Source organism: Pseudophryne corroboree, chromosome 3 (assembly GCF_028390025.1).
Source record: "Pseudophryne corroboree isolate aPseCor3 chromosome 3, aPseCor3.hap2, whole genome shotgun sequence".
Classification (NCBI taxonomy): Eukaryota; Metazoa; Chordata; class Amphibia; order Anura; family Myobatrachidae; genus Pseudophryne; species Pseudophryne corroboree.
In genome coordinates this window covers 100118727-100187651 of record NC_086446.1, presented here as the reverse complement: position 1 = coordinate 100187651, position 68925 = coordinate 100118727, and the positions used below count along the sequence as shown (strand labels likewise).

The 68925-nt window shown below is 50.5% G+C and overlaps 1 protein-coding gene across 4 annotated transcripts; it reads left to right on the top strand.

Annotated features, from left to right (window-relative positions):
• The first annotated feature begins 21409 nt into the window (after positions 1-21409).
• On the top strand, positions 21410-36289 carry LOC135054884 (oocyte zinc finger protein XlCOF7.1-like). 4 transcript variants are annotated; one of them, XM_063958325.1, is made up of 5 exons: positions 21410-21523; positions 22869-22995; positions 26057-26245; positions 33965-34025; positions 35120-36289. In XM_063958325.1, exons 2-5 carry the CDS (start codon positions 22924-22926, stop codon positions 36139-36141), a joined length of 1344 nt encoding a protein of 447 aa, XP_063814395.1. In that variant the 5' UTR covers positions 21410-21523; positions 22869-22923; the 3' UTR covers positions 36142-36289. The 4 variants fall into 4 exon arrangements, with proteins under 4 accessions (XP_063814395.1, XP_063814396.1, XP_063814394.1 ...); XM_063958326.1 differs by lacking the exon at positions 21410-21523 and adding an exon at positions 21531-21764 and having other exon boundaries at positions 35157-36289; XM_063958324.1 differs by lacking the exon at positions 21410-21523 and adding an exon at positions 21531-21764.
• Positions 36290-68925: the final 32636 nt, after the last annotated feature.

The following is a 68925-nucleotide window of genomic DNA, read 5'->3' as shown; positions in this document are numbered from 1 at the left end:
GACAGACTCCAGCTCATCCCACCCATCCTTTACTGAGACGTGGGACAAAAATCTCGGCCGGGAGCTTGGGGGAGACGTATGGAAGAAAATATTCAAACTGGCTCATGCTTGCTCCCCTAGTACACTGGTAGTGGAGACCCAGTACAAATTGATCTCTCGGTGGTATAGATGCCCTGACATTCTTTCTAAAATGGGTCTTGGTCTCCCAGACACCTGTTGGCGCTGCTCTTCTGGCCCAGGGAACTCGCTCCATATATGGTGGTCGTGCCCCTTGCTCCAGCCCTACTGGCAGGAGATACTCTCGCTTTCTGCTGAAATTACGGGGGAAGCGGAACCGACAGATCCTCTGTTTTGGCTGTTTCACTACTCATCCAGACCCGTCTCGAGCTATAAACATTCCTGTTGCCGGATTGCCCCAGCCACGAGGGAAATGGTCGCCGCAGCACTGAAGGGGTTAACCCCTAGTGCCCGGCGCCATTTTAAAGGACAATGGGCGCTTGGCGCCAGATTTGAAAAATGTATTGGGCGCTAGGCGCCGTGTTTTATTAAATGTTTAAAGACATGTATTTTTAAATGTGCCGTGGTCCCGGACCCCTCCGGAGACCACGGCTGTGAGGGCAGCCCCCGGTGCACTCAGCAGAGTGTGCGCGCCGGGGGAGAGGGCAGCCGCTGACCGCCGGAGACCGGGAGCTCCGCTCCCGGCAGCGGTCAGTGTAGCCCCGGGCGCACTGGAGTGTGCGCGCCGGGGGAGAGGGGAGCCGCTGACCGCCGGAGTCCGGGAGCTCCGCTCCCGGCAGCGGTCAGTGTAGCCCCGGGTGCACTGGAGTGTGCGCGCCGGGGAGAAGGGAGAAGGGTGAGCGCTGCGGCTGGGAGCTCGGCTCCCGCTGCAGTGCTCTCTGTGTGTGCCGCCGCTGGGGGCCGGGAGCTCTGCTCCCGGCGCCTCAGCCCAGCACGGGTGGCCAGCCGCGGCAGCCGGGACGAACGTCCCGGGCTGCCGGGCGGCAAGGGGGGTGCACCGCACACGGGGACCGGGCTAGCCGGCTCCCTAGCGGCGTGGGTGCAATTAGGCTGGCAAGCAGGCTGATGAGCGCTGGGGTCCGGGAGCTACGCTCCCGGCGCCTCAGCGCTACAACAAAGCCAGAGTCACGGCGGCCGGGACAAGTGTCCCGGGCCGCCGGGCTTCAGTACAGGGGGGGGGTGCCGCTGCATGCGGCGAGGCCACAAAGGTAGTGCCACACTGGGGGGACAGGGAGAGCCAGCTCCCTGGACCCCAGTGGCAGGCAGTCAGGCTGGAGGATGGGGGGAAGCCAGCCCCATACCTCCAGCACTGGGAGAGCCCTAGCAGCCAGGCTGCAGGGCTAGGGGAGCCAGCACAGACAGGGTCCTAGCAGCCAGGCTGCAGGACTAGGACACAGTATTCCACAAACCAGACATTGTGTAAAATAATAGAAAGTACAGTGTGTTGTAAGGCACTGCAGTGCCTAGGTATGTGGAGCCTGTGCAGGCTCAGAGTGTATTTAAATGTATAAACATGTACAGTGTGATTTAAATGTAATGTATTTAAAGGTAAATTGCACTTACTTGGTTGTGTGTCCCAAGAGGGGGGAATCCATGGCTGTGCAGGCTGATGGATTCTCCCAGACCTTTTCCCCAAAAACGGAATGCTTTCCCATCCAGCCTCACATTTCCAAGGGGCACAGGGAGAAAGAGAAGCAGCTCAGCTATGAAACAAGCTGAGTGGTTTCTTGGAGCTCCATGGAGATCACCCGTAGTGCCAAGAGACCTGGACCGGGGAGCCAGCCTGCCCAGCTCTGGAGCCCAAATCCAGGCTGCAGGCAGTGAGATGGGTCCCGGGCAGGTTTCTGGAAGTCAGTTTAGGAGGGAAAACTTCCCCCCAGCCAGACTGAACGGCATCGGGGAGTATCCTGATTCTCCAAGATGGGAGAGGCAAAGGAGACCGACCACTCCCCACTGTCCATAGAGGACAATGTTAGCTGTGCATGTGACCAAGGCATGCACAGCTCATGGGTAAACATTGATTGGTTGTGCACCACAGGGCGGGCTTACCCCCTGTGGTAAGGGGTCTTGGAGAGGGATAAAAGGAGGGCAGTTGGCCCATAGGAGGGTGTATTATTCCATCTTATTCTGCTGAAAACATCTGATTGTATGCTGTTACCCCTAGCAATAGGGAGGAGCCTTTTTAAAGGTTATTGAGCAATAAACATCTTTGCCTCAAGAAGACTGCTTCATCTTGTGACCAACAGGGTTAGGCCAAACCTAGCCCCGTCCTCCGGCTGTCCAGGGAAGTACCTAGCGTCTCCAAGCTCCACCTTCCGCCAGCTACCGGTAGAGGCCTAGCAAGTGGCTAGTGGGGATTCGTCAGCACCACACAGCTGTGGTAAGGCAGTGCGTCGGCACATACAGAGCAGAACCGTGGTTCCAAACGCCACGGCAGGTTAGGAGTTTGGTGGTGGCAGCGAGAACCCGCCCACAGCGCAGTGGGTGGAGTCAGTAACAGGCGGTTACTGACGGTAAGCGGGAATCCCCTTTGTGGTCAGGCCTCGTGCGGCTTGACCTTCCAATCTGTGCGCAGTCAACGGGACGCGAAAGCGGCGAGTGCTTTCGTACGGTACCGTCCTGTCACAGAAATTGGTGGCATAGTGGTGGGATATTCCCAGGCGGCTTTTCATCACCCGATTGGAGAAGCCGAGTTACTCAGGAGAGGAGTAACTGCAGCGCAGGAGAACGCACAAGATGGCGGAATTCAGCGGAATGTCCAAGGAGGATCTGGAGATCGTATGCCAGGGGAAGGGTGTGGATATCCCTTCAAACGCGTCCAGAAGCGTCATGAAGGCGGCGCTCAGGAGCGTGGAGGAATCTCATTGGGCGGAGGTGGAAAGCACTGACGGCGTCAGCATCGCAGAGGACGGCCCAACAGTGGACCTTCGTAAGGAACCAGTGAGAACCACAAGCCCCGCTCTCTCTCACCGCAGCAATGTTTCCCAGCAATCCCTAGCAGGGCCAAGATCCCAACGTCCCAGGGGGGGCGGACCAGATACCCTAGCAGATCGGCTAGCGGAATTGGGGGAAAGGGCAACGGAGCAAGAGCGCTTGATCATCATCCAGATGTGGCGTGATGAGCGGGCACCACAGGCCGTGGTACCCCGGGAGCCGTTGTCAGCTGTTGTACACAGATCAGGACGCATTCAGTTTGCCAAGTTTGCAGACAGTGATGGGGACATTGATGGACATTTGCAAGTTTTTGAAAGGACTTGTAAACTACACAATCTACCCAAGTCAGAGTGGGTGAGACACCTTGTGCCCACTCTGCATGGAGAGGCCTATCGAGGAGTGGCGACGGAGGACTGTGGGAACTACGACGAAGTCGCGAAGGCCCTCCTCCAGCGATTCTTCATCACTCCAGAGTCTTAAAGGAAGAAGTTCAGAGACTTGCCCAAGAATCCTAGCAGCACCCATGAGCAGTTCGCCACCCAGCTGCGGCAGTACGTGGTGAAGTGGGTGAAGGATTCGGAAGCCACTACATGGGACGCACTGATCGACCTGATCTGCAGGGAGCAGTTCTACCGCAGGTGCGCCCAAGAAGTGAAGGAGTGGGTGCTAGATCGGGAGCCACCCAGCTTAAAAATGGCTGCCCAATTAGCCGACAAATATGTGGCAATTCGGCCACGGGGGCAGAAGCGCCCCGCCAGCAGCCAGCTCCAACAGACTGTACCACCAAGGGGACCCCCCTCTTCAGCTCATCACCCCCAAAGACAGGCATCTTCCAACCCGGGTGCTCTTGGCCAGCAACAGCACCGCAGCGTCCCTGCAACTGATCAGAGATCATCGGTGCCACGACTGGAGAAGAAGTGCTACGGCTGTGGGAAAATCGGACATCTGAGGATGAACTGTCCTGCATCCCAAGCACCCCAGACTCGTGCCCCAAATCCGAGTGCTGGAGCCCGGATCGCTTGTTTGACGAGAGGAGATGAGCCTACAGAGACTGTTCCCCATCCAGTCAGTCCAATGGAGTGTGGCGAGAGACAGGTGCACTCTGCGGAGAGAGTCACCTGCGTGGCCAAACAGCCCCTACACAACATGTGGAGGCACCTGCAGCCAGTCCACGTGGGACCCCTGCAGGGAGAAGGCCTAAGAGACTCTGGGGCCTCAATCACTGTGGTGAGCCCCCACCTTATAGATCGTGCTGCAGTATTGCAGGGTCGCACTGCCACGGTCACCCTGGCAGAAGGAACAGAGAAAGCGGTTCCCATGGCAAGAGTCTACCTGGACTGGGGAGCTGGACCAGAGTTGCGAGAAGTTGCCGTCATGGATGGTCTCCCAACTGATGTGGTCCTAGGAAATGATCTGGGTGGTGGGATCATCACTACGTTTGTTGGCGCCATTCCCCGGAGTCAAGTTCCAAAACCACCGTTGACATCAGCTACTCCAGCACAGCCCAGCCCAGAGGAAAAGACTACAGCTGCTAGACAACTGCCAGCACAGCCAACCACAGCATCAACCAGCCCAGAGGAAAAGATTACAGCGGCTAGATCAGCACATCGACCCCGCATGCCTTTTGCCTCTGGTATGCCTACGTCCCCTAGCAACGCAGAGGATGTCGGTTCCAGCTTGTTTGATCCTGTGGGGGTGCCCAATGATGCTCCTGACCCAAGTGGTTTGCCAACTCCGGTGGTGAGTATGAGAAACCACACTGATTTTTCCATGACTGACCCCTACCAGACTGACCCTAGTAGTCCCCACCTAGATCCCCCTGTAGAGTGTCCCAATTTAGGAGAGATTGAGGGCCACAGGCAGGAGTTTAGGGAGGCTCAACTCTCTGACCCATCCCCGAAAGGCATGAGGCGCCACTCTGGCAGCGGCCTTGACAGGGTTGGGGCAGGAAGTTTGTCCTGGCGGGAAGGGTTAAGGTACAGGGTAGCCAGGAAAGTGGGAGGGGATAGACCAGATAGGGAATGTGTCCAACTGGTCCCCTCAGGGAACATTCCTGCGCAACCAGTGTCGGTTGCCAGCGAAACCCCTTTGGACAGTAACCCGGAGACAGACCGTACCCTGAAGTGCCTGACACAGTGCTTACCCTGGTCTGGAATGTCGGATGACGCCCAGACCAACTGTAAGGCTGGTGCCATGCGTTGGCAGCCGGGGCACTCCAGCGGTTGTGTTGTCTCTGGGCCTCTGCCCATAGGAGAACCCTTGCAGCAAGTTGCTGTGGATATAGCAGGTCCCCTGCCTGTGCGCAGTAGATCGGGGAAGACACGCAGCCTCCCTGTAGTGGATGCCACACAGGATCCAGAGGCTGGTGGTCTGGCCGCCATCACTGTGGCACAGGTAGCGGACGAGGAGGAAGGAGTAGGCCTAGGTGACAGGGTAGGTTTCCCGAGTCATAGGTCGACGGAGGAGGATTGGAGGGCAGGTCTGACAGTTAGGGCAGACAGTTGCCAGATAGTTATGACGGAGGTGCAGTGCCTGGGGCACCATGTGGGAGGAGACAGGGGTAGGCCCAAACCAGAGGGGGTGGAGGCAACCAGAGGCTGTCCCCGACCCACATCACCCAGACCGGTACTGACCTTAGAACCTGTAAGGCCCTACGGACATGTCATTGACTTTAGTCCTGTAGTGAACCCCTTGACAGAGATGGCTAGGAAGGGCATTCCCAAGTCAGTGGACTTTGCACCCGCTTGCGAGTTGGCATTCCAGTCATTGAAGGAGGCTCGGGTACCCGCTCCAGTGCTGATGGCGCACATTGTTGACCAGGACTGTGCGTTACGAACTACTGCGCCACTGCACGGCATGGGAGCAGTACCAAGCCAGAAAGAGCCATATGGGCAGGAGCACCCTGTGGCCTGTTTGAGCAGAAAACTGCTATGGTGGGAGGTGGGGTATGCCACAATTGGGACACCTTGGGTGGCACTTGTTTGTAACCAGCCCCCCGCCGTGGTGACTTACCACCTACCGGTTAGGTGGCTGCAACCTACCTTGGGGGAATTGGACAGACTTTTGTGGTGGAGCCTTGAACTTGGACTTCAGGTGGACTATTTGAACATTGTGCACCCACGAAGAGAGGCCCACTACACTATGGATGAACTGTCTAGGCCAGAGCCTACACCCCCCAGGTAGCGTCCCCTTCACCCCAACGGACTGCGGGACCAGGACCCAAATCGTTGGGACATGGGTCCCTGGTTGACCCGCTTGAATGGGGGGGGAGGAGTGTGGCCGGAGAGCCCCAGCCACGAGGGAAATGGCCGCCGCAGCACTGAAGGGGTTAACCCCTAGTGCCCGGTGCCATTTTAAAGGACAATGGGCGCTTGGCGCCAGATTTGAAAAATTTATTGGGCGCTAGGCGCCGTGTTTTATTAAATGTTTAAAGACATGTATTTTTAAATGTGCCGTGGTCCCGGACCCCTCCGGAGACCACGGCTGTGAGGGCAGCCCCCGGCGCGCTCAGCAGAGTGTGCGCGCCGGGGGAGAGGGCAGCCGCTGACCGCCGGAGACCGGGAGCTCCGCTCCCGGCAGCGGTCAGTGTAGCCCCGGGCGCACTGGAGTGTGCGCGCCGGGGGAGAGGGGAGCCGCTGACCGCCGGAGTCCGGGAGCTCCGCTCCCGGCAGCGGTCAGTGTAGCACCGGGCGAACTGGAGTGTGCGTGCCGGGGAGAAGGGTGAGCGCTGCGGCTGGGAGCTCGGCTCCCGCTGCAGTGCTCTCTGTGTGTGCCGCCGCTGGGGGCCGGGAGCTCTGCTCCCGGCGCCTCAGCCCAGCACGGGTGGCCAGCCGGGACGAACGTCCCGGGCTGCCGGGCGGCAAGGGGGGTGCACCGCACACGGGGACCGGGCTAGCCGGCTCCCTAGCGGCGTGGATGCAATTAGGCTGGCAAGCAGGCTGATGAGCGCTGGGGTCCGGGAGCAACGCTCCCGGCGCCTCAGCGCTACAACAAAGCCAGAGTCACGGCGGCCGGGACAAGTGTCCCGGGCCGCCGGGCTTCAGTACTGGGGGGGGTGCCGCTGCATGCGGCGAGGCCACAAAGGTAGTGCCACACTGGGGGGACAGGGAGAGCCAGCTCCCTGGACCCCAGTGGTAGGCAGGCAGGCTGGAGGATGGGGGGAAGCCAGCCCCATACCTCCAGCACTGGGAGAGCCCTAGCAGCCAGGCTGCAGGGCTAGGGGAGCCAGCACAGACAGGGTCCTAGCAGCCAGGCTGCAGGACTAGGACACAGTATTCCACAAACCAGACATTGTGTAAAATAATAGAAAGTACAGTGTGTTGTAAGGCACTGCAGTGCCTAGGTATGTGGAGCCTGTGCAGGCTCAGAGTGTATTTAAATGTATAAACATGTACAGTGTGATTTAAATGTAATGTATTTAAAGGTAAATTGCACTTACTTGGTTGTGTGTCCCAAGAGGGGGGAATCCATGGCTGTGCAGGCTGATGGATTCTCCCAGACCTTTTCCCCAAAAACGGAATGCTTTCCCATCCAGCCTCACATTTCCAAGGGGCACAGGGAGAAAGAGAAGCAGCTCAGCTATGAAACAAGCTGAGTGGTTTCTTGGAGCTCCATGGAGATCACCCGTAGTGCCAAGAGACCTGGACCGGGGAGCCAGCCTGCCCAGCTCTGGAGCCCAAATCCAGGCTGCAGGCAGTGACATGGGTCCCGGGCAGGTTTCTGGAAGTCAGTTTAGGAGGGAAAACTTCCCCCCAGCCAGACTGAACAGCACCGGGGAGTATCCTGATTCTCCAAGATGGGAGAGGCAAAGGAGACCGACCACTCCCCACTGTCCATAGAGGACAATGTTAGCTGTGCATGTGACCAAGGCATGCACAGCTCATGGGTAAACATTGATTGGTTGTGCACCACAGGGCGGGCTTACCCCCTGTGGTAAGGGGTCTTGGAGAGGGATAAAAGGAGGGCAGTTGGCCCATAGGAGGGTGTATTATTCCATCTTATTCTGCTGAAAACATCTGATTGTATGCTGTTACCCCTAGCAATAGGGAGGAGCCTTTTTAAAGGTTATTGAGCAATAAACATCTTTGCCTCAAGAAGACTGCTTCATCTTGTGACCAACAGGGTTAGGCCAAACCTAGCCCCGTCCTCCGGCTGTCCAGGGAAGTACCTAGCGTCTCCAAGCTCCGCCTTCTGCCAGCTACCGGTAGAGGCCTAGCAAGTGGCTAGTGGGGATTCGTCAGCACCACGCAGCTGTGGTAAGGCAGTGCGTCGGCACATACAGAGCAGAACCGTGGTTCCAAACGCCACGGCAGGTTAGGAGTTTGGTGGTGGCATCGAGAACCCGCCCACAGCACAGTGGGTGGAGTCAGTAACAGGCGGTTACTGACGGTAAGCGGGAATCCCCTATGTGGTCAGGCCTCGTGCGGCTTGACCTTCCAATCTGTGCGCAGTCAACGGGACGCGAAAGCGGCGAGTGCTTTCGTATGGTACCGTCCTGTCACAGAAATTGGTGGCATAGTGGTGGGATATTCCCAGGCTGCTTTTCATCACCCGATTGGAGAAGCCGAGTTACTCAGGAGAGGAGTAACTGCAGCGCAGGAGAACGCACAAGATGGCGGAATTCAGCGGAATGTCCAAGGAGGATCTGGAGATCGTATGCCAGGGGAAGGGTGTGGATATCCCTTCCAACGCGTCCAGAAGCGTCATGAAGGCGGCGCTCAGGAGCGTTGAGGAATCTCATCGGGCGGAGGTGGAAAGCACTGACAGCGTCAGCATCGCAGAGGACGGCCCAACAGTGGACCTTCGTAAGGAACCAGTGAGAACCACAAGCGCCGCTCTCTCTCACCGCAGCAATGTTTCCCAGCAATCCCTAGCAGGGCCAAGATCCCAACGTCCCAGGGGGGGTGGACCGGATACCCTAGCAGATCGGCTAGCGGAATTGGGGGAAAGGGCAACGGAGCAAGAGCGCTTGATCATCATCCAGATGTGGCGTGATGAGCGGGCACCACAGGCCGTGGTACCCCGGGAGCCGTTGTCAGCTGTTGTACACAGATCAGGACGTATTCAGTTTGCCAAGTTTGCAGACAGTGATGGGGACATTGATGGACATTTGCAAGTTTTTGAAAGGACTTGTAAACTACACGATCTACCCAAGTCAGAGTGGGTGAGACACCTTGTGCCCACTCTGCATGGAGAGGCCTATCGAGGAGTGGCGACGGAGGACTGTGGGAACTACGACGAAGTCGCGAAGGCCCTCCTCCAGCGATTCTTCATCACTCCAGAGTCTTAAAGGAAGAAGTTCAGAGACTTGCCCAAGAATCCTAGCAGCACCCATGAGCAGTTCGCCACCCAGCTGCGGCAGTACGTGGTGAAGTGGGTGAAGGATTCGGAAGCCACTACATGGGACGCACTGATCGACCTGATCTGCAGGGAGCAGTTCTACCGCAGGTGCGCCCAAGAAGTGAAGGAGTGGGTGCTAGATCGGGAGCCACCCAGCTTAAAAATGGCTGCCCAATTAGCCGACAAATATGTGGCAATTCGGCCACGGGGGCAGAAGCGCCTGTTAGGAATATTTGTGTTTTGTTTTGCCTTGCATTACCTCATTCCTGCCTCTAGGGGTCTCACTTGTTGCCTCAGGTCTGAATGGCAGTTGCACACTGCCTCTGCAGGGTAATTACCTGATTGTGTGCACCTGGAGCCCAACACCCTGCTGCTATTTAACTCCAGCTCACAGGCACTTAGTTGCAGATCATTGCGGTTCCGTATGGAGTGAGACTGGGCTCTCTCCAGTAACCCTGTCCAGATTCTGCCTTATTTGCTTCTTGGAGACTTCCCTGCAGTTTGCTAAAACGCATGTGCCTTGCTTCTGGACTTCTTACCCTGCCAGTTCAACATCTACATTTCTGGACTATTATTTGCAGTTTGTTTCCATTCCTGCCTGATCACTTCATTTTTGGTATGTTATTTTTCCCCTGCTTGATTTAAACCCGGATTTCTTCATGTTTATTTTGCATCTATGTTTAACCTGAAATATTCCATTTATCGTGTTTTGTTCCATGTAATCAAGCATCCAGTTTATATTTATTTTTACCACCACTTTTTCCACAATAAACTTTACTTAATTTTCACCTGGCTTCAGCTGACATCTTTCCAAGCACGCACACACAGAGAACTCTAGAAATCGTTACAGAATGATCTGCCAAAATAAACGTGTGCAGGAGTTTTGTTTTGATTCAGCTGAATCTCATAAAATGGCTTCACTTCAGAAAGGTTCCCTGCCTCTCAAGTTTTTGCCGTTTTTGAGTTCTGCATTGCTGGTGGATTTCAGAGAGAAACTGGAGGGTATTCAAATCCTATCTTCAGAGATACTGTCTGCTCTGCCTGAAGATTCAGTAAGGTTACCTGCTCCCTTTAAGGAGACGCAGGAAAAAAGGGGAAAAGATCAGTCTGGTACTCTCAATTCTGGCTGCTGTTTTTCTAGCGTAAGCAAAGGCAAGTTTTGGAGTTTTCCACGACCCAGTCTCTCTGAGGAAGAAAGGAGACATAGAAGGGATAAGAAGCTCTGTTTTTATTGCGGCAGGTCGGGACATTTTATTCAGTTATGTCCTGCTCGCAAACATAAAAAGAGCTTTCCTCATTCTGCCATAGTGCCAAATTCTGCTCAGTTATGCCACTGTGGTGCTCAAATTTCGAAAGGAGGGGTGTCCGGCCAAGCGACCCCAGGAGGGGTGTCCGGCCAAGCGACCCCAGGAGGGGTGTCCGGCCAAGCGACCCCAGGAGGGGTGTCCGGCCCAGCGACTCCAGGAGGGGTGTCCGGCCCAGCGACTCCAGGAGGGGTGTCCGGCCCAGCGACTCCAGGAGGGGTGTCCGGCCCAGCGACTCCAGGAGGGGTGTCCGGCCCAGCGACTCCAGGAGGGGTGTCCGGCCCAGCGACTCCAGGAGGGGTGTCCGGCCCAGCGACTCCAGGAGGGGTGTCCGGCCCTGCGACCCCAGGAGGGGTGTCCGGCCCTGCGACCCCAGGAGGGGTGTCCGGCCCTGCGACCCCAGGAGGGGTGTCCGGCCCTGCGACCCCAGGAGGGGTGTCCGGCCCTGCGACCCCAGGAGGGGTGTCCGGCCCTGCGACCCCAGGAGGGGTGTCCGGCCCTGCGACCCCAGGAGGGGTGTCCGGCCCTGCGACCCCAGGAGGGGTGTCCGGCCCTGCGACCCCAGGAGGGGTGTCCGGCCCTGCGACCCCAGGAGGGGTGTCGGTCCCTGCTGCCCTTGCCTTCGGGCATGAGGTCCCTGCTGCCCTTGCCTTTGGGCATGAGGTCCCTGCTGCCCTTGCCTTTGGGCATGAGGTCCCTGCTGCCCTTGCCTTTGGGCATGAGGTCCCTGCTGCCCTTGCCTTTGGGCATGAGGTCCCTGCTGCCCTTGCCTTTGGGCATGAGGTCCCTGCTGCCCTTGCCTTCGGGCATGAGGTCCCTGCTGCCCTTGCCTTCGGGCATGAGGTCCCTGCTGCCCTTGCCTCACGGCATAAGGTCCCTGCTGCCCTTGCCTCACGGCATGAGGTCCCTGCTGCCCTTGCCTCACGGCATGAGGTCCCTGCTGCCCTTGCCTCACGGCATGAGGTCCCTGCTGCCCTTGCCTCACGGCATGAGGTCCCTGCTGCCCTTGCCTCACGGCATGAGGTCCCTGCTGCCCTTGCCTCACGGCATGAGGTCCCCGTTGCCCTTGCCTCACGGCATGAGGTCCCCGTTGCCCTTGCCTCACGGCATGAGGTCCCCGTTGCCCTTGCCTCACGGCATGAGGTCCCCGTTGCCCTTGCCTCACGGCATGAGGTCCCCGTTGCCCTTGCCTCACGGCATGAGGTCCGAGAGGTGCCCGCTTCGCCAGAGGTCCGAGAGGTACCCGCTTCGCCAGAGGTCCGAGAGGTGCCCGCTTCGCCAGAGGTCCGAGAGGTGCCCGCTTCGCCAGAGGTCCGAGAGGTGCCCGCTTCGCCAGAGGTCCGAGAGGTGCCCGCTTCGCCAGAGGTCCGAGAGGTGCCCGCTTCGCCAGAGGTCCGAGAGGTGCCCGCCTTGCCAGAGGTCCGAGAGGTGCCCGCCTTGCCAGAGGTCCGAGAGGTGCCCGCCTTGCCAGAGGTCCGAGAGGTGCCCGCCTTGCCAGAGGTCCGAGAGGTGCCCGCCTTGCCAGAGGTCCACGCCTTGCCAGAGGTCCGAGAGGTGCTCGCCTTGCCAGAGGTCCGAGAGGTGCCCGCCTTGCCAGAGGTCCACGCCTTGCCAGAGGTCCGAGAGGTGCCCGCCTTGCCAGAGGTCCGAGAGGTGTCCACCTTGCCAGAGGTCCGGCCAAGGCCTGTCCAGCCCCAGGAGGGGGCTCTGCCTGTCCAGCCCCAGGAGGGGGTTCTGCCTGTCCAGCCCCAGGAGGGGGTTCTGCCTGTCCAGCCCCAGGAGGGGGTTCTGCCTGTCCAGCCCCAGGAGGGGGTTCTGCCTGTCCAGCCCCAGGAGGGGGTTCTGCCTGTCCAGCCCCGGGAGGGGGTTCCGCCTGTCCAGCCCCGGGAGGGGGTTCCGCCTGTCCAGCCCCGGGAGGGGGTTCCGCCTGTCAAGCCCCGGGAGGGGGTTCCGCCTGCCCAGCCCCGGGAGGGGGTTCCGCCTGCCCAGCCCCGGGAGGGGGTTCCGCCTGCCCAGCCCCAGGAGGGGGTTCCGCCTGCCCAGCCCCAGGAGGGGGTTCCGCCTGCCCAGCCCCAGGAGGGGGTTCCGCCTGCCCAGCCCCAGGAGGGGGTTCCGCCTGCCCAGCCCCAGGAGGGGGTTCCGCCTGCCCAGCCCCAGGAGGGGGTTCTGCCTGCCCAGCCCCAGGAGGGGGTTCCGCCTGTCCAACACCAGATAGAGGTGCCTGCCATGCCCGAGATCCAAGATTTGCCCAAGGATCTGCCTTACTTTTATGGAAATATCTCTCACTGTTTAGCTCTCTTCAGATATTATCTGAGTTTTGATGACTTGTCCCCTATTGATATCATTGCTAACGTATGTATGAGATTCAGAGGGAGGGCCTTGAAGTGGGTAAATGGTCTTATAGATAAGGGAGATCCAGTGTTACAAGATTTGCCCGGTTTCCTCAAGGCTGTGACCGAAAGATTCAGTCCACCAACTGTCCTCACGCTCCTAGATGAATCTACTAAGGTGTGCCCCTCTGAGAACCTGCCTTTGCAGTCTGGGGAGCACCCTCAGTTTTTCAGATGTGGGCAGGTATCTCTAGGTGTTCACGCAGATTGCTCGGCAAGTTTAACATCTACAAGTTTACCATCCGCTCTTGATTCCATCCAGGAAAATAAGAGGTCAGTTCTACCGCTGGGTGGTGGCTCCGACTCTGAGAGTGAGCTTCTGGATGATCCGAGACTCGTTTTTGATGGACCTGTATTGCCTAATAGTGTCTTTGTGACACCTTCAAATAGGGTTAGGCAACCCAGAAAGAAAAAAGGAAAAAAGAAGAGAAGGTGAACTTTGAGGCGTCTGGAATCCGCCTGTTTAAGGGGGGGATAATGTTAGGAATATTTGTGTTTTGTTTTGCCTTGCATTACCTCATTCCTGCCTCTAGGGGTCTCACTTGTTGCCTCAGGTCTGAATGGCAGTTGCACACTGCCTCTGCAGGGTAATTACCTGATTGTGTGCACCTGGAGCCCAACACCCTGCTGCTATTTAACTCCAGCTCACAGGCACTTAGTTGCAGATCATTGCGGTTCCGTATGGAGTGAGACTGGGCTCTCTCCAGTAACCCTGTCCAGATTCTGCCTTATTTGCTTCTTGGAGACTTCCCTGCAGTTTGCTAAAACGCATGTGCCTTGCTTCTGGACTTCTTACCCTGCCAGTTCAACATCTACATTTCTGGACTATTATTTGCAGTTTGTTTCCATTCCTGCCTGATCACTTCATTTTTGGTATGTTATTTTTCCCCTGCTTGATTTAAACCCGGATTTCTTCATGTTTATTTTGCATCTATGTTTAACCTGAAATATTCCATTTATCGTGTTTTGTTCCATGTAATCAAGCATCCAGTTTATATTTATTTTTACCACCACTTTTTCCACAATAAACTTTACTTAATTTTCACCTGGCTTCAGCTGACATCTTTCCAAGCACGCACACACAGAGTACTCTAGAAATCGTTACAGCGCCCCACCAGCAGCCAGCTCCAACAGACTGTACCACCAAGGGGACCCCCCTCTTCAGCTCATCACCCCCAAAGACAAGCATCTTCCAACCCGGGTGCTCTTGGCCAGCAACCGCACCGCAGCGTCCCTGCAACTGATCAGAGATCATCGGTGCCACGACTGGAGAAGAAGTGCTACGGCTGTGGGAAAATCGGACATCTGAGGATGAACTGTCCTGCATCCCAAGCACCCCAGACTCGTGCCCCAAATCCGACTGCTGGAGCCCGGATCGCTTGTTTGACGAGAGGAGATGAGCCTACAGAGACTGTTCCCCATCCAGTCAGTCCAATGGAGTGTGGCGAGAGACAGGTGCACTCTGCGGAGAGAGTCACCTGCATGGCCAAACAGCCCCTACACAACATGTGGAGGCACCTGCAGCCAGTCCACGTGGGACCCCATGCAGGGAGAAGGCCTAAGAGACTCTGGGGCCTCAATCACTGTGGTGAGCCCCCACCTTATAGATCGTGCTGCAGTATTGCAGGGTCACACTGCCACGGTCACCCTGGCAGAAGGAACAGAGAAAGCGGTTCCCATGGCAAGAGTCTACCTGGACTGGGGAGCTGGACCAGAGTTGCGAGAAGTTGCCGTCATGGATGGTCTCCCAACTGATGTGGTCCTAGGAAATGATCTGGGTGGTGGGATCGTCACTACGTTTGTTGGCGCCATTCCCCGGAGTCAATTTCCAAAACCACCGTTGACATCAGCTACTCCAGCACAGCCCAGCCCAGAGGAAAAGACTACAGCTGCTAGACAACTGCCAGCACAGCCAACCACAGCATCAACCAGCCCAGAGGAAAAGATTACAGCAGCTAGATCAGCACATCGACCCCGCATGCCTTTTGCCTCTGGTATGCCTACGTCCCCTAGCAACGCAGAGGATGTCGGTTCCAGCTTGTTTGATCCTGTGGAGGTGCCCAATGATGCTCCTTACCCAAGTGGTTTGCCAACTCCGGCGGTGAGTATGAGAAACCACACTGATTTTTCCATGACTGACCCCTACCAGACTGACCCTAGTAGTCCCCACCTAGATCCCCCTGTAGAGTGTCCCAATTTAGGAGAGATTGAGGGCCACAGGCAGGAGTTTAGGGAGGCTCAACTCTCTGACCCATCCCCGAAAGGCATGAGGCGCCACTCTGGCAGCGGCCTTGACAGGGTTGGGGCAGGAAGTTTGTCCTGGCGGGAAGTGTTAAGGTACAGGGTAGCCAGGAAAGTGGGAGGGGATAGACCAGATAGGGAATGTGTCCAACTGGTCCCCTCAGGGAACATTCCTGCGCAACCAGTGTCGGTTGCCAGCGAAACCCCTTTGGACAGTAACCCGGAGACAGACCGTACCCTGAAGTGCCTGACACAGTGCTTACCCTGGTCTGGAATGTCGGATGACGCCCAGACCAACTGTAAGGCTGGTGCCATGCGTTGGCAGCCGGGGCACTCCAGCGGTTGTGTTGTCTCTGGGCCTCTGCCCATAGGAGAACCCTTGCAGCAAGTTGCTGTGGACATAGCAGGTCCCCTGCCTGTGCGCAGTAGATCGGGGAAGACACGCAGCCTCCCTGTAGTGGATGCCACACAGGATCCAGAGGCTGGTGGTCTGGCCGCCATCACTGTGGCACAGGTAGCGGACGAGGAGGAAGGAGTAGGCCTAGGTGACAGGGTAGGTTTCCCGAGTCATAGGTCGACGGAGGAGGATTGGAGGGCAGGTCTGACAGTTAGGGCAGACAGTTGCCAGATAGTTATGACGGAGGTGCAGTGCCTGGGGCACCATGTGGGAGGAGACAGGGGTAGGCCCAAACCAGAGGGGGAGGAGGCAACCAGAGGCTGTCCCCGACCCACATCACCCAGACCGGTACTGACCTTAGAACCTGTAAGGCCCTACGGACATGTTGTCATTGACTTTAGTCCTGTAGTGAACCCCTTGACAGAGATGGCTAGGAAGGGCATTCCCAAGTCAGTGGACTTTGCACCCGCTTGCGAGTTGGCATTCCAGTCATTGAAGGAGGCTCGGGTACCCGCTCCAGTGCTGATGACGCACATTCTTGACCAGGACTGTGCGTTACGAACTACTGCGCCACTGCACGGCATGGGAGCAGTACCAAGCCAGAAAGAGCCATATGGGCAGGAGCACCCTGTGGCCTGTTTGAGCAGAAAACTGCTATGGTGGGAGGTGGGGTATGCCACAATTGGGACACCTTGGGTGGCACTTGTTTGTAACCAGCCCCCCGCCGTGGTGACTTACCACCTACCGGTTAGGTGGCTGCAACCTACCTTGGGGGAATTGGACAGACTTTTGTGGTGGAGCCTTGAACTTGGACTTCAGGTGGACTATTTGAACATTGTGCACCCACGAAGAGAGGCCCACTACACTATGGATGAACTGTCTAGGCCAGAGCCTACACCCCCCAGGTAGCGTCCCCTTCACCCCAACGGACTGCGGGACCAGGACCCAAATCGTTGGGACATGGGTCCCTGGTTGACCCGCTTGAATGGGGGGGGGGGAGTGTGGTCGGAGAGCCCCAGCCACGAGGGAAATGGCCGCCGCAGCACTGAAGGGGTTAACCCCTAGTGCCCGGCGCCATTTTAAAGGACAATGGGCGCTTGGCGCCAGATTTGAAAAATGTATTGGGCGCTAGGCGCCGTGTTTTATTAAATGTTTAAAGACATGTATTTTTAAATGTGCCGTGGTCCCGGACCCCTCCGGAGACCACGGCTGTGAGGGCAGCCCCCGGCGCGCTCAGCAGAGTGTGCGCGCCAGGGGAGAGGGCAGCCGCTGACCGCCGGAGACCGGGAGCTCCGCTCCCGGCAGCGGTCAGTGTAGCCCCGGGCGCACTGGAGTGTGCGCGCCGGGGGAGAGGGGAGCCGCTGACCGCCGGAGTCCGGGAGCTCCGCTCCCGGCAGCGGTCAGTGTAGCCCCGGGCGAACTGGAGTGTGCGCGCCGGGGAGAAGGGTGAGGGCTGGGAGCTCGGCTCCCGCTGCGGCTGGGAGCTCGGCTCCCGCTGCAGTGCTCTCTGTGTGTGCCGCCGCTGGGGGCCGGGAGCTCTGCTCCCGGGCGCCTCAGCCCAGCACGGGTGGCCAGCCGCGGCAGCCGGGACGAACGTCCCGGGCTGCCGGGCGGCAAGGGGGGTGCACCGCACACGGGGACCGGGCTAGCCGGCTCCCTTGCGGCGTGGGTGCAATTAGGCTGGCGAGCAGGCTGATGAGCGCTGGGGTCCAGGAGCTACGCTCCCGGCGCCTCAGCGCTACAACAAAGCCAGAGTCACGGCGGCCGGGACAAGTGTCCCGGGCCGCCGGGCTTCAGTACAGGGGGGTGCGCCGCTGCATGCGGCGAGGCCACAAAGGTAGTGCCACACTGGGGGGACAGGGAGAGCCAGCCTGCCCAGCTCTGGAGCCCAAATCCAGGCTGCAGGCAGTGAGATGGGTCCCGGGCAGGTTTCTGGAAGTCAGTTTAGGAGGGAAAACTTCCCCCTAGCCAGACTGAACGGCACCGGGGAGTATCCTGATTCTCCAAGATGGGAGAGGCAAAGGAAACCGACCACTCCCCACAGTTCATAGAGGACAATGTTAGCTGTGCATGTGACCAAGGCATGCACAGCTCATGGGTAAACATTGATTGGTTGTGCACCACAGGGCGGGCTTACCCCCTGTGGTAAGGGGTCTTGGAGAGGGATAAAAGGAGGGCAGTTGGCCCATAGGAGGGTGTATTATTCCATCTTATTCTGCTGAAAACATCTGATTGTATGCTGTTACCCCTAGCAATAGGGAAGGGCCTTTTTAAAGGTTATTGAGCAATAAACATCTTTGCCTCAAGAAGACTGCTTCATCTTGTGACCAACAGGGTTAGGCCAAACCTAGCCCCGTCCTCCGGCTGTCCAGGGAAGTACCTAGCGTCTCCAAGCTCCGCCTTCCGCCAGCTACCGGTAGAGGCCTAGCAAGTGGCTAGTGGGGATTCGTCAGCACCACACAGCTGTGGTAAGGCAGTGCGTTGGCACATACAGAGCAGAACCGTGGTTCCAAACGCCACGGCAGGTTAGGAGTTTGGTGGTGGCAGCGAGAACCCGCCCACAGCGCAGTGGGTGGAGTCAGTAACAGGCGGTTACTGACGGTAAGCGGGAATCCCCTATGTGGTCAGGCCTCGTGCGGCTTGACCTTCCAATCTGTGCGCAGTCAACGGGACGCGAAAGCGGCGAGTGCTTTCGTACGGTACCGTCCTGTCACAATTCCCTCTTATGCCATCTTAACAATGCCGCCAAAGCGGTGATTCCTGTCCGTTGGCGATCCTCCTCTCCTCCAACTGTTAGAGATTGGTTGACTAGAGTAGACCTTTATATGGACTTAGATGATATAATGACGTCCGCTGAGGGGGGCTATTCATCCTTCAGGGATACGTGGGCTCGATGGCTACTTTTCAAAGATTCCCCGACCTTCAGGTCCACCCTTGCTTCCAGTTCTTCCATGTCCTCTTAGATGCTTCTTCACCTCAACGTACTGCTTTCCATCCTGTGGTGAGCGGGAGACTCGCGCTTTGGACCAGGTGACTCTGATTCTGATTCCGACTCTGATGCTAGTTCTTACCCTTTTCCCCTTCCTCTTCTTCTCTGCCTCTCTCTGTTTCTTTCCTTTCTTCTTCTTTATCTTGTTTTTTGCTTTGAACTAATACGGTTAACATGATGTGTTTGCTATCGAACTATATCTGTCCATGTGCTGTGCTGTTATAAAACATTCATGCATGCTTTTCTGTTAACGGCCATGGGAGTTAAACAGGCCTCTAGTTGTATTGCAACACTACTCTCTATCATGACTGTCTGTATGTTAACCGTTTGTTATTGCCATTGTTTTTCAATAAACACATTTTGCACTAAATGTCCCTATTACCATAGAGACTTAGGTGCACAAGCAGACCGTCCCATACAGCTCCCTGGGACGGCCGCCAACAGCACTTCCGCCCACCAGCTTCTGCCGTCTCCCCCCGCCGTTTCCGACCGCCACCGCACCGCCCCTTCACTGTGCGGACCTTCCGGCCGGCAGCCGCCTATATTGTATCTGCTGCCCGGACCTTCCTGTTACCAGCCGCGGTTTCCCTTCCGCGAACGGACCTTCCGGCCACGAGCAGCGCATAACATACTCGCTGCACAGACCTTCCTGCTGGCAGCCGCAGCTTCCCTTCACCGAAGGGACCTTTCAGAGCACAGATACTCCTCACTGAGGGAGGAACAGAACGGCGGGTATGGCCAGCGGAAAACGCCGGAGGGGGTACCGCATACTAAAACTGATAGATGAACACCTTAAAGCTGACAAGTGGGGACTTACTTGACCGCCCCAAGCACACAGCCAACACTCCCCAGGGAACCTCCTTCTTCTAGCACGGCTACAATGAGGCGTAATAGCTAAGAAAAAATCTTAGGTAAGCCCATGTAAAGAAAAATAAAAATAAAAAGAACTCCTACACTGTCTTTAGCTAGGAGACAGGAAAAAGACTGAGGAGGAAAGGGAGGAGTGTGGTTATGTACCCGGAGTGGGTGGGCCCTAATAGTTTAAGGGAACTCCCTGTCTAAAGTTAGGAATGGGATACAATCCCAGTAGCGATGGCTGCCATGAAGTAGCGTAGGAGAAACAAAGTTTTGATCAAAACGGGGGTGGGGGGGAAATATTCTGCATAGTGAAGTGTCCCTTGTGCTGACTGATCTATGCGATTGTAAGTAACATTATACTAATAATATTGGTAGAAGTACAGTACAGTCTTTTTGCAAAAAAGGTCAGCTAATATCTTTACTGACTCCAGACCCGCCATTTGAGGTGTTCATGATATTGAATTTTGTCACTGTGTAATGAAGAGATAAGATTTTAATCTTTTAAAGTGGGGATCTAAAATGTATTGATGCATCAATGTCTTTGGTCAGTGATCCATCGACCACTGGAGTACGTATTCTACCTGAGACTCCATGGTCTGTGGTGCATGTAGACATTTTTTCTTAATGGTACTGATAGTTTTGTGTGACCACGCCCATTTTTACTAAGGGAGAGGCTACATGACAATAGGGGCATGGCCACATTATGCCACACACCATAATGCCCCTTACACATTAAGCCGGACACCGTAATGCCCATTACACATTATGCCACACATCGTAATGCCTATTACATATTATGCCACACACAGTTATGCCACTGACACCATTTTATGTCCCACACACAAAAATGCCTCTTATAAATGATGCCCCAGTGGTGGGCTGGTGGTAACCATATTTCTTAATGGTACTCCGTACCACACCGTACCATCCTACTTTCAGCACTGACCATGGTACAATTGTACTGACAACTTAAATAGGCTTTCCTGTTCTTTTTTTAATGGTATTTATAGGGGGAAATTGCTGGGTGGGAAGTCACGGGAAATTAGCAGTCCTCTGTCACATTGGGGGTCATTCCGAGTTGTTCGCTCGCAAGCTGCTTTTAGCAGCTTTGCACACGCTAAGCCGCCGCCTACTGGGAGTGAATCTTAGTTTATCAAAATTGCGAACGAAAGATTCGCAATATTGCGAAAAGACTTCTCTATGCAGTTTCTGAGTAGCTCGAGACTTACTCTGCCAGTGCGATCAGTTCAGGGCTTGTCGTTCCTGGTTTGACGTCACAAACACACCCAGCGCTCGCCCAGACACTCCTCCGTTTCTCCAGCCACTCCCGTGTTTTTCCCAGAAACGGTAGCGTTTTTTCACACACTCCCATAAAACGGCCAGTTTCCACCCAGAAACACCCACTTCCTGTCAATCACATTACGATCACCAGAACGAAGAAAAAACCTCGTAATGCCGTGAGTAAAATACCTAACTGCATAGCAAATTTACTTGGCGCAGTCGCACTGCGGACATTGCGCATGCGCATTAGCGACTAATCGCTCCGTTGCGAGAAAAAAATAACGAGCAAACAACTCGGAATGACCCCCATTATGCAACAATTTCTTTAAACATAAGAAAAGGTTGGGAAACCGGTAATATAAGGGAACTGGACATTTTTAACAATTACATTACTCTTTAGTGTGTATTCATGGTAGGACAATATATTTTAGAAATTAATTAAAAAATATTTTTGAAACATCTCAATAAAATGTTCTCGTATAAAAAAATAAATTAATTAAATATAAGTTACATTAGTCTATTTTGTGTCGTTTTAGCTACTCTTGTCAATTTTATGTATTATGAACGTAAAATGCAGTTGTTGGAAAACACTAGGTGGCGCTGTTGCTATATAAGATCGCTGAGGTGGGGAAAAAAAAAAAAAAACCATTTGTGCCAGTGGCGGCTGTCACTCTATCGGCCATTTTGGAGCAGTCAATCAAGCCTCTGAGGCTCCGTAAAAATGGCCGTCGCGTGTAATTGGAGACGATTCAATTAGTTGGCTCAAAAACAGGTGAATGTTGTCGTTCTGTCTTTGTTATTGTTGTTATTAGCTGCTAATTTGAAGTGGAGAGATCCTGCTCCTGTCTCTTCCGCAGTAAAACTCGCCCAGGCCAAGCACGCACACCTCAAGACGGCCGATATGTGAATAAACTACAAGTTCCAGCGTCCTTTGTGCGCCAGCCTGGAAGGTAACACTACACAGAGCAGTAACATATTGCTCTGGATGAGGAGGACCTGCTGCTGCTGGCCAGGTGTGTCAGAGATCTCTTACATTGCATTGCTATTGTAGGTTTTACACCAGGCTTAGGCAACGTGTGATTGGTAAGGCATGCTGGGACTTATAGTTCCACAACAGCTGGTACCCGCAAGTTGCCTACCCTTGATTGCCAATTATTTTTTTCAAGGCTAGAACTGTGGGTGCTTAACGTGTGGGCTGCAGACATAAGTATGGGATTTTCCTCCTCATCTTTTGCAAAACTACAAAGAGGCTTATTTATCAAGGCTTGGAGAGTGATAAATAGCATGGTGATAAAGTACCTGATTGGCTGGTGCTTTATCTCCGTACACTTTATCTGCATCCTAAGCTTAGTAAATAGACCCCATAAATAGGTATGCACCCTATAGGTGGCTGTCTGACCCAGAACTGTAAACCTGTATTACTTTAAATACATAAAAATGAACTGTCTGACATGTATTTCAGAAAGTAATGTTTTATTGCGGCTTTGTGTCCGCTATGCCCAGTGCTAGTGAGCCAGAAGACTCTGGATTATCGGGATGTGATGCTTGACGAGCAGAAGACTAGTTTAATTACCATGTATGGCGTCAATAATTATGGTTTATATCCCCTTTGGAAGGGGTAAGGCCCCCCATCCACTAGTGTGAGGTATCAGATGTGAATGTCGCATGCGGTACCCCGCCAACTCACCCGGCAGCTCCCGGGCGGCTGGACTGCATACGAAACATCCTTTTGCATACGTTGTATCGCATGCGATCCCAGTCATGGCTGCGGGATCAGACAAATGCTTGTGGCAGCCATTGCGATCTGCGACTCCGATCCGAGGAGCACGGGAACGTGCCTCCGATCGGAGTCGGAGGAAAAATGACATGCGATGTGACACTTTTCATCTGATCCCTCAATCCGAAAGCTCAGAATTGGATCAAAAGTGGCCATATCGCACTAGTGGATGGGGGCCTTTACTTGGCAGAGAACGTACTAGAGGGCTTGTTTTGCCATCTCCTGGAGTAACAGAGTTGAACTTACTGTATTTAGAACGCTTCTGAGCGTAGCAATGACTATTCCATGGAACGTGTGACCTTCGTGTTAACATTGGTATGTTTAAAAACGAAATTTGTAGCTACAGAACCCGTGACTCGCCACAAGGGCAAGAGCCCATTGCGTTGGTCTCTTTGATGATGAAAAACCAGCTGGCTGAGAGGATCCTCAATCTCATCTTGGAGATCGTCTACCTGACGTCTGGAGAGGTGAGGCTGCCTCTGTACACCACTGTCAATGGTTCTATAGATCGGGGCTGTATATATAGCCACAAGGTTACAATAAGCATGGCCCTTACATTTGGATGAATAATCTGGTGTGTTAGTACATCTAACGTTCTATTCCCCACCGGTAATCAGACTTCTTTATCGGGCTATTACTAAGATCCACTGGAGTTTATCTTTTACATATAGCGCCTTATTTTACTGATGACTGCGTTATCTGTATGACTGTGACTCCTTGGAGACCAGTGGCTGTACTAGGGGCTGTCATCCCAACAGGTTTTTGCAGTGTTTGGTGGTTAGAACACAAAACGGATGATGGTTCTACGTTTACCACCATTCATGTACGCTAATACATTATTTGGACTAGTGCTGCTGTTTTATCCACTACACAGAGTTGTTTACGAATACCCCTTTCACACCTAAATCCCAGGTCCAATCTAGGATCATCAACACGGTTTCAAGTCGGGTTGATACCTGTTTCAGACCATTCCACAAAAAGGCAAGGACTGATATTGTCATGGGCAACCAGGGTCATGTGTCGGTGTGACTAGGGTCAACCCTGGTTAAAGTTACACAGGCATTAATGAATCCCGGAAAGAGTAACCAGTGTGGCACTTTTCACACTGCAGTCTACCCAAGTCAGTCCCCGGTTCGATCATGGTTGCGACCAGGGTCAAGGACCTGAGAGACACAACCTGGGTTGACCCTTCCACTCCGACATACGACCTGAGTTGCCCCTGCAATATGCGGTGTGAGAGGAGTATAATAGTACACAGTGACAAGAACTTATGGCAACATATGCCCTGCTTGAACATGTGTTGTGTATATTTTGCTGTGTTGTAACTCAGTGGGTTCAATCCAATTACTGAACTGCGGTTCCATTGCCGGCGTTTACACCCCACTGCAATGGTAATTTGCGGTCCAATCTCTCCTCAGATTCGTGGATTTTTTTTTATTTTACTGCGAAATAAAACCACGAGTCCAGCAGTACAGTAAACCCTTGTACACTATGTATACTGGCTGCGTATTATGGGGGTCATTTTAACGCAGCAGAGCGAACGGGTCCCTACTGCGCATGCGCCGGCGCCGTAGTGCGCCGACGCATGCCAGACGGCTGAAGGCCGTAGCAGGGATGCGATCACCTCTGCCTGATTTACAGGTAGAGGTGATCGCTGGACGGGAGGGGGCGGAACGGCGGCGTTTGGCCGCCGTTTCGTGGGTGCGGTCCGGCCAACGCAGGTGTGGCCGGACCGAATGGGGGGCGGGCCGCAGCGGCTGTGTGACATCACACGCAGCTGCTGCGGGCCAGGGAGTAATGAGTAGCTCCCGGCCAGCACGCTAAAGCTGCGCTGGTCGGGAGCTACTCTTGAAGTGCAAAGGCATCGCCGCTTTGCAATGCCTTTGCACTTCTGCGGGGGGAGGGGGGGCGGACTGACATGCGGGGCGGATTAGCCCTGTGCTGGGCGTCCCCCCGCATGTCAGGGAAGATGATCGTAGCTGTGCTAGCTACGATCAACTCAGAATGACCCCCTATATTCCCCAGCAACAACACAGCCTGCTAGGCAGTCACCAGCTGCCTAAATCGGAAGCATCTGTGTGAAGATGACATAATAGAACATTCTTGTGAGATGTCTCCAGTCTCTGTTCTAGAGCAGGTTCTCTTGTAGTCACATGAAGGGAGGAATTGCATGTAGAGGAGCCCAGATATTAATAAGGAGAAGGGGGATATGTACACAAGGGTTAATCCAGAAGAGCAGGGCAGCCAAACGTGAGGCGTCAGGCAGGTGAGGTCGGGGGCATAAACAAATGGTATAGTATGTGTCACATGAGACGCTGTATTATAACTATTGAGGTGCTGCTCCCATTGAGTAGAAGTTATGCACTGTCCTTTAAAACAGAAAAAATAAACCAATAAATGGATGTGCGATTTCTAATAGTAACACAATACAATAGTAAGTCTCTTAAAAGAAAAAAAAAATATATATTTTATTAGTAACACAAGTCTCTTAGAAAGAAAAAACATTTTTTTTAACATAAATTGTCACACAGAATATAATGGAAACCTTATAGCATGAACATTAATACATTTAAATCTAAACCAGCTTATCGATTTCATAAAATGCAACCATCTATGGACTACAAGACAATAATGTGTTAGAATCTGGTCTGTTAGTTATCCAGTATGAACGTCCATACAGCTATAGATGAGTATTGTTCTTAGTATTAGTTCAATAGTCATAGGTTATCTCTGTGGTTCCCAAACGCGGTCCTCGAGGCACCCCCAACGGTCCAGGTTTTAGGTATATCCATGGCTCAGCACAGATGGTTAAATCAAATTGACTGACGTGCTAATTAAGTCACCTGTGGCCAAGCATGGATATACTTAAAATCTGGACCATTGTGGTGCCTTGAGGACTGCGTTTGAGAACCTCTGTTATCCAGTAAAAAGCACTCTCCACAGATATATAGCAAGAGTCTAGTATGTACACAGTTTTTTGCCGTTTGGGTCCTGTGCACTGGCCGCCATAGTGTAGCAAGTGTCTGCCTGTCCCCGTAACTCCTGAGCAGTGTATGGCTTTTGCGCCGCTGCATTGTTCCATCCGGCGCTGGTAGCTGTCGGGCAGCGTGGCGGTCTCGTATGGTGCATTTCCTGTGGAGGTGTAGAGGCTGACACAGCTGCTGTAGAAGTCACCCAAAGCGGGCTGTGCTTGACCTGTTTCTCAAAGAGGTGGTTTCATCAGAAGTGAAGTTTCGTTGTACTTAATCTGCGACTTTCTACGTGTTTAAAACTAATTCCTGTGCAGTTACAGTCGCAGCCCAGCGTCTGTAGTACACTGTGAGTGGTGTTTCACTGCATCTGCCATGCAAATAAGAACCATAATTTAAAACAAAGAATGCTACACCTCTTAGAGTGGCCACATGGCGTATTGACGCCAGGTGTGTTAGAACGTTTCTGTATGTGGAGAAGCTGGGGCGCTCTAGCTCGAATCATCTATACTCCAAGTGCAGTATTCTTTTTAACAGATGTATGGTTCTCAATTTTTAGGAATACATAGTGGTAAAGAGGCCCAGAGAGCATGTGACCCCCAGCAGCAGCCCACATGTGTCAGGAGGAGGGAGCGGGTCCCAGAGCCCCAACATGGAGCCTCCACCTCTCTCACCGATACATAAGAGAGACAGTGACCAGAGGATTCTAGAACTCACCACCAAGATCATTCACCTGCTGACGGGAGAGGTGAGCACAAGGGTCTCTCCAGTTTTAATGTGTTTGGTTTATAGCAGTGGTTCTCAACCGCGGTCCTCAAGTATCCCCAACAGTTCATGTTTTCCAGGTCTCCTCACAGGATTGCAAGTGAAATGATTTGCTCCACCTGTGTGTCTTTTATAATGTGTCAGTGAGTAATGAATACACCTGTTCAACTGCTAGGTGACCTGGAAAACAGGAACTGTTGGGGGTACTTGAGGACCGAGACTGAGAACCACTGCTTTAGATCATCATTGATCAGTCCTTAGTAAATGTGAAACGTGCAACTTCTCTAAAAACTATACACAACAAATACCACTGCAGTGGCACAACGTAGGGTCAGACACCAAGCTAATTCCCATATTGTTACGTGATGGTCTCTCTATGTGCACTACATTTTTGAATGTTTTACTATGCATTTTATATTTTACGTTTTTCAATTGTTGATTTTCTGGCTGGATTTAGTTGGTGTCACCATCGTCACACATCATGGCCAAAGTCATGTTGTTTGGTTATTTGTTGTTCGTTTCTCACCCTACTGGCATGGCGGGTTATGCCTGTCGGGTACAGCAGGGTGGCCAAGTGTATGACTCCCGATATTTTAAGGAGAAATTTAGCCTGGACTTTGCTTGGTATACAACCCTGTGCAAATTCGCTACCTTAGGACCCAAAATACAACTGCAAAGATAAAAACCTGCAGAATTAAACGTGAATGGCAGGAGAAAATGCGTATCCCCAAATCTTGTACTGATAAGTAAAAATAAAATCGGATTCATGTGAGTTCTGTATCAAACATTAATACAACGTGGAGTGTAGATATTGTTTCCTAGGAGAAGTGTAGGGTGGTGTAGAGTACTTCAAAGAATACACATGCTTTAATAAATAAAGTGCTGTAGTAAAGAGATGAAAATGTATACATATGAAATGATATGATACAGAAATTGAACCAGTGCAGATTTGCTCTTTTAAAACAGTCGATAAACAGCCTACAACAATGAAAAATAGTCCTTTATAACACGGTAAATGTATGCTGTAGGCCAGGGGTGGGGTACCTGAGGCCCTCCAGCTGCTGTTGAACTACACATCCCAGCATGCCTTGCTACCGTTGTGCTATTTGGCAGGGCATGCTGCAACAGTTTTAGCTTGGCCAAATAGCAAAACGGTAGCTAGGCATGCTGGTATGTATAGTTCAACAACAGCTGTGGGGCCAAAGGTTCCCCATCCCTGCGGTAGGCGTTCTAGCAATTCATAAATCCATTTTTTGTGTAAATGGGATGCGTGGCATCACTGATCGGCCTGACTCGTGTAAATGGGATGCGTGGCATTAATGAGTGGCTTGACTCATACGTAAATGAAATGCGTGGCATCACTGAGCGGCCTGATTCATACGTAAATGAAATGCGTGGCATCACTGAGCGGCCTGACTCGTGCGTAAATGAAATGTGTGGCATCACTGAGCGGCCTGACTCATGCGTAAATGAAATGCGTGGCATCACTGAGCGGTCTGACTCATGCGTAAATGAAATGCGTGGCATCACTGAGCGATCTGACTCATGCGTAAATGAAATGTGTGGCATCACTGAGCGATCTGACTCATGCGTAAATGTGTGGCATCACTGAGCGGTCTGACTCATGCGTAAATGAAATGCGTGGCATCACTGAGCGCCCTGACTCGTGTAGATGAAATGCGTGGCATCACTGAGCGGCCTGACTCATGCGTAAATGAAATGCGTTGCATCACTGAGCGGTCTGACTCATGCGTAAATGAAATGCGTGGCATCACTGAGCGGTCTGACTCATGCGTAAATGAAATGCGTGGCATCACTGAGCGGTCTGACTCATGCGTAAATGAAATGTGTGGCATCACTGAGCGGTCTGACTCATGCGTAAATGTGTGGCATCACTGAGCGGTCTGACTCATGCGTAAATGAAATGCGTGGCATCACTGAGCGCCCTGACTCGTGTAGATGAAATGCGTGGCATCACTGAGCGGTCTGACCTGTAGCATGTTACTTTCTCTGACGTCCTAAGTGGATGCTGGGACTCCGTAAGGACTATGGGGATTAGCGGCTCCGCAGGAGACTGGGCACAACTAAAGAAAGCTTTAGGACTACCTGGTGTGCACTGGCTCCTCCCACCAAGACCCTCCTCCAGTTAGATTCTTGTGCCCGGCTGAGCTGGATGCACACTAGGAGCTCTCCTGAGCTCCTAGAAAGAAAGTATATTTTAGGTTTTTTATTTTACAGTGAGATCTGCTGGCAACAGACTCACTGCAGCGAGGGACTAAGGGGAGAAGAAGCGAACCTACCTAACTGGTGGTAGCTTGGGCTTCTTAGGCTACTGGACACCATTAGCTCCAGAGGGATCGACCGCATGGAACCGGCCATTGATGTTCGGTCCCGGAGCCGCGCCGCCGGCCCCCTTACAGAGCCAGAAGCAAGAAGTGTTCCGGAAAATCGGCGGCAGAAGACTTCAGTCTTCACCAAGGTAGCGCACAGCACTGCAGCTGTGCGCCATTGCTCCTCATGCACACCTCACACTCCGGTCACTGATGGGTGCAGGGCGCTGGGGGCGCCCTGAGCAGCAATATAAACACCTTGCCTGGCAAAATCATCACAATATATAGCCCCAGAGGCTATATATGTGATAAATACCCCTGCCAGAATCCATAAAAAAGCGGGAGAAAAGTCCGCGAAAAAGGGGCGGAGCTATCTCCCTCAGCACACTGGCGCCATTTTCTCTTCACAGTGCAGCTGGAAGACAGCTCCCCAGGCTCTCCCCTGTAGTTTTCAGGCTCAAAGGGTTAAAAAGAGAGGGGGGGGGGCACTAAATTTAGGCGCAATATTGTTTATACAAGCAGCTATTGGGGGAAAAATCACTCAGTTATAGTGTTAATCCCTGCATTATATAGCGCTCTGGTGTGTGCTGGCATACTCTCTCTCTGTCTCCCCAAAGGACTTTGTGGGGTCCTGTCCTCAGTCAGAGCATTCCCTGTGTGTGTGCTGTGTGTCGGTACGGCTGTGTCGACATGTGGGATGAGGAAGGTTACGTGGAGGTGGAGCAGAGGCCGATAAATGGGATGTCGCCCCCTGTGGGGCCGACAACCGAGTGGATGGATAGGTGGAAGGTATTAACCGACAATGTCAACTCCTTACATAGAAGGCTGGATGACGTAAAACAGCTGTGGGACAGCCGGCTTCTCAGCCCGCGCCTGCCCAGGCGTCTCAAAGGCCATCAGGGGCTCAAAAAAGCGCCCGTTACCTCAGATGGCAGACACAGATGTCGACACGGAGTCTGACTCCAGTGTCGACGAGGTTGAGACATATACACAATCCACTAGGAACATCCGTTACATGATCTCGGCAATGAAAAATGTGTTACGCATTTCTGACATGAACCCAAGTACCACATAAAAGGGGTTTTATTTTTGGGGAGAAAAAGCAGCCAGTGTTTTGTTCCCCCATCAGATGAATGAATGAAGTGTGTAAAGTAGCGTGGGTTCCCCCGATAAGAAACTGGTAATTTCTAAAAAGTTACTGATGGAGTACCCTTTCCCGCCAGAGGATAGGTCACGTTGGGAGATATCCCTTAGGGTGGATAAGGCGCTCACACGTTTGTCAAAAATGTTGGCACTGCCGTCTTAGGATACGGCCACCTTGAAGGAGCCTGCTGATAAAAAGCAGGAGGCTATCCTGAAGTCTGTATATACACACTCAGGTTATATACTGAGACCTGCAATTGCCTCAGCATAAATAGTGCTGCGGCAGCGTGGTCTGATACCCAGTCAGATAATATTAATACTCTTAAGACAGGGATAATAGTTTGCTAACATAGAGCATATTAAAGACGTCGTCTTAGATATAAAGGATGCACAGAGGGATATTTGCCGGCTGGCATCCAGAATTAATGCAATGTCCATTCTGCCAGGAGGGTATTAGAAACCCGGCAGTGGACAGGTGATGCTGCCTATAAAAGGCACATGGAGATTCTGCCTTATAAGGGTGAGGAATTGTTTGGGGATGGTCTCTGGGACCTCGTATCCACAGCAACAGCTGGGAAGAAATAATTTTACCTCAGGTTTCCTCACAGCCTAAGAAAGCACTGTATTTTCATGTACAGTCCTTTCGGCTTCAGAAAAGCAAGCGGGTCAAAGGCGCTTCCTTTCTGCACAGAGACAAGGGAAGAAGGAAAAAGCTGCACCAGCAGCCAGTTCCCAGGATCAAAAATCTTCCCCCGCTTCCTCTGAGTCCACCGCATGACGTTGGGGCTCCACAGGTGGAGACAGGTGCGGTAGGGGCGCGTCTCGGGAACTTCAGGGACCAGTGGGCTTACCCACAGGTGGATCCCTAGGTTCTGCAAATAGTATCACAGGGATACAGGCTGGAGTTCGAGGCGACTCCCCCTCGCCGTTACCTCACATCAGCTTTGCCTGCTGCCCTCGGAGAAAGGTAGTACTGGCGGCAATTCACAAGCTGTACTTCCAGCAGGTGAAATCAAGGTACCCCTCCTTCAACAAGGCCGGGGTTACTATTCCAAAATGTTGTGGTACCGAAACCAGACGGTTCGGTGAGACCCATTCTAAAATTGAAAGCCTTGAACACTTATATACGAAGGTTCAAGTTCAAAATGGAATCGCTCAGGGCGATTATTGCAAGCCTGGAGAATTTCATGGGATCACTGGACATCAAGGATGCTTACCTGCATGTCCCTATTTACCCTCTTCACCAGGAGTACCTCAAAATTGTGGTACAGGATTGTCATTACCAATTCCAGACGTTGCCGCTGGTCTGTCCCCGGCACCGAGGTATTTACCAAGGTAATGGCCGAAATAATTATCCCGTACTTGGACGATCTCCTTATAAAGGCGAGGTCCAGGGAGCAGTTGTTCGGCGGAGTAGCACTATCTCGGGAAGTGCTACAACAGCACGGCTGGATTCTGAATATTCCAAAGTCGCAGCTGGTTCCTACGACGCGTCTACTGTTCCTGGGTATGGTTCTGGACACAGAACAGGATAAAAAGGGTTTCTCCCGGAGGAGAAGTCCAAGGAGTTGGCGTCTCTAGACGGAGACCTCCTAATACGTATACAGGTGTCGGTGCATCAATGCACGTGAGCCCTGGGAAGGATGGTAGCTTCTTGCGAAGAAATTCCATTCGCCAGGTCCCATGCAAGGATTTTCCAGTGGGATCTGTTGGACAAGTGGTCCGGGTCGCATCTTCAGATGCATCGGCGGATAACCCTGTCTCTAAGGGCCAGGGTGTTGGTGTTGTGGTGGCTGCAGAGTGCTCATCTTCTAGGGGGCCGCAGATTCGGCATACAGGACTGGGTCCTGGTGACCACGGATGCCAGCCTTCGAGGCTGGGGGGCAGTCACACAGGGAAGAAACTTCCAAGGCTATGGAAAAGTCAGGAGACTTCCCTACACATAAATATTCTGGAACTAAGGGCCATTTACAATGCCCTAAGTCAGGCTAGACCCCTGCTTCAACACCGGCCGGTGCTGATCCAGTCAGACAACATCACGGCGGTCGCTCATGTAAACCGTCAGGGCGGCACAAGAAGCAGGATGGCGATGGCAGAAGCCACAAGGATTCTCCGATGGGCGGAAAATCATGTGTTAGCACTGTCAGTAGTGTTCATTCCCGGAGTGGACAACTGAGAAGCAGACTTTCTCAGAAGACATGACCTCCACCCGGGAGAGTGGGGACTTCATCCAGAAGTTTTCCAAATTATTGTACACCGTTGGGAAAGGCCACAGGTGGACATGATGGCGTCCCGCCTCAACAAAAAGCTACAAAGATATTGCGCCAGGTCAAGGGACCCTCAGGCGATAGCTGTGGACGCTCTGGTAACACCGTGGGTTTACCAGTCGGTGTATGTGTTCCATTCTCTGCCTCTCTTACCCAGGGTAATGAGAATAATAAGAAGGAGAGGAGTAAGAACTATACTCATTGTTCCGGGTTGGCCAAGAAGAGCTTGGTAACCAGAACTCAAAGAAATGATCTCAGAGGACCCATGGCCTCTGCCGCTCAGACAGGACCTGCTGCAGCAGGGGGCCTGTCTGTTCCAAGACGTACCGCGGCTGCGTTTGACGGCATGGCGGTTGAACGCCGGATCCTGAAGGAAAAGGGCATTCTGGAGGAAGTTATCCCTACGCTATTTAAAGCTAGGAAAGAAGTGAACGCAAACCATTATCACCGCATATGGTGGAAATATGATGCGTGCTGTGAGGCCAGGAAGGCCCCAAAGGAGAAATTTCAGCTAGGTCGATTTCTGCACTTCCTACAGTCAGAGGTGACTATGGGCCTAAAATTGGGTTCCATGAAGGTCCAGATTTCGGCTCTATCGATTTTCTTCCAAAATAGAACTGGCTTCACTGCCTGAAGTTCGGACTTTTGTTAAGGGAGTGCTGCATAGTCAGCCCCCGTTTGTGCCTCAAGTGGCACCGTGGGATCTCAACGTGGTGTTGGATTTCCTGAAGTCGCATTGGGTTGAGCCACTTAAATCCGTGGAGCTACAATACCTCACGTGGAAAGTGGTCATGCTGTGGGCCGTGGCGTCGGCCAGGCGTGTATCAGAATTGGCGGCTTTGTCATACAAAAGCCCTTATCTGTATTTTATATGGATAAGGCGGAATTGAGGACTCGTTCCCAATTCCTTCCTAAGGTGGTATCAGTTTTTCATGTGAACCAACCTATTGTGGTGCCTGCGGCTACTTGGGACTTGGAGGATTCCAAGTTACTGGACGTAGTCAGGGCCCTGAAAAGTATATGTTTCCAGGACGGCTGGAGTCAGGAAAACTGACTCGCTATTTATCCTGTATGCACCCAACAAGCTGGGTGCTCCTGCTTCTAAGCAGACTATTGCTCGCTGGATCTGTAGCACGATTCAACTTGCACATGCTGCGGCTGGACTGCCGCACCCTAAATCTGTAAAAGCCCATTCCACGAGGAAAGTGGGCTCTTCTTGGGCGGCTGCCCGAGGGGTCTCGGCTTTACAACTTTGCCGAGCTGTTACTTGGTCGGGTTCAAACATTTTTGCAACAGTCTACAAGTTTGATACCCTGGCTGAGGAGGACCTAGAGTTTGCTCATTCGGTGCTGCAGAGTCATCCGCACTCTCCCGCCCGTTTGGGAGCTTTGGTATAATCCCCATAGTCCTTACGGAGTCCCAGCATCCACTTAGGACGTCAGAGAAAATAAGATTTTACTCACCGGTAAATCTATTTCTCGTAGTCCGTAGTGGATGCTGGGCGCCCATCCCAAGTGCGGATTGTCTGCAATACTTGTTTATAGTTATTGCCTAACTAAAGGGTTATTGTTGAGCCATCTGTTGAGAGGCTCAGTTATATTTCATACTGTTAACTGGGTATAGTATCACGAGTTATACGGTGTGATTGGTGTGGCTGGTATGAGTCTTACCCGGGATTCAAAATCCTTCCTATTTGTGTCAGCTCTTCCGGGCACGGTATCCTAACTAAGGTCTGGAGGAGGGTCTTGGTGGGAGGAGCCAGTGCACACCAGGTAGTCCTAAAGCTTTCTTTAGTTGTGCCCAGTCTCCTGCGGAGCCGCTAATCCCCATAGTCCTTACGGAGTCCCAGCATCCACTACGGACTACGAGAAATAGATTTACCGGTGAGTAAAATCTTATTTTTCTTCTTTCTAATTGTATTTTCTGATTACTCAGTAAGTTTCTCTGTATTTTTTTGGTTAGGACTGGCTGTGTTCAGTGGATGATCTTCAGTCGGACAAAGACCTTCTGCTCTGCTCACCCGGTATGGTAATATTTAGCAACCTTCTGTGATTAATCTCACATATTCCACACAGTGGGGGGGCATCCAATTAGAAGCGATAAAAAAAGACTAATATCGCGATTATGGATTGACGGTCATTATTGCGGTATCCAATTACAGGCCATTTTTATCATCTAAAGGAAAAAAAAATTGTGATCTGGGATAAATTCCAGATCCCTTGTGTTATCGCTGCTCTGTGGCCACTTATCGGGGATTATGCTTCAGGGCATAATCCCCGATGAGTGCCGGCATCAGGGGAGTAGCAAGCCGCATAGGGGCCAATTGGATAGCCCCTGGCGAACCTATTAGCAGCTGTAAATTACAGATGCTAATAGTATACCAAGCCCCCCCCCCCTCCTCCCCTCACGTGTGGGGCATTTATTATAGGTGTTGCGGACACAAGTGGTAAATAATTAGAGTTGTAGATCTTTCTTTCTTTTGTCTGTCTGTCTGTCTTTTCTTTTCTTTGTCTGTCTTTCTCAAACTCCAGCTACAGAGCACCATGTTGTATCATCATAAACCCATATTGTGCTGCAGGGGCGGAGGTCACATTCAAAATGTGCTGCCAGAATTACAGTTAATGTGCCATAGGGCAAAAGTGATAACTTAGTGGCTCGGGAAACAAATCATCGAAATTTTCGGTCCATGGCCAGGAATCTTCTCAGACCTTAATCCCATTGAGAACTTGTGATCAGTCCTCGAGGCAGTTGGACAAACAAAAAAACACAAATTCTGACAAACTCCAAGCACTGATTAGGCAAGAATGGGCGGCCGTCAGTCAGTATGTGGCCCAGAAGTTGATTGACAGCATGCCAGGGCGAATTGCAGAGGGTTTGAAAAAAAATGCTTGTAATTTTACTTCAGCATACCTTAGTAACATCTGACACAAAGGTCTAAAAACACTGAAGCAGCAAAATTTGTGAAAAACAATACTTGTGTCTCAAAACTTTTGGCCACGGCGGTACTTATGGATAGTAGATATACCTCAAAAAACATGATATAATTCCCAGCTTAATATATATTTTTACAATTACCTAATTGTAATGGTCTAATTCCAAATATATTCTTCTCAACAGAAAAATGTCTAGAAAATCCTCCTGACATATTTTTCAGCACCTGTCCTACACCAGATGTTGGAAATAACCAGGAGAGCAAAGTCTGCACTGCTGGCAAGCTGATAATAAAGAAGAGGCGGAATGGTACTGCAGAATTGGTCTCATGTGAGGAAGGGAATCTCGCAGACCGGGACGCTTATACACCCACAGGCCGTATGCAGCCTGCATCTCCTGACATCACAGAGGCAGGAGTGATGTGTGAGGAAGGAAAGATCACAGACAGGAACGCTTATGCACTCACAGCTCGTATACAGTCCGCATCTCCTGACATCACAGAGGCAGGAGTGTTGTGTGAGGGAGGAAAGATCACAGACACTGACATGAATACACCCTCAGGTTATACACGGACTCGATACATCTGTACGGACTGTGGTGAACCATTTACTCCCACGTCGAACACCGTCCAAGATGCAGACAGTAGGTGTACAACGTGTCACAGAAAGGCATGTGCTTTAAGGCCTGACAAAAGTCGCAAGGTGCACAAAACAATCTTGTGTCCTAAATGTGGGAAACATTTTAAGAGCAGGGCCAAACTAGTTGCGCACATGGGGATTCACTCTGGAGAGAATCCACTCTTTTGTTCAGATTGTGGTAAATTCTTTTCCAGCAATTCTAAGCTGGCCACGCATCGGCGGATTCACACAGGAGAGAAGCCCTTCGTGTGCCCGCAGTGCGGCAAATCCTTCTCACAGAACTCCAATCTCAGCACTCATATAAGGACCCACACGGGCGAGAAGCCGTTCACATGTCCTGACTGTGGGAGGTGCTTTGCCCGGAGGCTGCTACTGCTTGCACATCGAAGAACCCACACTGGAGAGAAACCATTCTTTTGCCGTGAATGTGGTAAATACTTTTCCAGCCGGTCGTATCTAGTGACACACCAGAGGATTCACACTGGGAAGAGGACGTTTTCTTGCTCAGAGTGTGGGAAAAGTTTTGTGCTAAAAAGTTATCTCAGCAGCCATTTGAAAACCCACACATGACAAAAAGATTGCTTTACAATAATAAGTCTTCCTGGGATCTTTTGTAGTTTCTGTAATCTGATATAATGTTTTGTGTATGTTGTTAATGGCAGCCATCTTGTTTGAACCATCTGTATGTTCTCAGTAAACCTCAATTCCCCTGCTCTAAGACTTTCACTCTATAGATTCTTCTCTGCAACACTCTGAACATGTGCAAGCTACTGAGTGTCATTGGTTCTAAAACCTACAGGATAGCCCCCACCACCACCTAGCCTGGTTCTACAGCCTACAGGATAGCTCACACCACCAGCTAGTCTACCTCTACAGCCTACGGCAGGCTTTCCCAACCTTGGTCAGGGCACATTAACAGTCCAGGCTTTAGTGATAGCCATGCTTGAGCACAGGTGACTTAATTAGTACGTCAGATATTTTGATTTACCATCTGTGCTGAATCCTGGACATCTCCAAAATCTGCACTGTTGGAGTGCCTTGAGGACCGAGGTTGGGAATGCCTGGCCTACGGGATAGCCCAATCCACAGCTAGTCTGGTTCTACAGCCTACGGGATAGCCCCCACCTAGTGTGGTTCTACAGCCTACAGGATAGCCCCTACCACCATCTAGTCAGGCTCTACAGCCTACAGGATAGCCCATACTCCCAGCTAGGCTGGTTCTACAGGATAGCCCCTACCACCATCTAGTCAGGCTCTACAGCCTACAGGATAGCCCATACTCCCAGCTAGGCAGCCCATACTCCCAGCTAGGCTGGTTCTACAGGATAGCCCCTACCAACAGCTAGTCTGGTTTTACAGCCTACAGAATAGTCCCCACCACCATCTAGTCTGGCTCTACAGCCTACAGGATAGCCCGCACCCCCATCTAGACTGGTTCTACAAGATACCACCTGCCAACAGCTAGTCTGGTATTACAGCCTACAGGATAGCCCCCACCCCCAGCTAGTCTGGCTCTACAGCCTACAGGATAGCCCCCACCATCAGCTAGCGTGGCTCTACAGCCTACAGGATAGCCCACACTCCCATCTAGACTGGTTGTACAGGATAGCCCCTACCAACAGCTAGTCTGGTTTTACAGCCTACAGGATAGCCCCCACCCCCAGCTAGTCTGGCTCTACAGCCTACAGGATAGCCCCCACCATCAGCTAGCGTGGCTCTACAGCCTACAGGATAGCCCACACTCCCATCTAGACTGGTTGTACAGGATAGCCCCTACCAACAGCTAGTCTGGTTTTACAGCCTACAGGATAGTCCCCACCACCATTTAGTCTGGATCTACAGCCTACAGAATAGCCGGCACCCCCATCTAGACTGGTTCTACAGGATAGCCCCTGCCAACAGCTAGTCTGTGTTTTACAGCCTACAGGATAGCCTCCACCACCGTCTAGTCTAGCTCTACAGGATAGCCCCCACCCCCCGCTAGACTGGTTCTACAGGATAGCCCCTACCAACAGCTAGTCTGGTTCTACAGCCTATAGGATAGGCCCCACCATCAGCTAGTGTCCTTCTACAGCCTACAGGATAGCCCCCACCACCATCTAGTCTGGCTGTACAGGATAGCCCCCACCACCTTCTAGTCTGGCTCTACAGGATAGACCCAACCCCCAGCTAGACTGGTTCTACAGGATAGCCCCTACCAACAGCTGGTCTGGTTTTACAGCCTATAGGATAGACTTCACCCCGAGCTAGTCTGGCTCTACAGGATAACGTACACCATCAGCTAGTGTGGTTCTACAGCCTACAGGATAGCCCCCACCACCATCTAGTCTGGCTCTACAGCCTACAGGATAGCTCCCATCACCATCTAGTCTGGCTCTACAGGATAGCCTCCACCCCCAGCTAGACTGGTTCTACAGAATAGCCTGGTTTTACAGCCTACAGGATAGACCCCACCTCCAGCTAGTGTGGTTCTTCAGCCACCCCATTTAGTCTGGTTCTACAGCTTACAGGATAAGCCCCCACCCCCAGCTAGTCTGATTCTACAGCCTACAGCTGTGGTTCCCAAACTAGGTGCCATGACATCCTGTGGTGCCTCGAGGCACTTGCAGGGGTGCCTTTGGTTGGTGGTACAGGACCACTTCAAATTATTATTGGTCAATGTAATAGGCAAAACCAGTGCTTGTGGCTGCCAATCATAAAATATGTGGACAAACAGAAGCGAATCCTGTCCCAAGGGCCGGTGCTAGGGTGTTTGCGCCCTCCCATATTTTACAAAGGGACAGTGTGCAGCAAAAAGGGGTGTGGTCTCACAAGGAAGGGGCGTGACCACACAATAGTATACCCATTTCAAATTACGCCACACAATAGCACAATCTTATTCACATTACCCTGCGCATAGTAGTGCTGTTTATACACATAATGTCCCCTGTGTTAGTGCCAGTTATACACATAATAGACCCTGTGGTAGCACCAGTTATACACATAATAGCCCCTGTAGTAGCGCCAGTTATACACATAATAGCCCCTGTAGTAGCGCCGATTATATATAATGCCCTCAGAAGTGCCATTTATACAAATTATGACCCCCTTCTCACCAGTGGTGCAAGTAGAAAAAATGTCTTAGCGGTACTGTGTGTAGGCGCGCCTGCCAAAAATTAGTGTGGCCAATGAAAATGGGGGAGTGATACACATATGGGGGGCCAGATACACATATGACCCCAATAGTGCCAGAAACACATATGCCCCCACTGTGCCAGATATGCTCCTACAGTGCTTGATACGCCCCCACTGTGCCAGATACACAGTACCCTACAGTGCCAGATACACAGTGCCCTATACACTGCCTTCCACACACAGTCATACACATAGATACACACACACACATACTGTAGATACACATACCCATAGATCGATACACACACACACATATATATATATATACACACACACACACTCACACACACACTTTCTCACTCACACTCCTTCAACATACCATCTGGCTGGCTGGATTTGTAGCAGTTTCTGTCCTCTTCAGGCTGGTCCCGTGTAGCTCCGCCCCTCGGTGCCATGTAGCTCCACCCCCTTTTTGCCCAGGACACGGACGGACACTGCAGGGGGGTAGGGGGAAGCTTCAAGTTGCTGGCGCCGCAGCCTGTCAAACGGTGTGACAGGCGCAGCAGCGGGGATGCAGAGCAGGGAGAGCGCCTCTCCACCCTGGCGCTTACCTGCTTTGCATCCCTTTGCTGAGCGGGTAGCGCTGGGCCTGCCTGTCTCTCACCACATAACTGAACCTAAGGATGATATATAACACAATTAGCTAAATGTAAGATTTTTTTCAGAATTTCTCTAAGAAACTTTTGGCCTATGGGTGCCGCACAAAAAATTCTAATAGCGTATGGCGCGATGATTCAAAAATGTTTGGGAACCACTGCTCTACAGGGCAGCCCCAATCAGCAGCTAGTCTACCCTGTGCCTAAACAAAAGTGGCTGGCGTCTTAAGACAGGGAGTATGGCAGGGTTTTCTGATGATTTACTATCAGGTACTATGTATGTTAAAAACTACCTTGCATCCAAAATTTGATGGTAAAGTCGGATTTTTCAGATCTACATAAATGTACAAGTTATATGTTTTAAATGAAACATTTTATGTGAATTTGTATGTATGACAGCCTATGTCCTGTTTTACCGTTTGACAATAAAATTGTCAGTGTATTTCTGAAAATTTTAACTGGATTATTATAACTGATTTAAAAACATTGTTTCTCCAGCAGGGTCCACAGGTTATCCACAGGATAACAATGGGATATGATGGAGCGACAGCGGATTTGCACCAATCAGTCAAAGCTTTCCGGCCTCCCAGCATGTAACGGGCCCGTCCATATATCAGTTTTTCGTTTGGTGCGGCAGGAGCCGGACCATGGTCAGAGGGCTGCTGGTTTGTTAGCAGCCCCAAGCTTTCTTATTTTATTTTTATAGTCTTACTATTTTTTGAGTGATCTTTCTAAACAGCGTCTTATACGCATATTGGAAAGAGTCGTGATTGACATACGTCAGGAATCCTGGGAAAATCCAGGGACAAAGTTTACACCGAATAAGAGACTGTTGGCTCGCCATCCTCTCTCTGCGGAGGTGTATAAAAATTGTGAAACCCCTCCGCCTGTAGATTCTCATGTGGCGCGTATGGTTGTTTCCTCTAACCTACCCGTAACTACCGTCATCTCTCTGAAGGAACCGACGGATCGTCGGGTGGAGGGCTGTTTAAAAGCCTTTTATACCCTGTCTGGGGCTGTTCAAATGCCAACTATTGCAGCGACTTGGACTGCTGAAGCTTTTGAGGCGTGGGCTCAGGAACTTGAGGCGGAACTGCCTTCTGATGTTTATGAGCATGCTCGACAATGTCTCTCGTATATTGCCATGGCTTCTCTGTACCTTAAGGAGGCGGCCTCCGATGCCGGGGTGCTCGCAGCCAAGGCTGCTACTGCATCTGTTTTGGCCAGACGTATCCTTTGGTTGAGATCCTGGTCGGTGAATTTGGATTCCAGAAAAACCCTGGAGGTTCTTCCTTTTAAAGGGAGACATTCTCTTTGGAGAAAATCTCGATAAGATTGTGGCTGACCTGGCTACTGCTAAAACAGCCTGCCTGCCTAGTACAGCTCCTTCCGCACAGAAGGCTAAAAGTACTTTCCCTCGGCCCTTTCATACTCCAGGTAAAGCAAAAGGTCAGGTGTACCCAAAGCAAGCCCGTGCTTCCAGACCTGCCAAGCTCAGACCGAAGCGCGCTTGGGCCGCCCGTCAGCCAGCTTCAAAAACTGATAAGCCTGCCGCATGACGGGGCGGGCCTCCCCCTGGGGGATCCCAGGGTAGGGGGCCGACTTCTAGGTTTTACCCAGGAATGGTTGAAGACCACTTCAGATACCTGGGTGAGGGCAGTCGTTGCTCGAGGTTACGCCATACCCTTCAAGAATCGCCCCCCTCATCGATTTTGCCTGACAGATTTGCCTCTGGATCCGGCAAAAGCAAACACGTTGCACTCGGTGGTACATTCCCTCCTGTCCACAGGAGTGGTGGTACAGGTGCCTCTGGCTCAGAGGGGCAAGGGGTTCTATTCACCGCTGTTTCTAGTCCCGAAACCGAACAGGTCCTCGCGGTCCATTCTCAATCTGAAGTCCTTGAACAAGCATGTGCGAATTTCCAAGTTCCGTATGGAAACGCTGTGCTCTATTGTTCTGGCCATGGAGCCTGGGGACTATATGGTCTCCCTGGACATACAGGATGCCTACCTACATATTCCTATTGCGGTATCTTATCAGCAGTACCTGCAGTTTGCAGTGAGCACCCTTTATTACCAATTTCGGGCGTTACCTTTTGGTGTGATAACGGCTCCGTGAGTCTTCACCAAGGTTATGGCGGTCATGACTGTCACGCTACGCCGTCAAGGGGTCAGGATACAACCATACCTAGATGATTTGTTGATCCTGGCAAGTTCCCCAGAACTTCTCCTGTATCCTCTCGATTTGACAATCCAGTACATGAAAGCCCACGGATGGCTGATCAACTGGAAGAAATCCTCCCTGGTTCCGGCTCGGAGCATTGTACACCTGGGAGCGTTATTGGACACCCACAACCAGCGGTAGCTCCTATCTCAGGAGAAAGTCCTGAAGCTTCAGGACAAGATCCGATGCTTCCTATCCCGTCCGCAAGTGTCGATTCATTCGGCAATGCAAGTGCTAGGTCTCATGTTGTCGGCTTTCGACATGGTGGAGTACGCTCAATTCCATTCTCGCCCTCTGCAGAAGTTGATTCTGTCCGAGTGGGACGGTTTGCCTCACCGGATAAGATCTCACATGATCTCCCTATCTCCGGAGGTCCATCTGTCACTGAGCTGGTGGCTTCAGGACCAACGATTGAGCAGGGGCCGTCCCTTCTGGATATCCAACTGGGTCCTGCTGATGACGGATGCCAGTCTGAGAGGTTGGAACAACACTCTCTCCAGGGTCGGTGGACCGAGGAGGAGTCTCTACTCCCGATAAACATTCTGGAACTGCGGGCAGTGTTCAATGCATTGACAATGGCCCAGCATCTGATATAGAACAGACCTGTTAAAGTACAATCGGACAATGCCACCACGGTGGCGTACATCAATCATCAGGGCGGCACTCAAAGCCGCATGGCAATGAGGGAAGTATCAAGGATTCTTCAGTGGGCAGAAAGCCATCTGCCGGCCATATCAGCAGTGTTCATTCCGGGCGTTCTGAACTGGGAGGCGGACTATCTCAGTCGTCAGGACATGCACGCCAGGGAATGGAGCCTACATCCGGAGGTGTTTCAACTTCTCGTGGACAAGTGGGGTCTCCCAGATGTGGACCTGATGGCGTCTCGACACAGTCACAAGGTTCCGGTCTTCGGAGCAAGGACAAGGGATCCTCAAGCAGCGTTCGTGGATGCTCTATCAATCCCATGGAACTTTCTCCTGCCGTATGTGTTCCGTCCGGTGTCCCTCCTGCCCAGAGTAATACGGAAGTTCAAGCATGAAGGAGGAAACCTACATCTAGTCGCTCCAGCGTGGCCCAGGCAGAACTGGTTCTCCGATCTACAGGGCCTCTCGTTGAATCGTTCCCTTCTACTTCCACTACGACCAGACCTCCTCGTTCAGGGCCCTTGTGTTTACCATGATTTGGCCCGTCTGGCTTTGACGGCATGGCTCTTGAAGCTTCCGTCCTGAGGGCCAAGGGTTTTTCTGAGGTGGTTATTCAAACTATGTTGAAGGCCCGTAAGCCGGCTTCTGCTCGGATATACCATAGGATCTGGAATGCTTATTTCACTTGGTGTGCGTCTCACAATCATGACGTTTTCAAGTTTAGTACGGCCAAACTATTGGCCTTTCTACAACAAGGCCTGGATTTAGGCCTGCGTCTGGCCTCCCTCAAGGTTCACATCTCGGCCTTGTCTGTTTGGTTTCAGAGAAAGATCGCTACCCTACCTGATGTCCATACATTCACTCAGGGTGTGCTGAGGCTTCAGTTTCCTTATGTGCCACCTGTGGTCCCTTGGGATCTGTCGGTGGTCTTGGAGGCCTTACAAGAGTCTCCATTTGAGCCTCTTACCTCTGCTGACCTTAAGTGGCTTTCCCTTAAGGTGTTGTTTTTGCTGGCTACTGCTTCAGCTAGAAGGGTCTCAGACTTGGGTGCCTTATCCTATAAGTCCCCCTATTTGATTTTTCACCGTGACCGGGCGGTTCTTCGGATACGCCCAGGTTATTTACCCAAGGTGGTGTCTTCTTTCCACCTTAACCAGGAGATTGTGGTTCTGGCCTTTAATTCTCCTGAGCTGTCTTCCAAAGAGCGGTCTTTGGATGTGGTACGGGCTCTCCGTATCTATGTGAAGAGAACTTCCTCCATTAGGGAATCAGATTCTCTTTTTGTGTTGTTTGGTTTTCACAAACGTGGCTGGCCTGCTTCTAAGCAGACATTGGCCAGATGGATTAGAATGGTGATTGCACATGCTTATGTACAGGCTGGTCGTCCTCTTCCTGCTACCATCAAAGCCCATTCTACTCGGTCGGTTGGACCTTCTTGGGCGGCCCACCATGGTGCGACCCTTGAACAATTGTGCGGTTACGTGGTCCTCGAGGAACACGTTTATTAGGTTCTATGCATTTGACACTGCTGCTTCCCAGGATGCTTCCTTTGGACGCCGGGTTCTTGTGCCAGCTACAGTGCATCCCCTCTCGTGAGGAATCTCTCTCTGCGAAGTACACTGGGCTCCACAAGGCGCCCACCCTGATGCACTTAGCTTTTTTGGGTTGGTATTGGCATAGCCGCTGACACCCTCTCCTGTTGTGAGTGTGTGGTGAAATTGGCTACGAGCGGTTGTCGTCTCTGGTACCTGCTACTGCATTGCGCTGGTTAACTAAACTGAGCTTTCTTGCATGGAGGCGGGGTTATAGAGGAGGCGGCGCTGTGCATCTTGGGAACAGTCTAAAGCTTTGAGCCTGTTGGTGCCTCGGATCAAGATCCTACTCTACACCCCGATGTATTTCCTTGTGGAGCCCAGTGTACCTCGCAGAAAGAGATTTAACAACGGTAAGTTCTTAACATAAATCTAATTTCTCTTACGTCCTAGAGGATGCTGGGGACTCCGTAAGGACCATGGGGATAGACGGGCTCCGCAGGAGACATGGGCACTTTAAGAAAGAACTTTAGGTATGGGTGTGCATTGGCTCCTCCCTCTATGCCCCTCCTCCAGACCTCAGTTTATTACAGTGCCCAGAGGAGACTGGGTGCATTACAGGGAGCTCTCCTGAGTTTCCTGAAAATAAAGTATTTTGTTAGGTTTTTTTTATTTTCAGGGAGCCTGCTGGCAACAGACTCCCTGCAGCGAGGGACTGAGGGGAGAGACACAGACCTACTTTAATGTTAGGCTCTGTGTCTTAGGCTACTGGACACTATTAGCTCCAGAGGGATCGGTACGCAGGTCTCACCCTCGCCGTCCGTACCAGAGTCGCGCCGCCGTCCTCCTCGCAGAGACGGAAGATAGAAGCCGGGTGAGTATGAGAAGAAAGAAGACTTCAGAGGCAGCAGAAGACTTCAGATCTTCAGTGAGGTAACGCACAGCGGTAGCGCTGTGCGCCATTGCTCCCACACAGACACACACAGGCAGACACTGTAAGGGCGCAGGGGGGGCGCCCTGGGCAGCAATATGAACCTCAATCTCTGGCAAAAATGTATATATACGGGCCGGGCACTATATAATTTATATATATATATATATATATATATATATATATATACTGCTCAAAAAAATAAAGGGAACACTTAAACAACACATCCTAGATCTGAATGAATGAAATATTCTTATTAAATACTTTGTTCTTTACATAGTTGAATGTGCTGACAACAAAATCACACAAAAATTATCAATGGAAATCAAATTTATTAACCCATGGAGGTCTGGATTTGGAGTCACACTAAAAATTAAAGTGGAAAAACACACTACAGGCTGATCCAACTTTGATGTAATGTCCTTAAAATGAGGCTCAGTAGTGTGTGTGGCCTCCACGTGCCTGTATGAACTCCCTACAACGCCTGGGCATGCTTCTGATGAGGTGGCGGATGGTCTCCTGAGGGATCTCCTCCCAGACCTGGACTAAAGCATCCGCCAACTCGTGGACAGTCTGTGGTGCAACGTGGCGTTGGTGGATGGAGCGAGACATGATGTCCCAGATGTGCTCAATTGGATTCAGGTCTGGGGAACGGGCGGGCCAGTCCATAGCATCAATGCCTTCGTCTTGCAGGAACTGCTGACACACTCCAGCCACATGAGGTCTAGCATTGTCTTGCATTAGGAGGAACCCAGGGCCAACCGCACCAGCATATGGTCTCACAAGGGGTCTGAGGATCTCATCTCGGTACCTAATGGCAGTCAGGCTACCTCTGGCAAGCACATGGAGGGCTGTGCGGCCCCCCAAAGAAATGCCACCCCACACCATTACTGACCCACTGCCAAACCGGTCATGCTGGAGGATGTTGCAGGCAGCAGAACGTTCTCCTTGGCGTCTCCAGACTCTGTCACGTCTGTCACATGTGCTCAGTGAGAACCTGCTTTCATCTGTGAAGGCACAGGGCTCCAGTGGCGAATTTGCCAATCTTGGTGTTCTCTGGCAAATGCCAAACGTCCTGCACGGTGTTGGGCTGCAGGCACAACCCCCACCTGTGGATGTCGGGCCCTCATACCACCCTCATGGAGTCTGTTTCTGATCGTTTGAGTAGACACATGCACATTTGGGGCTTGCTGGAGGTCATTTTGCAGGGCTCTGGCAGTACTCCTCCTATTCCTCCTTGCACAAAGGCGGAGGTAGCAGTCCTGCTGCTGGGTTGTTGCCCTCCTACGGCCTCCTCCACGTCTCCTGATGTACTGGCCTGTCTCCTGGTAGCGCCTCCATGCTCTGGACACTACGCTGACAGACATAGCAAACCTTCTTGCAACAGCTCGCATTGATGTGCCATCCTGGATGAGCTGCACTACCTGAGCCACTTGTGTGGGTTGTAGACTCCGTCTCATGCTACCACTAGAGTGGAAGCACCGCCAGCTTTCAAAAGTGACCAAAACATCAGCCAGAAAGCATAGGAGCTGAGAAGTGGTCTGTGGTCACCACCTGCAGAACAACTCCTTTATTGGGGGTGTCTTGCTAATTGCCTATAATTTCCACCTGTTGTCTATTCCATTTGCACAACAGCATGTGAAATTGATTGTCAATCAGTGTTGCTTCCTAAGTGGACAGTTTGATTTCACAGAAGTGTGATTGACTTGGAGTTACATTGTGTTGTTTAAGTGTTCCCTTTATTTCTCTGACGTCCTAGTGGATGCTGGGAACTCCGTAAGGACCACGGGGGGAATAGCGGGCTCCGAAGCAGGCTGGGCACTCTAGAAAGATTTATGACTACCTGGTGTGCACTGGCTCCTCCCACTATGACCCTCCTCCAAGCCTCAGTTAGATTTCGTGCCCGGCCGAGGTTGGATGCACACTAGGGGCTCTCCTGAGCCCTTAGAAAGAAAGTATAGTTTAGGTTTTTATTTTCAGTGAGACCTGCTGGCAACAGGCTCACTGCAGCGAGGGACTAAGGGGAGAAGAAGCGAACTCGTCTGCTTGCAGCCGGATTGGGCTTCTTAGGCTACTGGACACCATTAGCTCCAGAGGGATCGACCGCAGGCCCAGTCCTTGGTGTTCGGTCCCGGAGCCGCGCCGCCGTCCCCCTTACAGAGCCAGAAGCAAGAAGAGGTCCGGAAAAACGGCGGCAGAAGACATCAGTCTTCACCAAGGTAGCGCACAGCACTGCAGCTGTGCGCCATTGCTCCTCATGCACACTTCACACTCCGGTCACTGAGGGTGCAGGGCGCTTGGGGGGGGCGCCCTGAGCAGCAATAAAAAACACCTTGGCTGGCAAAATACCACAATATATAGCCCCAGAGGCTATATATGTGGTAAATACCCCTGCCAGAATCCAGGAAAAAGCGGGAGAATAGGCAGCGGAAAAGCGGCGGAGCTATCTCCCTCAGACACACTGGCGCCATTTCTCCTTCACAGATCCGCTGGAAGGAAGCTCCCTGGCTCTCCCCTGCAGTCTACACTTCAGAACAGGGTAAAAACAGAGAGGGGGGGCACTAAATTTAGGCGCAATATATATAATATAAAAAGCAGCTATAGGGGACATAACTCAGTTAGTCCCTGCATTATATAGCGCTCTGGTGTGTGCTGGCATACTCTCACTCTGTCCCCCCAAAGGGCTTTTGTGGGTCCTGTCCTCATTCGGAGCATTCCTTGTGTGTGTGCGGTGTGTCGGTACGGCTGTGTCGACATGTTTGATGAGGATAATGATGTGGAGGCGGAGCAGATGCCTTTAGAAGGGATGTCACCCCCTGCGGGGCAGACACCTGAGTGGATGGGCTTATGGAAAGTAATGAGTGCCCGTATAGACTCCTTATATAAGAAAATCGACGACATGCCAAATGTGGGACAGCCGACTTCTCAGCTCGTGTCTGCCCAGGTGTCGCATGGGTCGTCAGGGGCTCTAAAACGCCCGCTACCTCAAGCAGACCCAGATGTCGACACTGATACTGACACCAGTGTCGACGACGATGAGTCTAACCTGATGCCCACTAAGGCCATTCACTGCATGATTGAGGCAATGAAAGAGGTGTTACACATTTCTGATATAAATACAGGTACCACTAAAAAGGGTATTATGTTTGGGGAGAAAAAACTACCCGTAGTTTTTCCCCCGTCAGATGAATTAAATGAAGTGTGTGAAGAAGCGTGGGCTTTCCCTGATAAAAAATTGGTAATTCCTAAGAAGGTACTAATGGCGTTCCCTTTCCCGCCAGAGGATAGGTCACGTTGGGAAACACCTCCTAGGGTGGATAAAGCGCTCACACGTTTGTCTAAAAAGGTGGCACTACCGTCTCCGTATACGGCCGCCCTCAAGGAACCTGCTGATAGAAAGCAGGAGGCGATCCTGAAGTCTGTATATACACACACAGGCATTATACTTAGGCCAGCTATTGCGTCAGCTTGGATGTGCAGTGCTGCCGCTGCGTGGTCAGATAAACTGTCAGAAAATATTGACACATTAGACAGAGACACGATCCTGTTAACCATAGACCATATAAAAGACTCAGTCTTATATATGAGAGATGCACAGAGGGAAATCTGCCGACTGGCATCTAAAGTAAGTGCATTGTCCATTTCTGCTAGGAGAGGCTTATGGACTCGCCAGTGGACAGGAGATGCAGATTCAAAAAAGCACATGGAAGTGTTACCATATAAGGGTGAGGAATTATTTGGGGATGGTCTCTCGGACCTAGTTTCCACAGCAACGTCTGGGAAGTCAGCGTTTTTACCCCATGTCCCCTCACAGCCTAAGAAGGCGCCGTTTTATCAGGTTCAGTCCTTTCGGACCCAGAAAAACAGGCGTGGAAAAGGCGGGTCCTTTCTGTCCAGAGGCAGAGGTAGGGGAAAAAGGCTGCAACAAACAGCAGGTTCCCAGGAGCAAAAGTCCTCCCCCGCTTCTTCGTCCAAGTCCGCCGCATGACGGTGAGGCTCCACAGGCGGAGCCTGGTACGGTGGGGGGTCGCCTCAAAAATTTCAGTGATCAGTGGGTTTGCTCACAGGTGGATCCCTGGATCCTGCAAATAGTATCTCAGGGGTACAAGCTGGAATTCGAGGCGTCCCCACCCCACCGGTTCCTAAAATCTGCCTTGCCGATTGCTCCCTCAGACAGGGAGGCGGTGCTAGTGGCAATTCACAAGCTGTATTCCCAGCAGGTGATAATCAAGGTACCCCTACTTCAACAAGGCCGGGGTTATTATTCCACACTATTTGTGGTACCGAAACCGGACGGTTCGGTGAGACCCATTCTAAATTTGAAATCCTTGAACACGTACATAAAGAAATTCAAGTTCAAGATGGAATCGCTCAGGGCGGTTATTGCAAGCCTGGACGAGGGGGATTACATGGTATCCCTGGACATCAAGGATGCTTACTTGCATGTCCCCATTTACCATCCTCACCAGGAGTACCTCAGATTTGTGGTACAGGATTGCCATTACCAATTCCAGACGCTGCCGTTTGGACTGTCCACGGCACCGAGGGTATTCACCAAGGTTATGGCGGAAATGATGATACTCCTTCGAAGAAAGGGTGTTTTAATTATCCCGTACTTGGACGATCTCCTAATAAAAGCGAGGTCCAAGGAACAGTTGTTGGTGGGAGTAGCACTATCTCAGGAGGTGCTGCACCAGCACGGCTGGATTCTGAATATCCCAAAGTCACAGCTGGTTCCGACGACACGGCTACTGTTCCTGGGTATGATTCTGGATACAGTCCAGAAGAAAGTGTTTCTCTCGGAGGAGAAAGCCAGGGAGTTGTCATCTCTAGTCAGAGACCTCCTGAAACCAAAACAGGTATCAGTGCATCGCTGCACGCGGGTCCTGGGAAAGATGGTGGCTTCTTACGAAGCAATTCCCTTCGGCAGGTTCCATACCAGAATCTTTCAGTGGGACCTGTTGGACCAGTGGTCCGGATCGCATCTTCAGATGCATCGCTTGATAACCCTGTCTCCAAGAACCAGGGTGTCTCTACTGTGGTGGCTGCAGAGTGCCCATCTTCTAGAGGGCCGCAGATTCGGCATACAGGACTGGGTCCTGGTGACCACGGATGCCGGCCTTCGAGGCTGAGGGGCAGTCACACAGGGAAGAAACTTCCAAGGACTATGGTCGAGTCAGGAGACTTCCCTTCACATAAATATTCTGGAACTAAGGGCCATCTACAATGCCCTAAGTCAAGCAAAATCCCTGCTTCTTCACCAGCCGGTACTGATCCAGTCAGACAACATCACGGCAGTCGCCCATGTAAATCGACAGGGCGGCACAAGAAGCAGGATGGCGATGGCAGAAGCCACAAAAATTCTCAGATGGGCGGAGAATCATGTACTAGCACTGTCAGCAGTGTTCATTCCGGGAGTGGACAACTGGGAAGCAGACTTCCTCAGCAGACACGACCTCCACCCGGGAGAGTGGGGACTTCATCCAGAAGTCTTTCAGATGCTGGTAAACCGTTGGGAAAAACCACAGGTGGACATGATGGCGTCCCGCCTCAACAAAAAGTTAAAAAGATATTGCGCCAGGTCAAGGGACCCTCAGGCGGTAGCTGTGGACGCTCTAGTGACACCGTGGGTGTACCAGTCGGTTTATGTGTTCCCTCCTCTGCCTCTCATACCAAAGGTATTGAGAATAATAAGAAAGAGAGGAGTAAACACCATTCTCGTGGTTCCGGATTGGCCAAGACGAGCGTGGTACCCGGAACTTCAAGAGATGCTCTCAGAGGACCCGTGGCCTCTACCGCTCAGACAGGACCTGCTACAGCAGGGGCCCTGTCTGTTCCAAGACTTACCGCGGCTGCGTTTGACGGCATGGCGGTTGAACACCGGATCTTAAAGGAAAAGGGTATTCCGGAAGAAGTCATTCCTACGCTTATTAAGGCCAGGAAAGATGTTACGGCAAAGCATTATCACCGCATATGGCGGAAATATGTTGCATGGTGCGAGGCCAAAAAGGCCCCAACAGAGGAATTTCAACTAGGTCGATTTCTGCATTTCCTGCAAGCAGGAGTGAATATGGGCCTAAAACTAGGCTCCATTAAAGTACAGATCTCGGCTCTGTCGATTTTCTTTCAAAAAGAACTAGCTTCAGTACCTGAAGTTCAGACATTTGTGAAAGGAGTGCTGCATATTCAGCCCCCATTTGTGCCTCCTGTGGCACCTTGGGATCTCAACGTGATGTTGAGCTTCTTAAAATCACATTGGTTTGAGCCACTAAAAACCGTGGATCTGAAACATCTCACGTGGAAAGTGGTCATGTTATTGGCCTTGGCTTCAGCCAGGCGAGTGTCAGAATTGGCGGCTTTGTCATGTAAAAGCCCTTATCTGATTTTCCATATGGATAGGGCGGAATTGAGGACTCGTCCCCAATTTCTCCCTAAGGTGGTGTCAGCGTTTCACCTGAACCAGCCTATTGTGGTACCTGCGGCTACTAAGGATTTGGAGGACTCCAAGTTGCTAGACGTTGTCAGGGCCCTGAAAATATGTTTCCAGGACGGCTGGAGTCAGAAAATCTGACTCGCTGTTTATCCTGTATGCACCCAACAAGCTGGGTGCTCCTGCTTCTAAGCAGACTATTGCTCGCTGGATTTGTAGTACAATTCAGCTTGCACATTCTGTGGCAGGCCTGCCACAGCCAAAATCTGTGAATGCCCATTCCACAAGGAAGGTGGGCTCATCTTGGGCGGCTGCCCGAGGGGTCTCGGCTTTACAACTTTGCCGAGCAGCTACTTGGTCAGGGGCAAACACGTTTGCAAAATTCTACAAATTTGATACCCTGGCTGAGGAGGACCTGGAGTTCTCTCATTCGGTGCTGCAGAGTCCATCCGCACTCTCCCGCCCGTTTGGGAGCTTTGGTATAATCCCCATGGTCCTTACGGAGTTCCCAGCATCCACTAGGACGTCAGAGAAAATAAGAATTTACTCACCGGTAATTCTATTTCTCGTAGTCCGAAGTGGATGCTGGGCGCCCATCCCAAGTGCGGATTGTCTGCAATACTTGTAAATAGTTATTGTTAACTAAAGGGTTATTGTTGAGCCATCTGTTGAGAGGCTCAGTTGTTTTCATACTGTCAAACTGGATAAAGTATCACGAGTTGTACGGTGTGATTGGTGTGGCTGGTAAGAGTCTTACCCGGGATTCTAAATCCTTCCTTATTATGTCTGCTCGTCCGGGCACGGTGTCCTAACTGAGGCTTGGAGGAGGGTCATAGTGGGAGGAGCCAATGCACACCAGGTAGTCATAAATCTTTCTAGAGTGCCCAGCCTCCTTCGGAGCCCGCTATTCCCCCCGTGGTCCTTACGGAGTTCCCAGCGGACTACGAGAAATAGAATTACCGGTGAGTAAATTATTATTTTTTTTGAGCAGTGTGTGTGTATGTGTGTGTGTATATATATATATATATATATATATATATATATATATATATATATATATATATAAAGCCCCTGCCATTTTTTTTCAATATTTTAGCGGGACCGAAGCCCGCCGCTGAGTGGGCGGAGCTTGTTCCTCAGCACTCACAGGCGCCATTTTCTCCACAGCACAGCGCTGAGGGGAAGCTCCCCGGACTCTCCCCTGCTTACACGGTGAAAGAGCGTTTTAAAGAAGGGGGGGGGCCCATAATGTGGCGCAAAATACATGATTACAGCGCTATCTGGGTAAACATATAGTGTGTTTTTCCTGGGTCATTGGCGCTGGGTGTGTGCTGGCATACTCTCTCTCTGTCTCTCCAAAGGGCCTTGTGAGGGAACGGTCTGCAGATAACAGGATTCCCAGAGTGTGTGGTGTGTCGGTACGCGTGTGTCGACATGTCTGAGGTAGAAGGCTCTCCTAGGGAAGAGGTGGAGCAAATGAATGTGGTGTCTCCGTCGACAACGCCGACACCTGACTGGATGGATATGTGGAATGTTTTAAGTGCTAATGTGAATTTATTGCACAAAAGATTGGACAAAGCTGAGGCTAGGGAACAGGCAGGGAGTCAACACCTGCCTGTCCCTATGTCGCAGGGACCTTCGGGGGCTCAAAAGCGCCCACTATCCCAAATAGTAGACACTGATACCGACACGGATTCTGACTCCAGTGTCGACTACGATGATGCAAAGTTACAGCCAAAACTGGCTAAAAGTATTCGATATATGATTATTGCAATAAAGGATGTACTGCATATCACTGATGACCCCTCTGTCTCTGACACGAGGGTACACATGTTTAAGGGAAAGAAAGCTGAGGTAACCTTTCCCCCCTCTCATGAGCTGAACGAGTTATGTGAAAAAGCGTGGGAATCTCCAGACAAGAAACTGCAGATTCCCAAAAGGATTCTTATGGCGTATTCTTTCCCGGCAAAGGACAGGATACGGTGGGAATCCTCCTCTAAGGTGGACAAAGTGTTGACACGCCTATCCAAAAAGGTAGCGCTGCCATCCCAAGATACGGCTACCCTCAGGGATCCTGCTGATCGCAAGCAGGAGGTTACCTTGAAGTCCATTTACGCACATTCTGGTACCTTACTTAGACCGGCGATAGCGTCGGCTTGGGTTTGTAGCACTGTTATAGCGTGGACAGATACCTTATCGACGGAGATTGATACCCTGGATAAGGATACCATTTTATTGACCCTAGGACATATTAAAGATGCTGTCTTATATATGAGAGATGCTCAAAGAGACATTGATCTACTGGGTTCTAGAGTCAACGCTATGTCTATTTCGGCTAGACGAGTCCTATGGACCCGGCAATGGACAGGTGATGCCGACTCAAAGAGGCATATGGAGGTTTTACCTTACAGGGGTGAGGAATTGTTTGGGGAAGGTCTCTCGGACCTGGTCTCCACAGCTACGACAGGTAAATAAAAATTTTTGCCTTATATTCCCTCACAACCTAAGAAAGCGCCACATTATCAAATGCAGTCCTTTCGGTCACAGAGAAACAAGAGAGCACGAGGTGCGTCCTTTCTTGCCAGAGGAAAGGGCAGAGGAAAAAAGCTGCAAAACACAGCTAGTTCCCAGGAACAGAAGTCCTCCGCGGCCTCTACTAAATCCACCGCATGACGCTGGGGCTCCGCTAAGGGAGTCCGACCCAGTGGGGGCACGTCTTCAGGTTTTCAGCCACATCTGGGTTCACTTGCAGGTGGATCCCTGGGCAATAGAAATTGTTTCCCAGGGTTACAAGCTGGAATTCGAAGAGGTGCCTCCTCGCCGATTTTTCAAATCTGCCCCACCGGCTTCTCCCCAGAAAAGGGAGATAGTGTTAAATGCAATTCACAAATTGTATTTTCAACAGGTGGTGGTCAAAGTTCCCCTACTTCAACAAGGGAGGGGATATTACTCAACCCTGTTTGTAGTCCTGAAACCGGACGGTTCGGTCAGACCCATTTTAAATTTAAAATCCCTGAAAATATACTTGAAAAGGTTCAAGTTCAAGATGGAATCGCTCAGAGCGGTCATCGCCAGCCTAGAAGGGGGGGATTTTATGGTATCCCTGGACATAAAGGATGCATACCTTCATGTTCCCATATATCCACCTCATCAGGCGTACCTGAGATTTGCGGTACAGGATTGTCATTACCAATTTCAGACGTTGCCGTTTGGGCTTTCCACGGCCCCGAGGATTTTCACCAAGGTTATGGCGGAAATAATGGTGCTCCTGCGCAAGCAGGGTGTCACAATTATCCCGTACTTGGACGATCTCCTCATAAAAGCGAGATCACGAGAGCAGTTACTGAACAGCGTGTCACTTTCACTGAAGGTGTTACAGCAACACGGCTGGATTCTCAATTTTCCCGAAGTCAGTTGGTTCCTACGACTCGTCTGACCTTTTTAGGCATGATTCTGGATACAGACCAGAAAAGGGTTTATCTTCCGATAGAAAAGGCCCAGGAACTCATGACTCTGGTCAGGAACCTATTGAAGCCAAAACAGGTGTCAGTACATCACTGCACTCGGGTCCTGGGGAAGATGGTGGCATCTTACGAGGCCATTCCCTTCGGCAGGTTCCATGCGAGGACTTTCCAGTGGGACATACTAGACAAATGGTCCGGGTCACATCTACAGATTCATCAGCTGATCACCCTGTCCCCCAGGGCCAGGGTATCTCTCCTGTGGTGGTTGCAGAGTGCTCACCTTCTAGAGGGTCGCAGGTTCGGCATTCAGGACTGGATTCTGGTAACCACGGACGCGAGCCTCCGAGGTTGGGGAGCAGTCACACAGGGAAGAAACTTCCAAGGTCTTTGGTCAAGTCAAGAGACTTATCTTCACATCAACGTCCTGGAGCGGAGGGCCATATACAACGCCCTTCGTCAAGCGGAGACCTTGCTTTGCGACCTACCGGTTCTGATCCAGTCAGACAACATCACCGCAGTGGCTCATGTAAACCTCCAAGGCGGCACAAGGAGCAGAGTGGCAATGGCGGAAGCCACCAGGATTCTTCGCGGGGCGGAAAATCATGTAAGCGCACTGTCAGCAGTGTTCATTCCGGGAGTGGACAACTGGGAAGCAGACTTCCTCAGCAGACACGACCTGCATCCAGGAGAGTGGGGACTTCATCAGGAAGTCTTCGCACAGATTGCAAGTCAGTGGGGACTGCCACAGATAGACATGATGGCGTCCCGCCTCAACAAAAAGCTACAGAGGTATTGCGCCAGGTCAGGAGACCCTCAGGCAGTGGCTGTGGATGCGCTAGTGACACCGTGGGTGTTCCAGTCGGTCTATGTGTTTCCTCCTCTCCCTCTCATCCCAAAGGTGTTGAGAATAATAAGGAAAAGAGGAGTACAGACAATTCTCATTGTTCCAGATTGGCCACGAAGGGCCTGGTATCCGGATCTGCAGGAGATGCTCACAGAAGATCCGTGGACTCTTCCTCTAAGACAGGACCTGCTGCAACAGGGGCCCTGTCGGTTCCAAGACTTACCGCGGCTGCGTTTGACGGCATGGCGGTTGAACGCCGGATCCTAGCGGAAAAGGGCATTCCGGATGAGGGCATTCCTACTCTGATAAAGGCTAGGAAGGACGTGACAGCTAAACATTATCCATTTTCTTTCAGAAGGAATTGGCTTCTCTCCCAGAAGTACAGACTTTTGTGAAGGGAGTGCTGCATATTCAGCCTCCTTTTTGTACCTCCGGTGGCGCCTTGGGACCTTAACGTGGTGTTGAGTTTCCTTAAGTCGCACTGGTTTGAACCACTTAAAACGATGGAGTTAAAATATCTCACTTGGAAGGTGGTCATGTTGTTAGCCTTGGCTTCGGCTAGGCGAGTTTCGGAATTGGCGGCTTTGTCTCATAAAAGCCGCTATCTGGTTTTCCATATGGATAGAGCGGAATTGCGGACCCGTCCTCAATTTTTGTCTAAGGTGGTGTCATCTTTTCATATGAACCAACCTATTGTGGTGCCTGTGGCTACGCGAGATTTGGATGATTCAGAGTCCCTTGATGTGGTCAGGGCTTTGAAAAGTTACGTGGCCAGAATGGCTAGGGTCAGAAAAACAGAAGCACTGTTTGTTCTGTATGCAGCCAACAAGGTTGGCGCTCCTGCTTCAAAACAGACTATTGCGATATTATACTGCAGTCTACATAGGATCGCAGCTTTCCCAGCACCTGCCGTGAATATCAGATGCGTTGTCCCCATGGTGGAATGACCACGCTATTATGATGTGACTGCTCTGAGATAATTCTGCCTCCACCCGACTGCTCCTTTGACATGATATGACAATTCAACCTTCCAGTGGATCCTTCTCTGATTGATATTACTGACGTCTCCTATCTCCAGTTCCTCTATTTGTGCCGGTCAGCTTTATTATGCCTCCCAAGAAATATAAGGCCGCTAAATCTTTTTCCCAAGTGGCGTTCTTTAAACCTTCTCCTCAAGCCGCTAAATCAAAAGAGGTATGGAGTGGCCTCTCTAGGTCTGTTGTCCCTGTGTCCTTGTTGCCTCGAGATGCGTCTGCCCCTACCACTGTTACCACACACACCAGCTCTATCGAGGATAGTGACTCGCTTACGGTGGGCGCTATGAAGCATCTCCTAACGCAATTTAAGGATGAAGTTGCGGCTGAATTTAGAGCGACTATGAAGGAATGCCAGAGATCTATTGATGAGATTGGTGGCCGCACCGATCACCTAGAAACGAAAATGGGTGAAGTGGTGTCGTCGCATAATGACCTGATCTCCTCCCATGAACTGCTTCAAAACGAGGTCACAACACTCAGGGACAAGCTTTCTGAACTGGAGGACAGATCGAGACGTAACAATATAAAGTTGCGAGGTGTCTCGGAGGCTGTCGCCAATAGCGCTTTAAACGATTTTGCAGTTGACCTCTTTAGCAAACTCATTCCCTCATACCGCTCGGCGGACTTTCTGATTGACCGCATCCATAGGCTCCCCAAAGCCAGGAACGCTCCTGATGGGGTCCCCCGGGACGTTCTTATGAGGGTACATTATTTCCACGTGAAGGAGGCAATTCTGAAAGCTGCTAGACCCTCTGATATTGCTTCGGAGGCTTTGGACTCACTTCAGATATTCGGAGACCTGTCCCCTGCTACCCTAGCGAAAAGGCGCTCTCTCTACCCCATCACGTCGGTGTTACGCAAAGAGAACAATCTATATAGATGGTGATTTCCTACAAAGTTGCTTATTTCTCGAGAAGGATCTACTGTCGTTATAACAAACGTCGAGGAGGGTAAAAAGATCCTCGCGTCATGGAACTCTGCAAGCTCATCTACACACACCTCTCCCGAACGAGGCCTTCAGCGTGACTGGTCTTCGTCGGCTGCTGAGCTTTGAGAATCGTCTGCTCTACTATACTTGCATTGTTTTTATATCTTTCTAAGCGTTTTGTTATGTCATGTATCCTATTTTGCACCAGTTCCTTGGCGGTTGCTTATTACGGGTGTTTATGTAAGGCCGATTTGAATATTGTTAAACTGTTTTCAGGTGATGCCTCGACACCGATGGTTTACTGTTTGTTGTCTGCCTCTGCTGCCCCGTCTGCCGCCCACGTCTCTTTGGTAGCTGGGTATTCTACCCTAGAATAATGATTCTCTTTTTTTTAGTCCCGGAGGCTGGCGGTGCGGGGGACCAGAGATAGAGGCCCGAGGAACTGCATCTTGTTGAATTTTAGTTCGGGTGTTGGCAGTTTGACCACTACCCCCCACAGATTAATTCTGAGTCGCCATGGTTAGGCGTCCAACCGTGCCCCTGAAAGGGGTTAATGTTATGTTTCCTTTAACTGTTATTCTCCTTTTTCTTATTCTTTCTTTCCCTTTTCCTCTCCTTCTGTCCGGAAATTGTTGCTCATACTTTCTACATGCCAGCTGGTTGATGGTAACTATGCAATCTTCGATTCTTTTGCAGTATGGTTAACATTGTTTCTATAAATGCGAAGGGTCTTAATTCCCCACATAAGAGGAAGTTAGCACTTAATTATTTTCATAAAATTAGGGCTCAAATCATAGCTGTCCAAGAGACGCATTTTATTAAATCTGCCCCTCCACGGTTTACTAATATGAGATTTCCCCATTGCTATTTGGCCAATGGACTAGCGAAGAAGGCGTGGGTGGCAATCTTAGTGTCTCAACATTGCGCGTTTTCCCTCACATCACAATACTGCGACCCTGAGGGGAGAATTCTAATTTTAGTGGGTACTCTTGAAAATAAAGAGGTGACAATAGTTTCCTGCTATGCCCCGAACACCAAGCAATTAGCATTTTGTAGGAAACTCTGTGCTAAGGTGCAACAATTGGCCAAGGGTGCTTTACTTCTCTTGGGAGACTTTCATTTGACCCTTGACCCTTTGGTTGATAACTCTGGCAAGCGGCCCTCACTCTCCAGTCAGCTCCATAGGAATGCAAAGGGCTTCCGTCAGTTATTAGCGGAAAATTATCTTTTAGACCTTTGGCGCGTTAAACACCCAATGGACAGAAACTACACATTTTATTCTCCAGTACATGCCTCTTATTTCAGAATAGACCTAGCTTTAGTAGATAAGTGGACTCTACAGTCCATCCGTAAAATTTCTTTTCTCCCCATGTCATGGTCGGATCACTCTCCACTATTCATCGAATGGGCTATTGGTAGTAGAAAGATTACCCCGGCCCCCTGGCGCTTAGGTAAACAAAGTCTTCTTCAGCCAGAGACCAAGCAGGCTATCCAAACCACTATGGATTATTACCTCTCTGAGAACTCTCCTCGGGAGACATCCGTCTTCACGTTCTGGTGTGCCCTCAAAGCAGTAACACGAGGTACAGCGATTCAAACAGCGGCTAAACTTAAAAGGGAATATCGTAAAAAATTTGAACAAGCTGAGCTTGCAGTCACTTCCTTGGAGAGTTCTCACAAGGCACATCCTCATGATAAAAAACCCTTCTTAAATCATTGCAAGAAGCCAGAGAGGCGGTAAACGTTTTCTATTTAGCGGAAGTCCAATGCAACCTGCATAGACTAAACCAAAAATTCTATGTTTATGGTAACCGGGCTGGTAGGATGCTGGTGAGGAGGTTGAGGGGCAGGAAAGCAAATGAAAAAATTCACATTATCCATTCGGATAGGGGCAGGAGAGTTTATGATCCTGACGAAATTGCGAAAGTCTTTGCATCTTATTATGCCAAACTATATAACTTGAAGGAGCATTCCTCCACTTTTCAACCTTCAGGCACGGATGTTCAGAACTTCCTGGGCAAATTTCCCCTCCCTTCACTGTCACCGGAGTATTGTAGCTCTCTTAGTGCGCCTTGGACTTTAGCGGAAGTCGAAAAGGCTATTGACTCCCTTCCAGCAGATAAGGCCCCGGGTACCGACGGTTATCCTTCTGGTTTCTATAAATCTTTTAAGGAGAGTTTGGCCCCGGTGCTCTTATCAGTGTTTAATGAAGCCTCAGAAGTTGGACGCTTCCCCAAGGAAATGCTGGAAGCTCGAATCATCACCATCCCCAAACCGGGAAAACATCCCACCTCTGTCCAAAATTTTAGACCAATTGCTCTATTAAATACGGATTTAAAAGTTTATGCCAAATTAATTGCCAACCGTATCAGTCCCCTCCTCCACTCTCTTATCAACCCTGATCAAGTGGGCTTCGTCTTGAACAGACAGACCCCAGAAAATACGCGAAGGGTGATTAATGTCGTTGAACATTCTGCCTGTAGAAAATGTCAAAGTCAGAAAAATATCACTATGCACACTGCCATATTTGCACCTCATACAGGTCCGCGCTGCGCATGCGTGCGCTCTCCCGTGCGTGCGCATACTCGCTGCTGCGGGCACCCGCGGGCGCGCGGTATGTGCATTTACGGTAGAGTTTGTGTTCGTAGCGTGCGACTCAATCGTTACATATTTTCACCATATAATGTATTTTGTAGATCATGGTCCCTTTGATAGATTCTGAAAGTTTAGTTAACGTAGCATGTTCATGGACAGAGAAATCCCACTTTGTTTGATACGAAGGGTCAGACAGGAGTAATACAGTGATGTTTAGTATCCATCGGAAGAGTATTTAATTAGCAATATTCCGGTGTTGGTTTGAAGCGAATTAATCGCTCGTGCGAATAGTTATGGACATAAGAAGTTTATGTCCATTTGCTATTATTTGCACTTACTTATCCATGCGGCGGGAAACCTAGTTTCCCACCCACCTGAGCAGTTGGAAATCGTCACAGCCCACCTGTATGAATCAACCTATGACCTTTTGTTATAATGCGAGGAGGAATTCCTGTGTCCAATGAACAATGAGATTGTAGGGACCAGTGAATTGTATTGTGTGTGGGGCATAAATAGACAAGCCGATCACATCCAGCTCTCACTCTTCAACGGTTCTCATTGCTGAAAATCGGGAGCTGGATGTCCAGAGGCGCATGCGATCGTTCCCCTTTGTGCGTAAGTTTTTCTCCGTAATCATATTGTCTTCCTTGTTATTCTGAGCCATCTCTCTCTCTCTCTCTCTCTCTCTTCTCCTCTTTCTCTCGTATTCTCTTAAACGTAATAGTATTGTATTGTATTTCCTGTGTAGTTATCTGGTTAGTTAGTCTATGTTATATTGTAGTGTGTGACTTGTATTGTATTATTCTTTTTGCAAGTAATAACATTCATATAAGGCGTTGGACCCTAAGGTCAGGTATCTGTGTATTTCTTATAGTGTTAAGTATTTTCAGAGCGTCGGTGACGCTCGAACAGCTTTTAAGATAATCAGGCTACACAAGGTTGCATCTACACTCTATCATTACACTAAGGTTCTGCTGCATAATACATTGTTTATGGTTTAGATATAAAGGTTTAACATTGTGAGCGTCAGCGCCGCTGGTGATCTCCTCGTGGTCCCGAGCGTCCGCTACGCTATAGCGAATCATTACGTTAGTCGGCAGCCAATAGCGTGCCTGCCTGTGATCTCTTGGCCGTGAGCGAACGTGACGCTTGAGCGTCTCGACTACGGCTAAGCGATTGTTACGCAACGTGCGTACCCTTACGGTACTCCATACGTGAATAGCGTACAGTGTTCTTAGACCTCATAAAGGGTTTTATATCAGATAAATATTTAGCTTTATCAATTGGCGGCTCGTCCTGTCCTTCACATATCTCTGCTAGGTAATTTCAGCAGACATTATCCATCAGCAAAGGGCGGGAGATCATATTCTTCGCAGTGCTGACGGGATAAGCGTCTGCTTCGCTTAGTAAAGGGTGCTGAAGGAATCCGGAACCGGAGGTAAGAACAACACGCTAGTGTCTTTTAAAACTGTTTATTTCTGTCTTGCGTACGCACGCACATATCTGCATTTCTTTTTCATTCGTGTATTTTCATATATCACTCTCCTGTTTGCCATTTTATAAATTGATAAAACGTGCTAAGAGAGATTTGTTGCTATTTCATAGTTAAAGTGTAAAAGTAATGCGTTAAGGGATAAAGTGTAAAGCACACACACAGCTCTACCTAAAGAGACAAGGAGAGATTGGTGTGGGGTTCAGTAGAGGATCGAGGATCATCTACATTGATAAACGTGTTAGTTGTGTTACGGTGGACATTGGTTTTGTGTACACGTGTCTCTAACAAAGGGCTGAGACTCGCGTACGCAAAGGCCGACGCACGCAGCGTAAATTACGCAACGGAGCGTCTGGGTACGCCCACGTAACTCAAGTCACACGATAGTGTTGATTTTACAGGCGATAAATAGCGCAACAGGCGATAAATAGCGCAACAGGCGATAAATAGCGCAAATCTATTTTAATATCCGAAATTTAAATTAACAGATCCTTCTCCAAATTTACAACACATCTGGTCTAAAGAAAAAATTTCTGCGCAGAAATAGAAATAGAAACAAAAGTGTATATGTGGTGAGTGAGTGTTTGTTTTTACAATTTTGGGGATTGAACCACAGAAATCATCGAGTTCTCGTGAAGGTACATACGCGTAAGTGACATGCACGGTGGCTAGGGAGGCATCTCTGGTTAAACATAAAATTTGAGCATTAGAGTGTAGCAGACCAGGAGGTCATACTGTAACAGACCAGGAGGTCGCATAACAGACCAGGAGGTCCAGGTACAGCAGACAAGGAAGTCCGCTATAGAGACAAGGCACAACACCAAGAAGGGTTGGTGCAACACCCATATAGGCCAATAAAGCTCAGGCTGAAGGAATTCGCAGCTGCCGAATGTCGATTCCACTGGTCGCTCCGTACATAAGATTAGTTGCTTATGTGCTGAACGACTGTACCGCACGTAATTGTGTACATTAGTTAGTAATCTGACCTAGTACCATTAGAGTAAAGGGGTCACAAACGCTATTTGTACATTCTGACGTGATTTGTGTAATTTTTTATTTTTTCAAAAAGGGAAGTTCGCTGGTCACTCTAGAACTATCCGACAACCCCACCTTTACTGGAAAGGGTTAATGCTCTTCGGATCATACCTACATGTTCCAGTAAACTAAGGTTAATAGGGGCCCTGGGTCGAGTACGCCAGCACTATATCAGTGTGTGGGCATATTGGTCGGCGTGGGCGAGTGAGTGAGGTGCTCGGTAAACTTCACCGTCAACCTATCTTTGAATATTTTGGTTTTTTGTAAGGGTTCGCTGAAGACCCTGATATAAAGGTCAGAGGTAGAGCAAGCAACACCTACAAATTATGGGGGCCAGTTGTTCAGGAAGGGGGCGATCAACCTCGGTTCGGGTTGATTCTGTAAACCGACCAGTCGGGTCGGCAAGGTATGTAATGTGTGAAAAATACGGAAGGCACACAGAAATTTTATGTGATGAATGGGAAAGAATGACTGTACATGACGGGGAGAAATTCCCAAGAGTAGGTAGCTTCAGCCCAGAAGTGTTAACGAATTTAAGGAGGAGGATATGTCTCATTAAGTCAACAAAGAGACGAATCCAACATTATGATTATTTGCAGCTATGGCAACAGGAGGGTGAAATACAGAGAGGATTGGCTCTGGCGGCGGGATCTGGCCCTATCAGGAAACTGATAGCCACGGCCCCACCGCCACCATACATATCAGGAGAGAAATTGGTTGCGGAGAATGACGCATCAGGGGGTAACAAACAGGCACTTAGCAACTGTATAAATGTTAAAGATAATGTTAATAAGTTAACCAATGCAAGTATTAACCCGTGCAAGTTGTACCCTGTTTTGAACTTTCCCCAGGAGTGTGATCAAGAGGACGACTCGGCAACAATATCGGCGCTCTCTCTAGCAGCCACCATATCAGAAACAACAGTAGGCACGGCCCAACCCATAAGATTAGTAACAAAGCCCCCTAGCGGAGGGACAGGTGAGGTCGTATCAACGGGTAAGTACGGCACCATACACTATGCTGAAACCATTTCACCACAGACTGTAGAATCTACACAGAATGATGTTGTTAAACTTGCTCCCGTGAAGGTAATAGCAGTTCCAAATGGGAAAACGGACACTACAGGAGTCACTCCTATCAGGAACATTGCCATGTACAGCCCGTTTTTCCGAATGGAATTAAGAACCATAGTGTCTGAATTCCCTGATCCTAGAAAAGATTTAGTTGCTAGCCAAAAATACATCAGAGACCTAGGGAACACTTTAGAGCCCAATAACAAAGATTGGCAGATATTGCTGAGGGCTTGTTTACCCTCCAATGTCGACGCAGCTCAATTTTTAGCTGACTGTGGACTGGATCAGGATGTACCTCTTACAGATGTGTACAACAAAGATAACGTAAAAAGAATAAATTTACAGTTAAAGGAATATTTCCCAGCTTGTAGCCAAATGGAATAGAATTTATTCCATTAAACAAAAAGAGTCAGAAACAGCTGCTGATTATTTTCACCGGGCATTATTAGAAATGGCAAAATACACTGGCATAGAGGACATTAGGACCAATGCAAACCATCAAGAAGTAGCAGTATCTGTGCTAATGGATGGTTTAAAAGAAGCATTAAAAACAAGGGTACAGACCACGCAACCATGTTGGCGAGGTCTGTCAGTGGCTACTTTGAGAGAGGCTGCTATTGATCACGACCGGAATATCACCAGACACAGGGAGTCACAAGGTGATAAGTTAATGTCAGTAAGTATACAGGCCCTGACCACAAAACAGCCTGTGTTTATATCACCAAACCCCGTGGGTAAGTCAAATGTGGTAACATGTTATTTTTGTCATAAACAGGGACACATAGCACGAGACTGTAGAGCGAAAAATTCGCAAAGATCATACCAACCCCCTAGACAACGACACGACACACGACATTGGGAGCAGGGTCCGCAGAGACGGAGTTATGAGCCACATACAGGGGAAACAAAAAGATACCCCCCGAACAGAGACTGGCACGCCTCTGGTAGTTCCCAGCTAACTCCCTCACAAGTAGTTGCTGCCAGCGGGATTCAGGGAGGTCACCATACCCAATAGGGGTGTGGCCATACCTGTAATCTGCAGCCAGTAAAATTGATTGCAAATCTTGGAAGCGAACCCGAGATTGCAATAAATGTAGCTGGTAAATCATTAAACTTTCTTGTAGATACAGGGGCGGCCAAATCAGTGATAAATTCGACAGTGGGCATGAGAACCACTGGTAAGACAATTCCAGCCATGGGAGTAACAGGAGTAGTCCAGCACTACCCTGTTAGCAAACCAGCCGAGATTACAATAGGGCCTTTACATACCAAGCATTCCTTTTTGCTGGCTGCATCGGCACCGACTAATCTCCTGGGAAGGGATTTATTGTGTAAAATGGGGTGCGTAATTTATTGTACTCCTGAAGGTGTATTCTTGGACATACCTGAGAATCACGCTCAGGAAGTGCGAGACATGTTAGACTCCCCATCAAAATTAATGTCACATAACATTATGACAAATAGGACTCCATCCCAAGTAGAAGAAATGACATCCCAGATACCAGAGTCACTTTGGACTAAAGATGGACAGGACACTGGATTAATGGCAAACGTAGCTCCGGTAGTTGTACAAGTAAAAGATGGTAGGATAGCTCCAAAAATCCCACAGTACCCTCTGAAGCCAGAGGTGGAGTTAGGAGTGTATCCCGTAATAGAGCGCTTGCTACAACAGGGCATTCTGGTAAGAACGTCCAGCACTGCCAATAGTCCCATCTTCCCTGTGAAAAAGAGTGGGGGGAGGGGTTACCGGCTAGTGCAGGATCTAAGGGGGATTAACAAAATAGTTGAGTCAGTTCCCCGTAGTGCCAAATCCAGCTGTCATCCTTATGCAAATCCCTCCCACTGCGAAATTTTTCACTGTTATTGACCTCTGCTCCGCTTTCTTTTCGGTACCTCTGCACCCTGACAGCCAATACTTGTTTGCATTCACATACAGAGGAGTCCAATACACATGGACTCGATTACCACAAGGTTTCATAGACAGTCCAAGTATATTTTCCCAGGCTTTGCATGATTGTTTACAGTCTTTCCAACCAGAGAGTGGATCAGTATTAATACAGTACGTGGATGATCTACTACTGTGTTCTGATTCAGTGGAAGCATCCCTGAAGGATACGAAACAGCTCCTGTTTCATCTTTCAGACACAGGACACAAGGTTTCCAAAGACAAGTTGCAATTATGCCAAACTAAGGTAAAATATTTGGGACACTGTCTAACACAAGGACTGAGACAGCTGACCGCTGATAGAATTCAAGCAATTAGAGACATGACTCTGCCACAAACCCAGCAACAGATCAGAACATTTTTAGGAATGTGTGGGTATTGCCGTAACTGGATCCCAGGGTTTTCCATTCTAGCGTTACCTTTGCAGGAGATGGTCTCCTCAAACAAACCTGATCGGATTTCGCATACAGACGAGTCCGAGATGGCATTTGAGAGACTTAAACAGTGCCTAACGCAGGCACCAGCATTAGGTATGCCGGACTATGGGAAACCCTTTGAGCTGTACGGAACAGAAAGTGCTGGTTGCGCGGCAGGCGTCTTAACCCAAAAGCATGGTGATGCCAGCAGGCCAGTAGCATACTATAGCGCTCAGCTAGATACGGTTGCGCGATCCCTCCCCACATGCTTGCGAAGCGTTGCTGCGATAGCATTGCTAGTAACGAAAAGCGAAGATGTAGTGTTAGGTCACAACCTCACAATTCATACACCACATGCAGTGTCAGCCTTGCTAAATTCTGCCCAAACCAGGCACGTCTCATCAGCGCGGTTTACAAGATGGGAATTGGCACTAATGGCCCCCGTAAACATCACCATAAGGAGATGCAGTGCATTAAATCCTGCAACATATCTCCCAGGTGTGCCTGGACAGGCACAAAGGGTGGAGGATGAGAGTGGTAGGGAAGGAGGATTTAATACAAAGGAAGACACACATGATTGTATGGAATATTTGACCCAAAATTTTACCGCAAGGCCTGACATCAGTGACAACCCACTGGAAGATGTAGATCTAACTTTCTACACGGACGGTAGTTGTCACAGACAGTCAGACTCGGGAGACTTGTGTACTGGATACGCAGTCGTAGATGACCAAGGCACCATAGAAGCAGAACCGCTAGGCCCACCTCACTCAGCCCAGGTTGCTGAACTGGTCGCCCTAACCAGAGCATGTGAATTGGCTAAGGGCAAATCAGCCAATATCTACACCGACTCTAGATACGCATTCGGGGTAGTCCATGATTTCGGAGCCCTATGGCGCCTCAGAAATTTCATGACGGCAGCTGGTACACCGGTAGCGCATGCAGCTCACATAAAAAGGCTTCTAACAGCGATACAGGAACCCGACAGAGTGGCTGTTATCAAGTGTAAAGCACACACATATAGCCAAGACCCAGTATCACTTGGTAACAGCCGAGCAGACGAAACTGCTAAGTTAGCAGCTGGTACCCCCAGACAGACAGACACCACACAACTGATGGTATTTAATACCATCAACACACAGAAGTTGTGTGAGATGCAAAATTTGTGTTCCACACAGGAAAAGGCAGTCTGGAAGGCAAAGGGATATGGCCAGGAGTCCTCAGGACTCTGGACGGATGGACAAGGTAAACCGGTGGCCCCCAGAGCATATCTTCCATGTTTAGCCGAGGCAGCTTACGGGCTGACTCATCTGGGCAAGGAAGGAATGTGCAAGTTGGTAAGAGCATATTGGTGCGCCCCAGGATTTTCATCTCATGCGAGTAAGAGAGCAATGTCATGCCTTACCTGTTTGAGAAAGAACATCGGAAAGGCAATACCAACAGAACCATCTCATATCCCACCTACAGGCAGTCCTTTTCAGGTAATACAGATTGACTTCATTCAATTACCCCCTTGTCGAAATTTGAAATATGTACTTGTTTGTATAGATGTGTTCTCAAATTGGGTCGAAGCATTTCCTGCGGCCACAAATACCGCTATGTTTACTGCTAAGAAAATTGTGCAGGAATTTGTATGTAGATATGGTATCCCTAGAATAATCGAAAGTGATAGGGGTACCCATTTTACAGGTGATGTCTTCCAAGGAATGTGTAAGTTGATGGGAATTGATAGCAAGCTGCACACTCCATACCGTCCACAGGCGAGTGCGAAGGTGGAAAGAGTGAACAGCACTATTAAAAATAAACTGAGCAAAGTTATGGCAGAGACAGGATTGACATGGCCAGAAGCTTTACCCATTGTACTGTACAGCATCAGAACCACTCCCAGGTCCCCTCTTAATCTGTCTCCCTTTGAAATCTTGTTTGGTCGACAACCGCATGTTATGATTAACCCTCAGGATGATTTGAAGTGTAACAATGAAGTGACTGTAAAATACCTGATTAACATGAGTAAACAGTTAAGGAATCAAAATGATAATTTGAAGTTGGTGATTCCTGATTTACCAGATAGTAATTGTCATGACATTGAACCTGGGGATTATGTAATGATACGGAATTTTCTACACTCAGGTTGCCTTATTGACAGATGGGAAGGACCATACCAAGTCTTATTGACTAGCACTACAGCATTGAAAGTTGCAGAGAGAGAGACTTGGGTTCATTCGTCCCATTGTAAGAAGGTTGCTGATCCAGAGAGGTCCCGGGATAAGGAACAGACGGTAGAGGAAGTTGTATCACTGGAGTGTCTGTTCCAGGAGGACTGAGGCGGCACCTGAGCATTGAGAATCACAAGATCAAAAGCAGTTGTCGATCCCCCGTTTCCCTTTTATTGTTTTTCTCCACTTCCCATCCCCTCTCCCTCAAATTATTTTTTCCCCTTCTCATTCTTCTTCGTTTCCTCCTATAAGATGGACTTGCCCCAAGAGACTGTGATCCGGATTTTCCTGTTGACCATGATGTTGACCAGAGCAGTCTGTTCCGGCGAGAGTACCATGGAGGTCGAGAAAGGTTCTGGAATGGGTTCTGATGACAAGATGGAGGCGTAGTTTTCCAAGAACAACTTAACCAACAAGTAAAGGCGAGTATCAGAAAACGATCCGATAGCATTGACAATAGAAGGAATTGTGAAGGATTGTTAGCTGAAGAAAACTGTATCTGTAGGCTCTGTGACAACGTAGTTGAGGATGGGTGCATTAAGAAATGCCAATCCAGTTTTAACATCCACATGGACCGGCATCCATTGAGTGACTATCACTCCTTAGTGGGTAGTGTGTTAAATCAAACAGATTGTTGGGTATGCTCTCAAGTACCTCAAGGTCATAGCAAATCAGGACTAGTACCATTTCCTTTAACGATAGGGGAGGTCCTTGAGCTAAAGGGTGGGAGACCGGTGGACAGGAGGTTTAATATCTCCAGTCCTCCTAGTTTGAAGCTC

Coding starts and splice junctions, on each gene's coding strand:
- LOC135054884 (XM_063958325.1), top strand. CDS start 22,924: ATGATGAAAAACCAGCTGGCTGAGAGGATCCTCAATCTCATCTTGGAG. Junction 22,996..26,056: donor TCTACCTGACGTCTGGAGAG/GTGAGGCTGCCT, acceptor CTCAATTTTTAG/GAATACATAGTGGTAAAGAG. Junction 26,246..33,964: donor TTCACCTGCTGACGGGAGAG/GTGAGCACAAGG, acceptor TTTTTTGGTTAG/GACTGGCTGTGTTCAGTGGA.